This window comes from Rhineura floridana, chromosome 6, assembly GCF_030035675.1.
Source record: "Rhineura floridana isolate rRhiFlo1 chromosome 6, rRhiFlo1.hap2, whole genome shotgun sequence".
Classification (NCBI taxonomy): domain Eukaryota; kingdom Metazoa; phylum Chordata; class Lepidosauria; order Squamata; family Rhineuridae; genus Rhineura; species Rhineura floridana.
Genome location: NC_084485.1, coordinates 140,378,537 through 140,450,625, shown reverse-complemented (window position 1 = coordinate 140,450,625; position 72,089 = coordinate 140,378,537).

The following is a 72,089-nucleotide window of genomic DNA, read 5'->3' as shown; positions in this document are numbered from 1 at the left end:
GCTGTATACTATAGCCAGCATGGATTTTTCACATTCTGCCATGTTAAATTGAAAATACCCCCATGCCATTCTGCTGGTTCCCATAAACTCATTTCAAAACAAAATCTTACAAAACTTACAGTCCTGAACTCAGAAAAACTGGCTTAACAACACCCTAAGTTTTCATGGCGACACACAAAACACTCAGAGAGAATCGAGAGTTCAGTGTAAAATGAGGAAAAAAATCCAGACTTTTTTCTGTCAGTGGTCTCATAATTTGTTGAAATTAATTAAAACTCAGCCATGTTCATAGAGTACCTCTCAACCTATTATGGACTTTGCCCCATACTCTGACCTTCATCTTCTGCAGTTTAAAAGATTAAAAATGCATGGCTGATTTTAATTAATTTAAGAAATTTAACATTAGAGTCTATGATAGCTCAGGCTTGCTCAGTAAGAACAAACTGTCAGTGTTCTAAAAGCCAGACTAACAGCTGTTTGGCTTGGCTAATCAGGGGGCCACACCCACACCAGACCTTTATTTTACTTTAAACAGTCATGGCTTTCCCCCAAAGAATCCTGGGAAGTATAGTTTGTGAAGAGAGTTGTTAGGAGACTCCTATTCCCCTGACAGAGCTCCAGTGGACAGAGTAGTTTAACAATTAGCCCCTCTTCTGGAGATTGTCTCCTAACAAATCTCAGTACCCTTCAAAAACTACACTTCCCAGAATTCTTTGGGGAAAACCATGACTGTTTAAAGTGGCATAAATATATAGTGTGGGTGTGGCCAGGGACAGCTTTGGTTTAAATTTGGGTGGGAGACAACATGTGTCTGCTGTAGAATAAAAAAGGTGGAGAAAACCCTGACAAAAACAAGTATACTGTTCACAATATTTTATTTTTGGAAAGGAAAGGGTATTTCCCTCTGCCCAGAGCACACCCACCCAATCTCTTCCCCTCCTTCCCCCTCCCCCTTCCAATCCCCTCCCATTCCTTCCCCATCCCCTCCCATTCCCTCCCATTCCTTCCCCCTCCCCTCCTTGTCCCTCCCTCCCCCTTCTCCTTCTCCCCTGTGGTCAGTTTCACCTATCTTAAGCATAATTGCATGCAAGTAAATCCCACTGAATTCAATAAGCATATAAATGATCAGGCCTGCCTTTCCTCTCTCTCTCCACCTCTCTCCTCCCCCTTTCATCTTCCATATGTTCAGAGACACATGTTACCAAATTCTTCCAAGCTACACAGGAAGTTGATTGGACTGTGAAAGACCAACCCAAATTGTGTTTGCATTTTGACAAATTTGTAGGGCAGTACAATATCTCAAAAAGGAGGTCAGGTCTCCTGCTTCCCTGGTGCATAGAAATATCTGTGGGCTATAGGTACGTTCCGCAAAGGATTTTTGTCTATTAGTGAATATTAAGCTGTTTTTTTCCTAGTAATGTTTGTCATTTCACATCTCTCCTAGCAAAAAAAATGGTCAGTCTGTCACTACATCAGGTATTTACACATTTCTTCACTATGGGGACATTTGTTTTGAAAGAGATGGGAATCATAAAGCCAGTCTTGCTGGACTAAGTGGCTGTCCATCTAGAAAAGGTTCAAGGTGGTCTGGTTCAAACTATATGAACCAAAATGTCAGCCACTGCCACCCCTCCGCAACTTATTAGTACCAGCTGCTCTACTCCCTCCCTTTTCAGGTTTTTAGTCAATAAGTGAAGTCAGGTTGTGATTGAAAATATTTGTTGACCCCCAGACAATAGCTAAACCCCATTTCAAGTTCTGAAAACAGTTTCATTTTCCTGTTTGTCTCACATCAGGAATTCAGTAAATATATAGTTTTCAGCAGCATAAAGATTACTTTCTCTGTGCAGGATTGAGACTTGCTTCTGAGTAAACATGCATAGGATTGCACTACAACTAGGGTTGCCAGGTTCAAGGCCTGAGACTGATCCTGTATCTTTAGGAGAAGAGTTGTGCAGGGGGAAGGGAGAGTTCCACCTTGTGGTTTTCCCCATTACAGGGTTGCAAGAACACCTGCACTTGGCTGACTTTCTCTTCTCCTAAAGATACAGATCAGTCTCAGGCCTTGAACCTGGCAACCCTAACTACAACAGAAGATCACAACAGGATCTTGGTGGGCATACACCATAAACAATTTTAGTTATAATTATAATAAAAGTGTACATGTAGGTTTTTATTAATTACTTGCAAAAATGGCATGTTATATATTTTATCTTTCAAATAATTTTTGAACACAAATTTTAAAAAGTGTAGATGCTGCAGTGTTATACTTTTCTAACTAAGGAGTCAAGCAAGTTTAAATTTTACTGGACTGTTGAAGAGGGCACTTCATTTGTCTTATTAACGTATTTTGAAAACCTTCCCAATATGAAACATTTTAGGGAGAAAAGCTGTAATGCTAATTCCACATACCTGAGAGTTAAGCCCACTGAATTCAGTAGAACATATTTTTAAGTAGACATGGCTAGGATTGTGCTGTAAATTAATGGGACTTTTGAGTGAACAAAGGAAAGGGTTGTGTCATAAATCTTTCTCTCTCTCTCTGATCCTTTTTTTTTAAAAAAATCAGTTAGGCAGGGCGTACTTAGGTGTCACTGCTTTTATTTGGCAGAAAACTAATACTTTTTTAAAATGTAATGGCAAACTGTTTTTGACAATAAACTATTATATGGAATGTATGTATTTTTACATCTCCAGTGTGTGTATATGGAATATTTCCAACAACCCTGTGAGGTAGAGTTGGAAACCAAGGCAGCTCACAACAAGAAATAAAGCCATTTAAAATCCAATAACCATAAAACAAGTATAAAACAGTTGCAAAACACCTTAAAGTGGCATGATTCTGAATTTTGGATTGGGTGAGTGAAGTTCCTTATCACTGAATTGCAGTCCTGTGCGTGCTTCCCTGTCTGAGTAAGCACCATTGAATACATTGGGATTTGCTTCTGAGTAAACATGCATAGGACTGCACTATAAATACCTTTACAGGTTGTGTAAATAACAAACATATTTGACAGTCATGGTTATATAAATATTTCTTCATACTATGTATCTGATTTCACACTTATTATTTACAAATTATTACTTTCACTACATTTTCAGTGTGCCCTTTTTTCTTGGGGTGGTCATGGTCCCCCCCCTGTTGTTTTCACCCTGAGGGGCAGATTAGATTGTTTTCACCCTGAGGGGCAAATTAGATTGAGAGATGGTGTGTAGCCCATTGTCACCCAGTAAACTTTGTAACTTATTTCCATTTTAAAATTTAATTAAAATGATTTATATGCAGGCAAGTTTTATGAAGTAATGCAGATCCACAATGCATTTAAAGCACATCCAACTCGCATTTAAAGCACATTACTTCCCCCAAAGAATCCTGGGTAGTGTAGTTTCCCTCTCACAGTTATAGTTACCACCATCCTTAACAAACTACAGTTTCTAGGATTGTGTGGTGAGATTCCTGTGCTTCAAATGTATGTTGAATCTACTTTAAATGCATGGTGTGGATCTGCCCTAGTATGCTGCACATTCATTATTGTTTTTAAACAGGGCTGCAGCTGAGTGGTAGGGCACATGGTCCAAAATTCAATCTCTGAAAGGAGACTATTGCCTGGAATTCTGGGGAGCCAATGCTAGTCCATGTTATCAGCACTGAGTTAGATGGTACCAAATGGCCTGACCTGGTATAAAGCAGATTCATTTGTGTATAAAAGAGGAAAGAGACACAAAAGCCATAGTGACTCCAAAATGTATTTATGTATTTAGACCATTTATATACTACTTTATTGTAAAAAACCTCAAAACGGTTTATAGAAGGAATTGAAACAATAAAATTATTGGCAAAAACTGGTATTTAATAAAAAACATCAAAAATAATAAAACCAACAATGAGTTAAAAACAGATAAAAAGCATAATATCTTCTACATTCCTGGGTAGGCTACCCAAACAAAAATGTTTTTAGTAGGTGCCAAAATGAGTACAATGAAGTGCCTGCCTAATGTACATAGGCAGGGAGTTCCAAAGCATAGGTAGTGCTTGTACTTTTCCTACAAGAGCAGAACAAGTACTATGTGCAACCTGTAACATGGAAAGCACACATTGAGCTTGGCCTGGTAGCAAATCAGCAACCCATGCAGATTTTAAAGCAGAGGTATTATGTACTGATAGGGTCTCACTTATGTCAGCAATTGTGCCGCATCATTCTGCACTGACTGCAGCCCCAATTCAGGTTGGGCTGCATGAGGATTTCTGTGACCTTGTCTGATTGGATTTTTTTAGTTTTGGTTAGGAACCTTGGTTGTGGGATGGTGAGTTTTACTCACAGGAATCTTGTTGTGGTTGGTGTGGCATTGCATTTGGGATATCATCACTGCCTTTTCTTTTTCTGTTTGCATTTCATTTACCTCTTATCTTATTCCCTTACATCTATAGAAGCAAAAAAATGGTTCCATGTGGTCAGTTCAACTCCTTAAACCCACTGATGACACACCCTGTTATTTGTGTGATGGTTTGTTTCTTGCCCAATAGTGGTAAAAGAGAATTCACATACTGGGAAGTGTGGCTTCAATTGCTGTTGTTCTCAATCTACTGCCTGTGAAGGTAGACCAAACCATGTGTGTTTTCTCTCTGTCAGTTATTACTCACTGGAATTGGGTTGGCTGTCAAACTGAGTTTATAGCAGCCCACAGGGTAAGCAGGAAAGGGTAAAGAATCTTCTTAACTCTCACTCATTTCCCAGATCTCTCTCTGCATCGAAGGGTCAAGTCTGTAAAGAGGTTTGGAGCAGCCATGTTAAAAGGCAGGCAGGGCATTACAGGCAGGGGGTTGCCAACCCTGATTTGATATGGATATCTTTGCAGAAGATCCCTAGTCAAGCCTTAACAACGGCACAGTCCTAACCATATCTACTCAGAAGTAAGTCCTGTTGACTTCTATGGGGCTTAGCCACTTACTAAGTGTGTTTAGAATTGCAGCCTTCAGGGGCATCCATCTTTACTCCCAAGTGCTCCCATCTAACATCTCCACAAGACTAGGTTCCTTTCTTCCTACAGTGGCCTTCTGGTGACTGGCCTGGCCTGAGGGCACTTAAACCCTTCTTGCCAGAAGCAAGTAGGCTAGATTAAATGTTCCCTACCCAAGCTACCTAAATATGTGAGAAGTAATGAACTTGTCGCTTCAGCTGCACCTGGGAACACCCTCATTTAGCTAAGATTTCTATCTTAATTTCCAATCAGAGATTTTTGTTTGTTTGAGTGGTATGCTCCAAGCAACTGTGGATGACGCTTAACATATCATGCTTAATGACATCACTAGGGCCCTGCCCCTGTGACATCACTAGGGCACACCCCTGAAATCTCAGGGTTTGGGATGCTTCTGGCCTGGCAACCCTAATCCAATCAATGATGAGAGTGAAGAGATAGATCAGCCTCCTTTGCTTCCCTCCTGCTATCCCCCTGGGAGTTGTGCAGATTAAGCCAGGAAGGAGAACACAATTGCATGGGCACAAGTGCCTTGGAGAGGAGGAGACCCACTCAGAGCACCTTTCCAGAAGCGCACCCACCAAAAAAAAATCCTTTTAGGTGGTTCTGATACTGTATTTGAATATATAGTCAGCCAATATTTTAAAAATCAAAAAGTGAACATTTTTATCTTTCATTTCCCCAGGTTAAAAAGAAAAAAGTAGTGGCGGCGTGGGAAGGAATAGTTTTAAATAACTGGCAAATATAAATCCTGAGTAAAAGCGTGAGGTTCAAGTCAGTTCAATGGACCAAATGGAATGTTCTAAAAGTGCCTTTGCATTATAATACATGCACTTTAGAAAAAATTAGACGGCATACTGTGAACTTTTAAAGCGTTCAATAACTGCTGCATTTTCAATCTGTTCCTGCTAATGCAGTAGTCTAAAAGTTATTTAGGACCCCTGATTGTTGGCACTGTTGTAGCCTAATGATTTCAGATAACCTGCTTGTAAAGTAAATTGTTCTTTATTTCCTCTCTAGTGCATATATCTTTTTCATTTCCATTTCCATTACCAGCTGGTTCATTTAAAGTAGCATTTTTTTCATGTTTTAATTCCTATTGTTTCGATTTATATTAACTACAAACAAACTTTATCAAGCAAAGCTAAAATTAAGAGTTACTTTTTCTGTTTGGATTATGGCTTGGACTTCAAGACCCAGCATTCCCAAAGGGAAAAGATTATATAGTGTAATTTCCCACCTGAGGAGAGGCACATTGGCCCTTTCCTGTCATCGTTGGAGACTTCCTTTGCCTTCTAACTACTCTTCCTGTCTCAAGGTGAGGCTTTTTTTCTCCTTACAGGAGACAGTAGAGGCCAGAGGGAGATGACAAGATGGCTGTAAACAGAATCCAGGTGGGTAATCTCCTTGTGATGGGCTATGCAGGGATGCTGACATAATCAAGACCAATTCAAAATAATGCTAAATTAAGGAAAAGGGGGTGACAACTGCTCCCCAATTTTGTAAATCCATTATTGTTCTCAGATATGTATTTTTTAGATTGTTTTTGGGACAATTGAAAAGTATTGACTACTATATTTATAAAACGTCTAGAATTGGGCAAGCATGAAAATATTTTACAATCCTCAAGTGTTAAGAGTCAAATACTTAGAAACCCTTGAGGGGTTCTTCAAGCATTCACTTTTAACACTAAAAAGGCCAGCCCCATTTCCTCCTGTTCAATCTGTATAGTAGAACTTTTGCTACTTTTAGTATTGGGCTAAAATTTCCATCTGACCTTTCCAAGTCTTTTGAGGTGTATGTGTGAGGTGAATTGAAATTGCACCAAAGAGGAAGGTAACTTTGAAGATATTTTGGGTGATGGGAGTTGAGTGAATTCTGCTTACCTTTTAAAATGTACAGAGCGACAAAGGGGGGTACTGCTCTTAAAACATTTTAAAAGTCTAGTGCACACTCAGCTATATGAGGCTTGGTTCACATTTTAATGTAAACGTATCTAATTTACACTTCCTAAAGTAATAAAGAAGACTGAAACACATCTATCCTTCAAAATTAACATTTCTCTGAATTTTATGATGAAGTTCTCCAGCCACAAAATGTGCACAAAAAATGCATATATTACTCAAAATTACACCCAAAACTGCATTATATTTAGGGGAAACTGCTTGCACAAATGCATAGGCAAAAGTGCACATATATCAGGAGAAATGCACAGGAAAATGCATATGAGTTTCTGTGTGGACATGTAGAAGAATTTGCAGATTGATGCAGAAACAGAGTGAACTGAACTTAATGCTGGAAAAAATGAGAAATGGAAAGATTGGTCATTCCATAGGTAGGAATACTTAATGGCACTATGAGATGTTGCATCATCCCAGAGGTATTCCAGTAAGTGCTATAGAGCCAGAACCCTGCTTGTAGGGCGGCTCATGGTTACAACTTGAATTTGTTTTTCTTTTTCCCCTCTGGAATAAACTGTAAACAAACTTTGCTTAACGTTTGGGAGGAACGCTGGAAGCCAGATAAATATGGTTTGGGGGCCACCCACCAGTGATGCATTCCTGATGTAGTATCTTTTTCTGGTTCTTTATTTTCTCTTGTTAGTCCAATCCATTAAATAATTAAGATGCAAGGTTGTATCCAACCTAATGCTACATAAGTGTCCTGTCAGTGCAAGGATTTCTACCCACACAACAGGACTCCCCCCTCCTCCTGTGCACGCCCCGTGACCTCCCCAAATCTGTTCTGGATGGTTGTGGGAACCCCTAGAACATATTTAGAGGACACATGTGGGGAGGAGAGGGGGGAAGTCCTGTTGCACAAGTGGAAATCTTTGCAATGATGGGATGCTTAGTTAACGCTATGTTAGATACAACCAGTGTTTGCGACCCAGGGGTGAAATAAGACGCAGACACAATATGATGGGTTAAACAACGGGCCACTTTATTAAACCAAATTCATATTATGATAATGAACCTGCAAAGGGGAACATAAGTGCGGGATTCAACTGGTGAGTCAGGCAAAGCCTGCTTGCAGCTATTCGGGCGACCCAAACCCCTGTCGGGCAAAGGGGTGCAATCTGTCAACCCCTTGCCCTGACCACACTCCAATTGTGCGTAGGGAGGCCAACCTGTGTCACCGCCCCCCAGTGCCCTGAAACTCCGGGTGGATGAGACCTGTTGGCCCCAAAGGTGACCCGTATCCTGCCCTCAGGCCATAAAACCCGGAGCTGCAGGCCTCCGGAACTGCCTATCACCTCCAAAGGTGCCTAAAGGTGTCACCTAGCTGCCCTTCACCTTCAACCTTTCCCGCACTTCCTCAATAAAACGACCATTAAATATTAAATTCGAACAGCCAAATTAACCTAATAACCACAGGAAAAAACACCCGTACTAACCCTGAATGCCCCTCCTGCTAACCACAGTATGGAGTAGGCAAAAGAAACTCGCCAGCTAAAACGCAGGCAAGCCAAAAATTCCTACTCAGCCCCAGAGGCAACCAAATGAATCACACTGCAGCAGAGGGAGGGTAGGGCGGGTGCCACAATTATGAAGAGGGAGAGGGGGCGGATAGCGTGAGCTTAAATAAGCTCGTATGCCCCGCCCCCTCTAGAAGCACGCCGTGACTGCGTCACCCCAGTCCGGCGCGCTTGCCCTCTCCAGACATGGAGGCTCAGGATTCACCCGGGCCGCAAACACACCCCACAACCCGGTAAGTCCTGGGTGCGAAGCGGGGTTGGCAATTAATGGTGTAATCATATACATGTCTATTTAGAAGTAAGTCTCCTTGAGTTCAGTGGGACATACTCTCAGATAAGTGGGTACATGACTGCAGTCTTAGAAATCCATTGATTTTACTGGCTGCTAACAGAAACATACTACCAATATTGGCAATAAAATAATCTCTAAGAAAAATAACACGCACATCAAAATTTCCAGCCCGGCTAAAACCATTTTCTTTCTCTCAGCATAAATTGAATCACTTAATTCAAAGCATTTGGATTATCCTCAACTGTGTATGACTTGTACAGGTAATTCATTACATGGAAGTACTGACTGGCTATGAATTTCATTGACAATATAATCCGAAATACATTTCTGCAGAGAAGGAACACACACAAATGCATTTAAGCTTAAGTCTCTGTAGTAACCAGACACTTCAGCCACAGCTGAAGTCGGTTTCCATTTGTAACAGCGGTAAACTAAGTGCCATAACTTGGAAATTGCCTTGAATAGGCAGTTTGACACCTTTCTATAAAAATCTGCAATGCTATATATTTAACTGCCTATACTGATACAGTGGTGTTCAGTGTTGCTTTATTTGGTTCATACCATGCTATAGTAGTAGCAGAGCACTGCATATACTATAGAATTTTACTAATGACTAGGTCATCAGTAGGGATGTCATAAATATCAGTAATTTTTGGTTTCTGAGGAGAAACCACAGATTTACAACTCAAGCATGTTGTGGATAAGTTTTAAATGTGTTGCAAACACTTTTTGTCAGATTATCTTAGTGATGAGCTAAACTTGGAATTTAAAAGTAATGACCTTTTTTACATTCCAAGGCCAATTGCCTTTGGATTGCAAGTAAGCCTATCAATAAGCATGGGCTATTCTGAGCTTTCCCAAAACTTACCACAGTAATATGAACACCTTGGAAGGGTTAATATTAAGCCCTTAAGAAGTAGCCCCATGTAAGCACTATCTAACCAAGCTGAGCAACATGTGGAAATATCCTGAAGAAATGTTTAAGATTCTCAGATATTCAGTTGTTATGCAGACAAAAAGACATTAAAAAACATTAATGTTCCTAGTGGGGAGAGTTACTCAGTGGCTCAGGCCTAGCAGAACATTTCATAAGCTTAAGAGCATTACAAAGTTTGATTCCCACAGATTCCTTGATATTGTTTCTAAACTCATGCTGGTACTCTGGTATTTTGTTAAACTTTGGAGAAAGAAAAAGAAGTGATTTATTAAACGGAATATTGTGTTTTTAGTTATTCCAATATACACTTGCTTTCAGTGTAGCTGTAGGGTGTGATATTTTTGGAGTGAGTCAGATCTGTTCTTCTCCTTCAGGATTTTGTCATGCAGGTTTTATGATTTCAAATAAAAATTGTCCTCTGGAAAACAATTCTTTATGAAACAGGAAGGAAAGGGAATTGCATCAGCTATTTCTTTTCTCAGATCACTGTGGATGGGAAAAATTAGCAGACATTTGAACTCCCAACCAGATCTCACTTCTCAGAACTTTTAGAAATCTCTCCGCAAATCCAGTTTGCAATGTATCCTGGAAATGCTGCTGAGTTTTGCTCTCACTACATCTATGGTTGGTTCACACATCCATGTTCATTGCTAAATTTCTTCCCACTTAATTATTTACATCATACGGCACACAAATGAATATGTGAATCAAATTAATTGGAACGTATTGCATGTGATGATAAGTTCTGTCTGATCTATCTGATGCTTCATTCACACGTGCAAGTCACCACTTGATGCTGTATGAAATGATGGAAGTGCATATATCAGTCATAACTATGTGAGGTAGATCAATACTATTGCCATTTTGCATGTGGATATCTGAGATATGGAACTGGCCAAGACCACACAACAAGTCATATATGATTGGAGAGGCATGGAAACCACTTTCTTCATAGTATGGTCCCACACCACTCCTATAGCATATGTAGAGGACTCAAATGGATCAGCTGGGTGGTCCCCCACCCCAAACCAGTAGCAAGGACAGAGCAGTAAAAAAATGGACCACACGATAACAGTTCCTGCAGTGCTCTGGTAATTTTTGAAACAGGCCAAAAATTCCAGAAGTGGGATTGAGCCCAACTCAACTGAATAACAGTGGTTCTATCATGCTTAACGCTATTCATTATTCAGTACAGTATTCCACTACTGCCAAGGACAGAAAAAAACATTTCTAATTTCTCTTTTTAAAGTTGCTGTAAACAAAAACTCTAACATCTCCTATATGAGCCTGCCCATAGCTTATGACTGACTTTGGAGGCCCTGGTCTTTATCTCACCACCTAAAGAGGTTCAGCTGGTGAGAATGTTAAGAAGGGCTTTTTCTGTGGCTACACCTGCTTGTGGAATTTCCTCCTGAAAGGAGTTAGATTAACCATACTCCTATTGGCCTTTAAACAGACAGATGATCAATTATTGAATGTTGTTTTACTATGATCCCAAAGTTACAATTGCTCTGCTCAGTTTGTCCTTTTAATGTTTTAACTTGATGTTGCTGTTTTGGAGTGTATTGTAAACCACATATAACGACCTTAGAAGGATGGTCAGGCAATTTAGAAAGATATTTATAAATAAATAAAATAAAACTGACTGGCATAATGCAACGCGTACATATCTCCACTGGTGCCAGATGTGTCCTTAGGAGCTTTTTATACATGTGGAGGTCTTAGGGTTGCCAGGTTCAGGGCCTGATATTGATCCTGTATCTTTAGGAGAAGAGAAAGTCAGCCAAGTGCAGGTTGCCAGGCCTGGCAACCAAGAGGTCTTCTGTATCTTTAAAAGTTGTGCAGGGGGAAGTGAGAATTCCACCTTGTGGTATTTCCCATTACAGTGTTGCAAGAACACCTGCACTTGGCTGACTTTCTCTTCTCCTAAAGATACAGGATCAGTCTCAAGCCCTGAGCCTGGCAACCCTAGGAGGTCTACATGCTGAAATCCATGCACAGTGCACACATACACAAAGGGCTAGAAGTTCTTGTTCAGCTACATGAAGCATCTTAGGGACAGATACTGGGTGCTTTCTGGCTGGCTGACATTAAACAAAATCCAGGATGTGTAGAGTACTTAACTGCAGTCTAAAAACAATCCTTCATCAGTGTGCTCTCTCTCTCTCTTTTAGAATTCTGCTTATGCGTAGGAAAACAAAACAAAAAAAGAAAGCAATTTTCACTAACTGGATGCAGTTGCTAAGCTACAAGAAAAATGTACTTATCTGACTTTGGTAAATAATGTAGCTAAAAAACACATGCGTATAAAGTTGAAGTCCTCTGGCCACATGATAAAACAAACCACTTAATGTTAGCCCATAGAGACATGTCTTATCAACTTGATAAACTGAAATCTCACCAGCCCTCTTGCATAATGTTTCTTTCACTATATGACGCCCCGCTTGTCGCACAGCGGCTTTCGATACCATCAACCATGGTATCCTTCTGGGATGCCTAGCTGAGTTGGGAGTGGCAGTGACTGCATGGCAGTGGTTTTGCTCCTACTTGGCAGGTTGGCTCCAAAAGATGGTGCTTGGGGAACATTGCTCAGCACCCTGGACTCTCCAGTATGGGGTTCCGCAGGGGTCAGTTCTGTCCCCCATGCTGTTCAACATCTACATGAAACTGTTGGGTGCGGTCATCTGGAGCTTTGGAGTACGTTGCCATCAGTATGCTGATGACACGCAGCTCTATTTCCCCTTTTCATCTTCTTCAGGTGAGGCTGTCAATGTGCTGAATCAGTGCCTGGCTGCGACAATGGACTGGATTTCGGCTAATAAACTGAGGCTCAATCCAGACAAGACTGAGATGCTGTTAGTGGGTGGTTCTTCTGACTGGATGGTGAATGTCCAACCTGCCCTGGATGGGGTTGCACTCCCCCTGAAGGAGCAGGTTCATAGCTTGGGGGTTCTCCTAGAACCATCTCTGTCGCTTCAGGCTCAGGTAGCCTCGGTGGCACGGAGTGCCTTCTATCAACTTTGGTTGGTGGCCCAGCTATGCCCATATCTGGACAGGGATAACCTGGCTTCAGTTATCCATGCTCTGGTAACCTCCAAGTTAGATTACTGAATGCACTCTACGTGGGGCTGCCTTTGAAGATGGTTTGGAAAATGCAGCAGCCAGATTGGTAACAGGGACCAGATGGTTTGAACATATAAAACCTATTCTGGCCCGCTTTCATTGGCTGCCTGTATGTTTCCGAGCTTGATTCAAATTGCTGGTTTTAACCTATAAAGCCTTACATGGCTTGGGACCACAATACCTGATGGAACGCCTCTCCCAACATGAACCCACCCATACACTATGCTCAACATCAGAGGCCCTCCTCCGGGTGCCTACTCCAAGGGAAGCTCGGAGGATGGCAACAAGGGAGAGGGCTTTCCCAGTGGTGGCCCCCAAAATATGGAATGATCTTTCTGATGAGGTGCGCCTGGCACCAACAATGTTATCTTTTTGGCGCCAAGTCAAGACTTTCCTGTTCTCCTAGGCATTTTAGCATGTGTTTTTAAATAGATTTTTTAAAGTGTTTTTAAATTTGTATATTTGTATATTTGTTTTTAATGTTTTTAATTTTTGTAAACCACCCAGAGAGCTTCAGCTATGGGGCAGTATACAAATGTAATTAATAATAATAATAATAATAATAATAATAATAATAATAATAATAATAAACAATTTATTTAAATTGAACAACCACAAAATATTCTTATAATTACACCTGGAAATTGGACTTCCCGGAAGTGAGTGCCCAGCTGGTGATTGTCTCTGAGAGATCTCTGCCTCAGAGGAAGCTTATTTCAGTTTAAAAGCCAGCCAAGAGGAAACTTTGACTGGCTTAAATGTTCTCCAAGTTATAGGTGAACCGATCAGATTTTCCACAGGACTTCGTTGAGCTGTCGGCTGCTGGAATTGATCAGGAATTCCCTGAGATAAGAAGGCATACCGATCGGCTGAAGACGGAGTCAGGACTTCCAACATGCTGTACTGAAAACAAGCGAAGCGTTTTTTTTTCTTCCTAAAAATGTTCTTAACCAGTGAGCCTCCTTCTGTCTAAATCTTATCATTTGGCTTAAATTACTACAATAAAAGGGATTTGTTTACGAATCAGCAACTGAGAAACCTGGGTGAGTCATACTTTTTCTCATTTAAATATAATTAAGGAAGAAAGAAAATGTAAACAATTTATATATTTTTTTACGACAAAATGCTGGCCTGAATTTGGAGTTTTAAAGATTAAAAACGGATGAGAGGTAGTTATTATTTGATGGAAATATATTTTGGACTATTTTTCTCCTTGGATTATTTCTTTTTGGATGAATCTGCTGTTCGTATATGTTACTAATCGCTTGGTGTTGTGAACCAGAATTGTTTTGCATTCCTGGACGTAGATAAGAACTGTGCTGGCCGGACTATAATAACAGGCCTGGAATATTAACTCTTTTGTTGGTGGAGGAAAAAAAAAAGAAATAGACTGCCTCTAGGTTTTGGAACAGTGGATAATATCAGAAATTAAAGGCTTCTTTAGAATGACAACTAGAAAAGCAGCTAAGGCTCAGGAGCGAAGAGGTTCTGTTGATCCACAGGAAGGGGCTATACCCCCAGATATGTTTCAAAAAATAATGGAAGGGATTAGTGATATAAAACAGGAAATGAAAACTGAATTGATAGATATAAAAGACTATATTAAAACACAAGTGGATGAGATTAAAGGGACAATTGGGCAAATAAAGGAGGATGCAAAAAATACTAAAGAAAAGGTACAAATCTTGGAGAATAGAACAGATATATTAAATCTGGAATTAGAAAAAAATTTGGACTACATGGCTGTGATTGAATTAAGAAATAAAGAACATTGTTTGAGATTCCGTGCAATCCCTGAGGAAACAGGTGAAGACATCGGAGATAAAATTGTTAATGCTTTAGTAAAATTTCTGGATTTGAATGAAGATCGGATGAAATTTGAAATAGATAAAGTTTATAGAATTAATTCCAGATATGCAACAATGAAAAAAATTCCAAGAGATGTGCTTGTTCACTTTATAAAAAAGATGACCAGAGATATGGTATTACAACAACACTTCAACAATACCTTTAAAATTGATGGTAAGGAAATACTGGTGATGAAAGAAATTCCTATTAGACTTTTACGTAAGAGAAGAATATGCTTTCTTTACAGAAAAACTTAAGCAATGCAAAATTCAATTTAGATGGGATGTTCCAGAAGGAGTGATTTTTACATTCAGACAACAGAAATATTAATTGAATACTGTTCAAAAAGCAAGGGATTTCTTGAGAAAAGCTTCAAAAGATATGGAAGAAGATAAACTCAAAGATATGGATACAATTCCTGGGAAACAAAGTCAACAGGAACATGCAGAGGAGGGGAAGGAAGATGATGGATTAAAGGGAGCATCAGGTACATTTTAAAATACACGCTTAAAGATGGATTACAAATATCTAACTTGGAATATAAATGGAGCCAACACCGTGCAGAAGAGAAAGAAAGTGTTTCATTATTTGAAAAAATTAAAATTGGACATAATTTGTTTACAAGAAACTCATATTAAGAAGAAAGATTCCAAATATTTGATTTGTAAAACTTTGGGTGAAGAATTTATTTCGGCTGGATCAAAAAAAAAATGGAGTTGTTCTTTACATTAACCTACAATTGCTTCCTAAATTGATATTACTGGATGATAGTGGTAGATTTGTGGGGGTTGAAATTACTTTACAGGGCATAAAAATTTTGATAGTGGGTATTTATGCCCCCAATGAAGATAAAACAAGGTTTTACACAGGACTTATGGAAAAATTGTCAGAATTTTCATATGATCGTTGGTGTGTCATGGGTGATTGGAATGGGGTAATCTTACCAAAAATTGATAGACTTTCTGAAAAAAAATATTAGACACAGGGTAAATTACCAAAGATTTGCTTTGAACTGATGGAACATTTAGAATTGGTGGATACCTGGAGATATATAAATGATAACGCAAAGGAATTTACTTATTTTTCAGATAGACATAAAACATTCTCGAGGATTAATATGATTTGGATGTCTAAAAATCTAGTGAAAGATATTGTTAAAATGGATATATTACCAAAAACTTTTTCGGACCACAATCCTGTGATATTAACTTATAAAAAAAAAATCTTGGATTTAGATGGAGACTAAATGAATCTTTATTACAGAATGACAAAGTAGTACAAGAATGTAAGAAGAAATTAAAAGAGTTTTTTGAACATAATTTACATCAAGGAACAAATGAAAATGTTGTTTGGGATACAAGTAAGGCATTTATGAGGGGATATTTTATTAAATGTAACTCTGAATTAAAAAAAAGAAACAACAGAAAATGCAATTAATTTTGGAAGAAATAAAACAAAAAGAGGAAGAATTGAAAAAGAATCCAACTAAAGCTTCTATTGTAAATCAAATTAAAATGTTACAGAATCAAGTATCAATGCTGACAGTTAGAGAAATTGAAAGAAAACTAAATTTTGCTAAACAAAGGACTTTTGAATTTGCCAATAAACCGGGGAAATGGTTAGCATATAAATTAAGAAAAGAACATCAAAAAAATATCATTTTAAAGATACAAGAAGGAGATGAGATGCTGACAGATAATGTAAAAATCAAAAAGGTTTTTCATCAATATTATTCAACATTGTACAAGTGTCAGGAAATCCCATCTGAAAAAATAGAAGAGTATATATCTAAACAGAATTTGCCTAAAATTACAGACTTCCAGAGACAAGCTATTAATGGCCCTATCACGTCAAGAGAGATATCTGAAGCTATAAACAAAATTAAATCAGGAAAGGCGCCAGGACCAGATGGGTTATCTGCAATGTACTATAAATGTTTGGAGGAAGAACTCTTGCTACCTTTACAGTATACAATGAATTCTATTTTGCAAGAGGGAAAGATACCGGATAGTTGGAAAAATGCTAACATAACATTAATACCTAAAGAGGAGCAAGATTTAACTAAAACAAAAAATTATCGGCCGATATCTCTATTGAATAATGACTATAAAATTTTTACAATGATCTTGGCAGAAAGAATGAAAATAATATTGCAACAATTTATCCAGGAAGATCAATCGGGGGTTTTACCTAAAAGACAATTACGTGATAACGTCAGGAATGTCTTGAATGTGTTGGAATATTTAGAACAACGAAATGATAAACAAGCAGCTTTGATTTTCTTAGATGCTGAGAAAGCATTTGATAATTTGAATTGGAAATTTATGTTTCAGGTTTTGGAGCAAATGGATTTTGGAGACAATTTTATAAAATGGATTAGATCGATTTATACATCTCAGAAGGCTCAGATAATTGTTAATGGAGATTTAACGGATTCATGTGAAATACAAAAGGGTACAAGACAGGGATGTCCATTATCTCCCCTTCTATTTATTCTGGTTTTAGAAGTGCTGCTTAGAGATATAAGGCAAGATAAAAGGATTTCGGGATTAAAGATAAAAAAAGAAGAATATAAACTGAGAGCATTTGCTGATGATTTGATAATGGTATTAGAAAACCCTTTGGAAGGAATTAATGTATTGATGGACAAATTTTTTTTTATAATAATTTTTATTCAAATTTTTCCAAAAACAAACAAAACAAAGTCAAAAAAACATAACAATACATCAACAAAAAATGAAAATAAAATAATTGACTTCTGATTTGTCGCAGATCAGCTATAAGTATATAATATACATCAAACCTGTCCCTTAATGTATACATACAGAGTCCCTTTTCTCCGTAGGCTGTCTTAATTAATCGTCAAATCCCAGTATCATTATTTTATTTTGATCTTTCAACAAAAAGTCTAAAAGAGGCTTCCATTCCTTAAGAAATGTATCTGTTGATTTTTCTCTAAGTAAACATGTCAATTTGTCCATTTCTACTAAATCCATTAATTTCAATAGCCATTCTTCCATTGTTGGTGTTGATTCCATTTTCCACTTTTGTGCATATAATAATCTTGCTGCCGTAATCATATATAATATTATTCTTCCCTATTTCTTTTCTATTTGTTTATCCATAAAACCCAGTAAAAAAAATTCTGGTTTTGACTGAATATTTATCTTTAGAATTTTTTGCATCTTCCTACCTATCTGTGCCCAAAATGATTTTGCCTTTTTACATAACCACCACATATGATAAAATGATCCTTCTTGTTGTTTACATTTCCAACAAACATTAGAAACATTACTATACATTTTTGACAACTTTTCTGGAGTCATGTACCAACGGTACATCATTTTATAAAAAATTTCTTTAAGATTATAGCATAGTGTAAATTTCAAACCTTTTTTCCACATATTTTCCCATTGATCCATTTGTATGTTATGACCAAAATTTTTTGCCCACTTTACCATACACTCTTTTACTTGTTCTTCCTCCATATCCATTTTCAATAAGAGTTTATACATTTTCGCAATTATATTTTCATCATTTGTACACAATCCTATTTCAAAATCAGATTTACTTATTTCAAACCCATACATTTTCTTGTCCATTTTATATCTTTCTAACAATTGTATATAGGCAAACCATTGAAAACTATATCCTTCCTTTGTCAGTTGTTCTCTCTCTTTCATTATATATTCTCCATGTACATTTTCTAATAGTTCTTGATAAGTTAACCATTTCTCTTTTCCAGCCATTTCTCTTCTGTAAAACGCTTCTTGACTTGAGACACATAATGGTATTTTCGAATAGAACCTTGGTTTATATCTATTCCATATTTTCAACAGAGGACGTCTTATAAAATGATTGTTAAAGTCTACATTTACTTTTACTTTGTCATACCATAAATATCCATGCCATCCCCACTTCAAATTATGGCCCTCCAAATCCAATAGTCTTTTATTCCTCAATAAAATCCATTCCTTTATCCAGACTAAACAGCAGGCAGCAAAATAAAGTCTCAGATTTGGTAATCCCAGTCCTCCTCTTTCTTTGGCATCTTGTAGTAGTTTAAATTTAACTCTTGGTTTTTTTCCTTGCCATACAGATTTAGAGATATCTTTTTGCCATTGTTTAAAAGGTAAATCAGAGGATATTACAGGTATTGTTTGAAACAAAAACATCATTCTCGGTAATACATTCATTTTTATCACAGATATTCTACCCATTAATGACAGTTGTAGTTTATCCCATCTTAGCAAGTCTTTCTTAATCTCTGTCCATAATTTTTCATAATTATTATGAAACAACTTTGAATTTTTATTTGTCATAATGATACCTAAATATTTCAACTTTTTCTCTATTGTAAAATCTGTCTTGTCCATTAACTCTTTCTGTTCCTTTAAAGTTAAATTTTTCACCAACATCTTTGTTTTTTGATTGTTGATCTTAAATCCTGCTAACGGTCCAAATTCTTTTAATTTGTCCATCAATACGTTAATTCCTTCCAAAGGATTTTCTAGTACAATTATCAAATCATCAGCAAATGCTCTCAATTTATATTCTTCTTTTTTTATCTTTAATCCCGAAATTCTTTTATCTTGCCTTATATCTCTAAGCAGCACTTCTAAGACCAGAATAAATTAAAGGGGAGATAAAGGACATCCCTGTCTTGTACCCTTTTGTATTTCACATGAATCCGTTAAATCTCCATTAACAATTATCTGAGCCTTCTGAGATGTATAAATCGATCTAATCCATTTTATAAAATTGTCTCCAAAATCCATTTGCTCCAAAACCTGGAACATAAATTTCCAATTCAAATTATCAAATGCTTTTTCAGCATCTAAAAAAATCAAGGCTGCTTGTTTATCATTTCGTTGTTCTAAATATTCCAAGACATTCAAGACATTCCTGACGTTGTCACGTAATTGTCTTTTAGGTAAAAACCCTGATTGATCTTCCTGAATAAATTGTTGCAATATTATTTTCAATCTTTCTGCCAAGATCATTGTAAAAATTTTATAGTCATTATTCAATAGAGATATTGGTCGATAATTTTTTGTTTTAGTTAAATCTTGCTCCTCTTTAGGTATTAATGTTATATTAGCATTTTTCCAACTATCCGGTATCTTTCCCTCTTGCAGAATAAGATTCATTGTAGACTGTAAAGGTAGTAAGAGTTCTTCCTCCAAACATTTATAATACATTGCAGATAACCCATCTGGTCCTGGTGCCTTTCCTAATTTAATTTTATTTATAGCTTCAGATATCTCTCTTGACGTAATAGGACCATTAATAGCTTGTCTCTGAAAGTCTGTAATTTTAGGCAAATTCTGTTTAGATATATACTCTTCTATTTTTTCAGATGGAATTTCCTGACATTTGTACAATGTTGAATAATATTGATGAAAAATCTTTTTAATTTTTACATTATCTGTCAACGTCTCATCTCCTTCTTGTATCTTTAAAATGATATTTTTTGACGTTCTTTTCTTAATTTATATGCTAACCATTTCCCAGGTTTATTTGCAAATTCAAAAGTCCTTTGTTTAGCAAAATTTAGTTTTCTTTCAATTTCTCTAACTGTCAGCATTGATACTTGCTTCTGTAACACTTTGATTTGATTTACAATAGAAACTTTAGTTGGATTCTTTTTCAATTCTTCCTCTTTTTGTTTTATTTCTTCCAAGATTAATTGCATTTTCTGTTATTTCTTTTTTTTTAATTCAGGGTTACATTTAATAAGATATCCCCTCATAAATGCCTTACTTGTATCCCAAACGATATTTTCGCTTGTTCCTTTATGTAAATTATGTTCAAAAAACTCTTTTAATTTCTTCTTACATTCTTGTACTACTTTGTCATTCTGTAATAAAGATTCATTTAATCTCCATCTAAATCCAAGATTTTTCTTTTTTAAAGTTAATATCACAGGGTTATGATCCGAAAAAGTTTTTGTTTTTTTTTTTATATAGTTTTTATTCAAATTTTTCCAAAAAACAAACAAAACAAAGTAAGAAAAAACATAACAATACTACAACAAAAAATAAAAATGAAATGGTTGACTTCCGATTTGTCACAGATCAGCTATAAGTATATAATATACATCAAACCTGTCCCTTAATATGTACATACAGAATCCCTTTTCTCCATAAGCTGTCTTAATTAATCATCAAATCCCAGTATCATCATTTTATTTTGATCTTTCGACAAAAAGTCTAAGAGAGGCTTCCAATCCTTAAGGAATGTATCTGTCGATTTTTCTCTAAGTAAACACGTCAATTTATCCATTTCTACTAAGTCCATTAATTTCAGTAGCCATTCTTCCATTGTTGGTATTGATTCCATTTTCCACTTTTGTGCATATAATAATCTTGCTGCCGTAATCATATATAATAATATTCTTCCATATTTCTTTTCTATTTGTTTATCCATAAAACCCAGTAAAAAAAATTCTGGTTTTGACTGAATATTTATCTTTAGAATTTTTTGCATCTTCCTACCTATCTGTGCCCAAAATGATTTTGCCTTTTTACATAACCACCACATATGATAAAATGATCCTTCTTGTTGTTTACATTTCCAACAAACATTAGAAACATTACTATACATTTTTGACAACTTTTCTGGAGTCATGTACCAACGGTACATCATTTTATAAAAAATTTCTTTAAGATTATAGCATAGTGTAAATTTCAAACCTTTTTTCCACATATTTTCCCATTGATCCATTTGTATGTTATGACCAAAATTTTTTGCCCACTTTACCATACACTCTTTTACTTGTTCTTCCTCCATATCCATTTTCAATAAGAGTTTATACATTTTCGCAATTATATTTTCATCATTTGTACACAATCCTATTTCAAAATCAGATTTACTTATTTCAAACCCATACATTTTCTTGTCCATTTTATATCTTTCTAACAATTGTATATAGGCAAACCATTGAAAACTATATCCTTCCTTTGTCAGTTGTTCTCTCTCTTTCATTATATATTCTCCATGTACATTTTCTAATAGTTCTTGATAAGTTAACCATTTCTCTTTTCCAGCCATTTCTCTTCTGTAAAACGCTTCTTGACTTGAGACACATAATGGTATTTTCGAATAGAACCTTGGTTTATATCTATTCCATATTTTCAACAGAGGACGTCTTATAAAATGATTGTTAAAGTCTACATTTACTTTTACTTTGTCATACCATAAATATCCATGCCATCCCCACTTCAAATTATGGCCCTCCAAATCCAATAGTCTTTTATTCCTCAATAAAATCCATTCCTTTATCCAGACTAAACAGCAGGCAGCAAAATAAAGTCTCAGATTTGGTAATCCCAGTCCTCCTCTTTCTTTGGCATCTTGTAGTAGTTTAAATTTAACTCTTGGTTTTTTTCCTTGCCATACAGATTTAGAGATATCTTTTTGCCATTGTTTAAAAGGTAAATCAGAGGATATTACAGGTATTGTTTGAAACAAAAACATCATTCTCGGTAATACATTCATTTTTATCACAGATATTCTACCCATTAATGACAGTTGTAGTTTATCCCATCTTAGCAAGTCTTTCTTAATCTCTGTCCATAATTTTTCATAATTATTATGAAACAACTTTGAATTTTTATTTGTCATAATGATACCTAAATATTTCAACTTTTTCTCTATTGTAAAATCTGTCTTGTCCATTAACTCTTTCTGTTCCTTTAAAGTTAAATTTTTCACCAACATCTTTGTTTTTTGATTGTTGATCTTAAATCCTGCTAACGGTCCAAATTCTTTTAATTTGTCCATCAATACGTTAATTCCTTCCAAAGGATTTTCTAGTACAATTATCAAATCATCAGCAAATGCTCTCAATTTATATTCTTCTTTTTTTATCTTTAATCCCGAAATTCTTTTATCTTGCCTTATATCTCTAAGCAGCACTTCTAAGACCAGAATAAATTAAAGGGGAGATAAAGGACATCCCTGTCTTGTACCCTTTTGTATTTCACATGAATCCGTTAAATCTCCATTAACAATTATCTGAGCCTTCTGAGATGTATAAATCGATCTAATCCATTTTATAAAATTGTCTCCAAAATCCATTTGCTCCAAAACCTGGAACATAAATTTCCAATTCAAATTATCAAATGCTTTTTCAGCATCTAAAAAAATCAAGGCTGCTTGTTTATCATTTCGTTGTTCTAAATATTCCAAGACATTCAAGACATTCCTGACGTTGTCACGTAATTGTCTTTTAGGTAAAAACCCTGATTGATCTTCCTGAATAAATTGTTGCAATATTATTTTCAATCTTTCTGCCAAGATCATTGTAAAAATTTTATAGTCATTATTCAATAGAGATATTGGTCGATAATTTTTTGTTTTAGTTAAATCTTGCTCCTCTTTAGGTATTAATGTTATATTAGCATTTTTCCAACTATCCGGTATCTTTCCCTCTTGCAGAATAAGATTCATTGTAGACTGTAAAGGTAGTAAGAGTTCTTCCTCCAAACATTTATAATACATTGCAGATAACCCATCTGGTCCTGGTGCCTTTCCTAATTTAATTTTATTTATAGCTTCAGATATCTCTCTTGACGTAATAGGACCATTAATAGCTTGTCTCTGAAAGTCTGTAATTTTAGGCAAATTCTGTTTAGATATATACTCTTCTATTTTTTCAGATGGAATTTCCTGACATTTGTACAATGTTGAATAATATTGATGAAAAATCTTTTTAATTTTTACATTATCTGTCAACGTCTCATCTCCTTCTTGTATCTTTAAAATGATATTTTTTGACGTTCTTTTCTTAATTTATATGCTAACCATTTCCCAGGTTTATTTGCAAATTCAAAAGTCCTTTGTTTAGCAAAATTTAGTTTTCTTTCAATTTCTCTAACTGTCAGCATTGATACTTGCTTCTGTAACACTTTGATTTGATTTACAATAGAAACTTTAGTTGGATTCTTTTTCAATTCTTCCTCTTTTTGTTTTATTTCTTCCAAGATTAATTGCATTTTCTGTTATTTCTTTTTTTTTAATTCAGGGTTACATTTAATAAGATATCCCCTCATAAATGCCTTACTTGTATCCCAAACGATATTTTCGCTTGTTCCTTTATGTAAATTATGTTCAAAAAACTCTTTTAATTTCTTCTTACATTCTTGTACTACTTTGTCATTCTGTAATAAAGATTCATTTAATCTCCATCTAAATCCAAGATTTTTCTTTTTTAAAGTTAATATCACAGGGTTATGATCCGAAAAAGTTTTTGTTTTTTTTTTTATATAGTTTTTATTCAAATTTTTCCAAAAAACAAACAAAACAAAGTAAGAAAAAACATAACAATACTACAACAAAAAATAAAAATGAAATGGTTGACTTCCGATTTGTCACAGATCAGCTATAAGTATATAATATACATCAAACCTGTCCCTTAATATGTACATACAGAATCCCTTTTCTCCATAAGCTGTCTTAATTAATCATCAAATCCCAGTATCATCATTTTATTTTGATCTTTCGACAAAAAGTCTAAGAGAGGCTTCCAATCCTTAAGGAATGTATCTGTCGATTTTTCTCTAAGTAAACACGTCAATTTATCCATTTCTACTAAGTCCATTAATTTCAGTAGCCATTCTTCCATTGTTGGTATTGATTCCATTTTCCACTTTTGTGCATATAATAATCTTGCTGCCGTAATCATATATAATAATATTCTTCCATATTTCTTTTCTATTTGTTTATCCATAAAACCCAGTAAAAAAAATTCTGGTTTTGACTGAATATTTATCTTTAGAATTTTTTGCATCTTCCTACCTATCTGTGCCCAAAATGATTTTGCCTTTTTACATAACCACCACATATGATAAAATGATCCTTCTTGTTGTTTACATTTCCAACAAACATTAGAAACATTACTATACATTTTTGACAACTTTTCTGGAGTCATGTACCAACGGTACATCATTTTATAAAAAATTTCTTTAAGATTATAGCATAGTGTAAATTTCAAACCTTTTTTCCACATATTTTCCCATTGATCCATTTGTATGTTATGACCAAAATTTTTTGCCCACTTTACCATACACTCTTTTACTTGTTCTTCCTCCATATCCATTTTCAATAAGAGTTTATACATTTTCGCAATTATATTTTCATCATTTGTACACAATCCTATTTCAAAATCAGATTTACTTATTTCAAACCCATACATTTTCTTGTCCATTTTATATCTTTCTAACAATTGTATATAGGCAAACCATTGAAAACTATATCCTTCCTTTGTCAGTTGTTCTCTCTCTTTCATTATATATTCTCCATGTACATTTTCTAATAGTTCTTGATAAGTTAACCATTTCTCTTTTCCAGCCATTTCTCTTCTGTAAAACGCTTCTTGACTTGAGACACATAATGGTATTTTCGAATAGAACCTTGGTTTATATCTATTCCATATTTTCAACAGAGGACGTCTTATAAAATGATTGTTAAAGTCTACATTTACTTTTACTTTGTCATACCATAAATATCCATGCCATCCCCACTTCAAATTATGGCCCTCCAAATCCAATAGTCTTTTATTCCTCAATAAAATCCATTCCTTTATCCAGACTAAACAGCAGGCAGCAAAATAAAGTCTCAGATTTGGTAATCCCAGTCCTCCTCTTTCTTTGGCATCTTGTAGTAGTTTAAATTTAACTCTTGGTTTTTTTCCTTGCCATACAGATTTAGAGATATCTTTTTGCCATTGTTTAAAAGGTAAATCAGAGGATATTACAGGTATTGTTTGAAACAAAAACATCATTCTCGGTAATACATTCATTTTTATCACAGATATTCTACCCATTAATGACAGTTGTAGTTTATCCCATTTTAGCAAGTCTTTCTTAATCTCTGTCCATAATTTTTCATAATTATTATGAAACAACTTTGAATTTTTATTTGTCATAATGATACCTAAATATTTCAACTTTTTCTCTATTGTAAAATCTGTCTTGTCCATTAACTCTTTCTGTTCCTTTAAAGTTAAATTTTTCACCAACATCTTTGTTTTTTGATTGTTGATCTTAAATCCTGCTAACGGTCCAAATTCTTTTAATTTGTCCATCAATACGTTAATTCCTTCCAAAGGATTTTCTAGTACAATTATCAAATCATCAGCAAATGCTCTCAATTTATATTCTTCTTTTTTTATCTTTAATCCCGAAATTCTTTTATCTTGCCTTATATCTCTAAGCAGCACTTCTAAGACCAGAATAAATTAAAGGGGAGATAAAGGACATCCCTGTCTTGTACCCTTTTGTATTTCACATGAATCCGTTAAATCTCCATTAACAATTATCTGAGCCTTCTGAGATGTATAAATCGATCTAATCCATTTTATAAAATTGTCTCCAAAATCCATTTGCTCCAAAACCTGGAACATAAATTTCCAATTCAAATTATCAAATGCTTTTTCAGCATCTAAAAAAATCAAGGCTGCTTGTTTATCATTTCGTTGTTCTAAATATTCCAAGACATTCAAGACATTCCTGACGTTGTCACGTAATTGTCTTTTAGGTAAAAACCCTGATTGATCTTCCTGAATAAATTGTTGCAATATTATTTTCAATCTTTCTGCCAAGATCATTGTAAAAATTTTATAGTCATTATTCAATAGAGATATTGGTCGATAATTTTTTGTTTTAGTTAAATCTTGCTCCTCTTTAGGTATTAATGTTATATTAGCATTTTTCCAACTATCCGGTATCTTTCCCTCTTGCAGAATAAGATTCATTGTAGACTGTAAAGGTAGTAAGAGTTCTTCCTCCAAACATTTATAATACATTGCAGATAACCCATCTGGTCCTGGTGCCTTTCCTAATTTAATTTTATTTATAGCTTCAGATATCTCTCTTGACGTAATAGGACCATTAATAGCTTGTCTCTGAAAGTCTGTAATTTTAGGCAAATTCTGTTTAGATATATACTCTTCTATTTTTTCAGATGGAATTTCCTGACATTTGTACAATGTTGAATAATATTGATGAAAAATCTTTTTAATTTTTACATTATCTGTCAACGTCTCATCTCCTTCTTGTATCTTTAAAATGATATTTTTTGACGTTCTTTTCTTAATTTATATGCTAACCATTTCCCAGGTTTATTTGCAAATTCAAAAGTCCTTTGTTTAGCAAAATTTAGTTTTCTTTCAATTTCTCTAACTGTCAGCATTGATACTTGCTTCTGTAACACTTTGATTTGATTTACAATAGAAACTTTAGTTGGATTCTTTTTCAATTCTTCCTCTTTTTGTTTTATTTCTTCCAAGATTAATTGCATTTTCTGTTATTTCTTTTTTTTTAATTCAGGGTTACATTTAATAAGATATCCCCTCATAAATGCCTTACTTGTATCCCAAACGATATTTTCGCTTGTTCCTTTATGTAAATTATGTTCAAAAAACTCTTTTAATTTCTTCTTACATTCTTGTACTACTTTGTCATTCTGTAATAAAGATTCATTTAATCTCCATCTAAATCCAAGATTTTTCTTTTTTAAAGTTAATATCACAGGGTTATGATCCGAAAAAGTTTTTGTTTTTTTTTTTATATAGTTTTTATTCAAATTTTTCCAAAAAACAAACAAAACAAAGTAAGAAAAAACATAACAATACTACAACAAAAAATAAAAATGAAATGGTTGACTTCCGATTTGTCACAGATCAGCTATAAGTATATAATATACATCAAACCTGTCCCTTAATATGTACATACAGAATCCCTTTTCTCCATAAGCTGTCTTAATTAATCATCAAATCCCAGTATCATCATTTTATTTTGATCTTTCGACAAAAAGTCTAAGAGAGGCTTCCAATCCTTAAGGAATGTATCTGTCGATTTTTCTCTAAGTAAACACGTCAATTTATCCATTTCTACTAAGTCCATTAATTTCAGTAGCCATTCTTCCATTGTTGGTATTGATTCCATTTTCCACTTTTGTGCATATAATAATCTTGCTGCCGTAATCATATATAATAATATTCTTCCATATTTCTTTTCTATTTGTTTATCCATAAAACCCAGTAAAAAAAATTCTGGTTTTGACTGAATATTTATCTTTAAAATTTTTTGCATCTTCCTACCTATCTGTGCCCAGAATAATTTCGCCTTTTTACATGACCACCACATATGATAAAAAGATCCTTCTTGTTGTTTACATTTCCAACAAACATTAGAGACATTACTATACATTTTTGACAGCTTTTCTGGAGTCATGTACCAACGGTACATCATTTTATAAAAATTTTCTTTAAGATTATAACATAATGTAAATTTCAAGCCTTTTTTCCACATATTTTCCCATTGATCCATTTGTATGTTATGACCAAAATTTTTTGCCCACTTTACCATGCACTCTTTTACTTGTTCTTCCTCCATATCCATTTTCAATAAAAGTTTATACATTTTTGCAATTATGTTTTCATCATTTGTATACAAACCTATTTCAAAATCAGATTTACTTATTTCAAACCCATACATTTTCTTGTCCATTTTATATCTTTCTAACAATTGTAAATAGGCAAACCAATGAAAACTATATCCTTCCTTTATCAATTGTTCTCTCTCTTTCATTGTGTATTCTCCATGTACATTTTCTAATAGTTCTTGATAAGTTAACCATTTCTCTTTTCCAGACATTTCTCTTCTATAAAACGCTTCTTGACTTGAGACACATAATGGTATTTTCGAATAAAACCTTGGTTTGTATCTATTCCATATTTTCAACAGAGAACGTCTTATAAAATGATTGTTAAAGTCTACGTTTACTTTTACTTTGTCATACCATAGATATCCATGCCATCCCCACTTCAGATTGTGGCCCTCCAAATCCAATAGTCTTTTATTCCTCAATAAGATCCATTCCTTTATCCAGACTAAACAGCAGGCAGCAAAATAAAGTCTCAAATTTGGTAATCCCAGTCCTCCTCTTTCTTTAGCGTCTTGAAGTAATTTAAATTTAACTCTTGGTTTTTTTCCTTGCCATACAAATTTAGAAATATCTTTTTGCCATTGTTTAAAAGGTAAATCAGAGGATATTACAGGTATTGTTTGAAACAAAAACATCATTCTCGGTAATACATTCATTTTTATCACAGATATTCTACCCATTAATGACAGTTGTAGTTTATCCCATCTTAGCAAGTCTTTCTTAATCTCTGTCCATAATTTTTCGTAATTATTATGAAACAGCTTTGAGTTTTTATTTGTCATGATGATGCCTAGATATTTCAACTTTTTTTCTATTGTAAAATCTGTCTTGTCCATTAACTCTTTCTGTTCCCTTAAAGTTAAATTTTTCACCAACATCTTTGTTTTTTGATTGTTGATCTTAAATCCTGCTAACGGTCCAAATTCTTTTAATTTGTCCATCAATATATGAATTCCTTCCAAAGGGTTTTCTAGTACAATTATCAAATCATCAGCAAATGCTCTCAATTTATATTCTTCTTTTTTTATTTTTAATCCCGAAATCCTTTTATCTTGCCTTATATCTCTAAGCAGCACTTCTAAAACCAGAATAAATAAAAGGGGAGATAATGGACATCCCTGTCTTGTACCCTTTTGTATTTCACATGAATCCGTTAAGTCTCCATTAACAATTATCTGGGCCTTCTGTGATGTATAAATCGATCTGATCCATTTTATAAAGTTGTCTCCAAAATCCATTTGCTCCAAAACCTGGAACATAAATTTCCAATTCAAATTATCAAATGCTTTTTCAGCATCTAAAAAAATCAAAGCTGCTTGTTTATCATTTCGTTGTTCTAAATATTCCAACACATTCAAAACATTCCTGACGTTGTCACGTAATTGTCTTTTAGGTAAAAACCCTGATTGATCTTCCTGAATAAATTGTTGCAATATTATTTTCAATCTTTCAGCCAAAATCATTGTAAAAATTTTATAGTCATTATTCAGTAGAGATATTGGCCGATAATTTTTTGTTTTAGTTAAATCTTGGTCCTCTTTAGGTATTAATGTTATATTAGCATTTTTCCAACTATCCGGTATCTTTCCCTCTTGCAAAATAGAATTCATTGTAGACTGTAAGGGTAGCAAGAGTTCTTCCTCCAAACATTTATAATACATTGCAGATAGCCCATCTGGTCCTGGCGCCTTTCCTAATTTAATTTTATTTATAGCTTCAGATATCTCTCTTGACGTAATAGGGCCATTAATAACTTGTCTCTGAAAATCTGTAATTTTCGGCAAATTCTGTTTAGATAAATACTCTTCTATTTTTTCAGATGGAATTTCTTGACACTTATACAATGTTGAGTAATATTGATGAAAAATCTTTTTGATTTTTACATTATCTGTCAGCGTCTCATCTCCTTCTTGTATCTTTAAAATAATATTTTTTTGACGTTCTTTTCTTAATTTATATGCTAACCATTTCCCAGGTTTATTTGCAAATTCAAAAGTCCTTTGTTTAGCAAAATTTAATTTCCTTTCAATTTCTCTAACTGTCAACATTGATACTTGCTTCTGTAACATTTTAATTTGATTTACAATAGAAACTTTAGCTGGATTCTTTTTCAATTCTTCCTCTTTTTGTTTTATTTCTTCCAAAATTAATTGCATTTTCTGTTGTTTCTTTTTTTTTAATTCAGAATTACATTTAATAAAGTATCCCCTCATAAATGCCTTACTAGTATCCCAAACAATATTTTCACTTGTTCCTTTGTATAAATTATATTCAAAGAACTCCTTTAATTTCTTCTTACATTCTTGTACTACTTTATCATTCTGTAATAAAGATTCATTTAGTCTCCATCTAAATCCAAGATTTTTTTTTTTTAAAGTTAATATCACAGGATTGTGGTCCGAAAAAGTTTTTGGTAATATATCCATTTTAAAAATATCCTTCGCTAAAATTTTTGACATCCAAATCATATCAATCCTCGAAAATGTTTTATGTCTTTCTGAAAAATAAGTAAATTCCTTTGCATTATCATTTATATATCTCCAGGTATCCACCAATTCTAAATGTTCCATGAGTTCAAAACAAATCTTCGGTAATTTACCTTGTGTCTCTTTGATATTTTTTTCAGAAAGCCTATCAATTTTTGGTGAGATTACCCCATTCCAGTCACCCATGACACACCAATGCTCATATGAAAACTCTGACAATTTTTCCATAAGTCCTGTATAAAACCTTGTTTTATCTTCATTGGGGGCATAAATACCCACTATCAAAATGTTTGTACCTTGTAAAGTAATTTCAACCCCCACAAATCTACCACTATCGTCCAATAATACCAATTTAGGAAGCAATTGTGGGTTAATATAGAGAACAACTCCATTTTTTTTTTTTGGTCCAGCTGAAATAAATTCTTCACCCAAATTTTTACAAATCAAATATTTGGAATCTTTCTTCTGAATATGAGTTTCTTGTAGACAAATTATATCCAATTTTAATTTTTTCAAATAATGAAACACTTTCTTTCTCTTCTGCGCCGTGTTGGCTCCATTTATATTCCAAGTTAGGTATTTGTAATCCATCATTAAGCGTGTATTTTAAAATTTGCCTGATGCTCCTTTTGATCCATCATCTTCCTTCCCCTCCTCTGCATATCCTTGTTGACTTTGTTTCCCAGGAACTATATCCATATCTTTGAGTTTATCTTCTTCCATATCTTTTGAAGCTTTTCTCAAGAAGTCCCTTGCTTTTTGAACAGTATTCAGTCTGTATTTCTGTTGTCTGAATGTAAAAATCACTCCTTCTGGAACGTCCCACCTAAATTGAATTTTGCATTGCTTAAGTTTTTCTGTAAGGAAAGCATATTCTTTTCTCTTACGTAAAAGTCTAATAGGAATTTCCTTCATCACCAGTATTTCCTTACCATCAATTTTAAAGGTATATTTAAAGTGTTGCTGTAAAACCATATCTCTGGTCGTCTTCTTTACGAAATGAACAAGCACATCTCTTGGAATTTTTTTCATTGTTGCATATCTGGAGTTAATTCTATAAACTTTGTCTATTTCAAATTCCATCCTATCTTCATTCAAGTCCAGAAATTTTACTAAAGCATTAACAATTTTATCTCTAATGTCTTCACCTGTTTCCTCAGGGATTGCACGGAATCTCAAACAATGCTCTTTATTTCTCATTTCAGTCACAGCTAAATAGTCCAAATTTTTTTCTAGTTCCAGATTTAGTATATCTGTTCTATTCTCCAAGGTTTGTACCTTTTCTTTAGTATTTTTTGCATCTTCCTTTATTTGCCCAATTGTCCCTTTAATCTCATCCACTTGTGTTTTAATATAGTCTTTTATATCTGTCAATTCAGTTTTCATTTCCTGTTTCATTTCCTGTTTTATAGCATTAATCCCTTCCATTATTTTTTGAAACATTTCTGGGGGTATATCCTCTTCCTGTGTATCAATAGAACCTCTTCGCCCCTGGGCCTTGGTTGTTTTTTTAGTTGTCATTTTCAAAAAGAGGCCTTTAATTTCTAATATTAATCACTGTTTCAGAACCTAAGGGCAGTCTATTTCTTTTCTTTTTTTCCCTCCACCAAAAAGAAGAGTTAATATTCCAGGCCTATTATTGAAATCCAGCCAGCACAACACAGTCCTTATCTGCTTCCAAGAATGCAAAACAATTCTGGTTGCCAAGACTAAACAATTAGTAGCATATACGAGCAGCGGATTCATCCAACAAGAAATAGTCCAAAGAGAAAAATAGTCCAAAATATAATAATTACCTCTCATCCGTTTTTAAACTTTAAAAGTCCAAATTCAAGCCAGCTTTTTGTCGTAAAAAAAGTATATAAGTTGTTTATATTTTCTTTCTTCCTTAATTATATTTAAAAGAGAAAAAGTATGACTCACCCAGGTTTCTCAATTGCTGATTCATAAACAAATCCCTTTTATTGCAGTAATTTAAGCCGAATGATAAGGTTTAGGCAGAAGTGGGCTCGCTGGTTAAGAACGTTTTTTTTTGAGAGAAGAAAAAACGCTTCGCTTTATTCCAGTTCAGCTTGCGTGGAATTCCTGACTCCGTCTTCAGCCGATCGGCTTGCCTTCTTATCTCAGGAATTTCCTGATCAATTCCAGCCGCCGACAGCTCAACGAAGTCTTGTGGAAGATCTGATCGGTTCTCCTATACCTTGGAGAACATTTAAGCCAGTCCAAGATTCCTCTTGGCTGGCTTTTAACCTGAAAAAAGCTTCCTCTGAGGCAGAGCTCCCTCAGAGACAACCACCAGCCAGCACCACTTCCCGGAAGTCCCGAAAAAGTTTTTGGTAATATATCCATTTTAAAAGTGTCCTTCACTAAAATTTTAGACATCCAAATCATATCAATCCTCGAGAATGTTTTGTGTCTTTCTGAAAAATAAGTAAATTCCTTTGCATTATCATTTATATATCTCCAGGTATCCACCAATTCTAAATGTTCCATCAGTTCAAAGCAAATCTTCGGTAATTTACCCTGTGTCTCTTTGATATTTTTTTTCAGAAAGCCTATCAATTTTTGGTGAAAATACCCCATTCCAATCACCCATAACGCACCAATGGTCATATGAAAACTCTGACAATTTTTCCATAAGTCCTGTGTAAAACCTTGTTTTATCTTCATTGGGGGCATAAATACCCACTATCAAAATGTTTGTACCCTGTAGAGTAATTTCGACCCCCACAAATCTACCACTATCATCCAATAATACCAATTTAGGAAGCAATTGTGGGTTAATGTAGAGAACAACTCTATTTTTTTTTTTTGGTCCAGCCGAAATAAATTCTTCACCCAAAGTTTTACAAATCAAATATTTGGAATCTTTCTTCTTAATATGAGTTTCTTGTAAACAAATTATATCCAATTTTAATCTTTTCAAATAATGAAACACTTTCTTTCTCTTCTGCGCCGTATTGGCTCCATTTATATTCCAAGATAGATATTTGTAATCCATCTTTAAGCGTGTATTTTAAAGTGTGCCTGATGTTCCTTTTAATCCCTCATCTTCCTTCCCTTCCTCCGCATATCTTGTTGACTTTGTTCCCCAGGAATTATATCCATATCTTTGAGTTCATCTTCATCCATATCTTTTGAAGCTTTTCTCAAGAGGTCCCTTGCTTTTTGAACAGTATTCAATCTATATTTCTGTTGTCTGAATGTAAAGATCACTCCTTCTGGAACATCCCATCTAAACTGAATTTTGCGTTGCTTAAGTTTCTCTGTAAGGAAAGCATATTCTTTTCTCTTACGTAAAAGTCTAATAGGAATTTCTTTCATCACCAGTATTTCCTTACCATCAATTTTAAAGGTATTTTTAAAGTGTTGCTGTAATACCATATCTCTGGTCGTCTTCTTTATAAAATGAACAAGCACATCTCTTGGAATTTTATTCATTGTTGCATATCTGGAATTAATTCTATACACTTTGTCTATTTCAAATTCCATCCGATCTTCATTCAAATCCAGAAATTTTGCTAAAGCATTAACAATTTTATCTCTGATGTCTTCACCTGTTTCCTCAGGAATTGCACGGAATCTCAAACAATGTTCTTTATTTCTCATTTCCGTCACAGCCATATAATCCAAATTTTTTTCTAATTCCAGATTTAATATATCTGTTCTATTCTCCAAGATTTGTACCTTTTCTTTAGTGTTTTTTGCATCGTCCTTTATTTGCCCAATTGTCCCTTTAATCTCATCCACTTGTGTTTTAATATATTTTTTTATATCTGTCAATTCAGTTTTCATATTCTGTTTTATATAATTAATCCCTTCCATTATTATTTGAAACATATCTGGGGGTATAGCCCCTTCCTGTGGATCAGTAGAACCTCTTCGCTTCCGGGCCTTAGTTGCTTTTTTAGTTGTCATTTTCAAGAGAAGCCTTTAATTTCTGATATTAATCACTGTTCCAAAACCTAGAGGCAGTCTATTTCTTTTTTTTTTCCTCCACCAACAAAAAAGTTAATATTCCAGGCCTGTTATTGAAATCCAGCCAGCACAGCACAGTTCTTATCTACATCCAAGAATGCAAAACAATTCTGGTTCCCAACACCAAGCAATTAGTAACATATACGAGCAGCAGATTTGTATTGATGGACAAATTAAAAGAATTTGGACCGTTAGCAGGATTTAAGATCAACAATAAAAAAACAAAGATGTTGGTGAAAAAATTAACTTTAAGGGAACAGAAAGAGTTAATGGACAAGACAGACTTTACAATAGAGAAAAAGTTGGAATATTTAGGTATCATTATGACAAATAAAAATTCAAAGTTGTTTCATAATAATTATGAAAAATTATGGACAGAGATTAAGAAAGATATGCTAAAATGGGATAAACTACAATTGTCATTAATGGGTAGAATATCTGTGATAAAAATGAATGTATTACCGAGAATGATGTTTTTGTTTCAAACAATACCTGTAATATCCTCTGATTTACCTTTTAAACAATGGCAAAAAGATATATCTAAATTTGTATGGCAAGGAAAAAAACCAAGAGTTAAATTTAAATTACTACAAGACGCCAAAGAAAGAGGAGGACTGGGATTACCAAATCTGAGACATTATTTTGCTGCCTGCTGTTTAGTCTGGATAAAGGAATGGATTTTATTGAGGAATAAAAGACTATTGGATTTGGAGGGCCATAACCTGAAGTGGGGATGGCATGGATATCTATGGTATGACAAAGTAAAAGTAAATGTAGACTTTAATAATCATTTTATAAGACGTCCTCTGTTGAAAATATGGAATAGATATAAACCAAGGTTCTATTCGAAAATACCATTATGTGTCTCAAGACAAGAAGCGTTTTACAGAAGAGAAATGGCTGGAAAAGAGAAATGGTTAACTTATCAAGAACTATTAGAAAATGTACATGGAGAATATATAATGAAAGAGAGAGAACAACTGATAAAGGAAGGATATAGTTTTCAATGGTTTGCCTATTTACAATTGTTAGAAAGATATAAAATGGACAAGAAAATGTATGGGTTTGAAATAAGTAAATCTGATTTTGAAATAGGTTTGTGTACAAAAGATTAAAATACAATTGCGAAAATGTATAAACTCTTACTGAAAATGGATATGGAAGAAGAACAAGTAAAAGAGTGTATGGTAAAGTGGGCAAAAATGTTTGGTTATAACATACAAATGGATCAATGGGAAAATATGTGGAAAAAAGGCTTGAGATTTACATTATGCTATAATCTCAAAGAAAATTTCTATAAAATGATGTACTGTTGGTACATGACTCCAGAAAAGTTGTCAAAAATGTATAGTAATGTTTCTAATGTTTGTTGGAAATGTAAACAACAAGAAGGATCATTTTATCATATGTGGTGGCTGTGTAAAAAGGCAAAATCATTTTGGGCACAGATAGGTAGGATGATGCAAAAAATTCTAAAGATAAATATTCAGTCAAAACCAGAATTTTTTTTATTGGGTTTTATGGATAAACAAATAGAAAAGAAATATGGAAGAATAATATTATATATGATTACGGCAGCAAGATTATTATATGCACAAAAGTGGAAAATGGAATCAACACCAACAACGGAAGAATGGCTATTGAAATTAATGGACTTAGTAGAGACGGATAAATTGACATGTCTACTTAGAGAAAAATTGACAGACACATTTCTTAAGGAATGGAAGCCTCTCTTAGACTTTTTGTTGAAAGATCAAAATAAAATGATGATATTGGGATTTGACGATTAACTAAGATAGCCTATGGAGAAAAGTGATCCTGTATGTATATATTAAGGGACAGGTTTGATGTATATTATATACTCATAGCTGATCTGCGACAAATCGGAAGTCAACTATTTTATTTTTATTTTTTGTTGTATTGTTATGTTTTTTGACTTTGTTTTGTTTGTCTTTTGAAAAATTTGAATAAAAATTATTTTTTAAAAAAATAATTACACCTGGAAATTGTATATTTCTGGCTCTAACCCAGGCTCCTGAAAAAATAACATGAATGGTTGTTTTGGTCATTTTTCTATCCCAAGGTAAATTCTAAAGTATCTTGGGGTAATAAAATGTCTCAAAGCATCCATATGTGTGTGAGAAGAACTGTACCTGAGTCTGCTTCCCTGGATCAGTTTTTGTTTGAGAAAAAGCCATGGGACATTTTGTTGTTCCACTATCACTTCCATATCAATATGAACATCTACCTAAACAGAAGCATCACATTTTCAAATGTTCTTGATTGATGCAACATATAAAGAACATTAGATGGGAAAAAAGCACTACAGTAGCAAAAAAAATTGAGCGATTTCTTTGGATTTTTTTTTATCCCAAACTCTTTGTGATTTTCAAAAAGAACACTCTGGCCTGGAACTTACACCTTTATCACCAATACATTTTCCTTAGATTTTGTTTAATCTCAACATGGGGCAAAATACCGACAAAAACACCACATTTAATATTCAGCTGGTTTTCCTGGGATACAGCCCCATACACCCTAGATGCTTTCTGTGTACAGAAATAAAACCATAATGTTGGATCCCGCACTGATCCCATGGCAGTCTGCATAGCTGATTCTGAAGAAATGCAAGTGTCAAGCCTTCAGTAGGATGGATAAGACAAAAAATAAAGGAGCTGTTTTGTAGGGAAGCTAGGACAGGAAACTGGTTACATAATCTATCAGAAGCAGGGATTAGGCTGATAACACATTTGTTCATAAATGTATCGATGTGTGAAATGTAATGGAGGATGCTTGACCAGGCTTTGTCTTTGGTCAATCTCAGTGAATGAGGGAAAACTGTCTTGCTTGCATTGCATTTTGTGAGTCAGTCCATTTATGACCTCTACCTTGCTTGTGACTTGAACTGTAAATGACAAATTTCTTGACTCCAGAGATTACGGTGGTGGTATCTATGTGCAGCAAGGAACTCCCAATTTAATAGTAAAAGATCCCGTTAAGATAATCCACTCTCCAAACAAATAATGAGACCAGTCCATGTTGTTCAGTAAAGCATGCTATGAGACTCACAGACAGGGTTTTTAGTGAGAGAAGGAAACCTGAAGCAAAAGGGTTAAGCAGAGAAGAACAGAGCGCCAGGTTTGCCAAGGTCAGCAGCTGGTGGGCAAGTAGATAAGCAGGAACTTGCAGAAGCTCTGGTGTGGGGGAAAAGTCGTTTGTAGAAAGAGAACTGTGTTTTGTGTCTTGTCAGTAAAGACTCTTACAAGAAACTTGCCTGGCCTGGCTTATTCACTGATCTATGCAACACTTGAATTGCTTGCTTGTATGATCTCTATTCGCACGCACCGACAGTCCAAACTCCCAACTATAATCCCTCTAGAATCTCTAGGGCATAGTTTGTTTGTTTTTCTTAAGTACAGGAATTTACACCTTACAATTCACCAGAACTAGTATAATCTTTAACATTACTGATATGAACAGATCCCAAAAATTATACTTCAAAGGAACTCTTTCATGTCCCCTCTATCATGTCTGTATTTGACTCCCAGTTTACATGCAGGTCTATGGAACCCAAAATCACATTTAAGGCTGAAGTTTTGCCTGGGTAACATCAGCACTAGTGGCTCCAACAAACTTCCTGATACCCCACTTCGCTCTCAAGCACCATTGAACACACCTCACTGGACCAATGAAAGGGTGAGATCTCTATTGCCTGACAGCTGGTGATTTTTGAAGGGAAAGCTTAACTTTTACCAGGTAGGGTTGTGCAGGAATTCTGCTCAATTTGGATTGGGTACCAAATTTTCCATTAATTCACTTACTCATTATTGTTGTGGACTGGATTTTTATGTAGCGATTTTCCATGGCTATTGTCAAAAATCTCTAAAATATTTATATTAAGAACAATTATTTTATCAATGTTTCCTTTCAAAATATTGATATTTTGTTTCAAGGCATTGATATTTCTTTTCAAATTACCAATATTAATATCAATATTTTTTGCAAGGAAAAAGAAACCAGATCAGTAGAATCAGCAGCTAGTAGACAAAGAATGAACTCAAATCAATATCAGCCTATTACATCAATAGAATGCTTTCAAACTGGCACCAGCCAACGAATCCCATCCCTATCACCAGGCATGGAAATCTTTATCCAGACTTTGAGTCCTGATTGTCTTCAGGATCAGGTTTATTCTTTCCCCTCTTTTTTTTTTTTTTAGTGTGAGTCTGTAACAAATGTTATGCTCACTCTCTAGGTTCTGGGTAGACCAGGGTTATTTTTACTCTATCTTAGATCAAGTGTGTGAATCTATTGTCACTGCTGTCCATATACAATCTGCAGGTTTTACACTGTATCTGCTTCTTTTCATTGTTATGAATGAAACTTTAGTTTAGATTTTTGAGTGTGAGTCCTTTATTGAGTATAAGGGCTAAGATATGCACACATTTAGAACAATGTTCAGTTTTGACTCCATGCAAAAAGTGTCACTATTCACTTAAGGGTATGTTACGGTTATCATGCAGGATGAACACATATGAGAGTTCAGACACATACATGTAACAGAATTTTGCTGCAGAATTTCACAGGTCTGGGTTTGCCCTTGCAGACCCTTAATGTGGACTTTGGCCCAGGAGCAGACCTTAAGGTATTAGAATGCATTAGAATGTACACATGCAAATTGCATGGATCTTTCCCATGACATCAGCATTGCACTGGAAGGTGCTAACTTTATGGAAATCAATCCTGCTCAATTGGTGAAATGGTTTTGAATCCCAAAACGGAATACCCCAGTGCAGCTGATCCCAGTGGGTAACAATGATTAGGACTATCAGCAAAGGAACAATCAGGAGCTTCTGACTGGAGTTCCCAACTGGACCCATGACCTTATCTGCCCCACACACATGATGTCACATTGGTCTCAGGTATGTGATAAGTGTCCATGGTTTGGGGGAAATAGCCTCCCAAAATACACAATAGGGGCATGTGTCAGGCATAATTAGACCCATGAACTGGAGGTTCCCCATCTGATTTAGATATGGGAATACAGTGGGTGGGTGGTTCCTGACTCTGGACAATTGGTCAGTGGTCTGCCTTGGGTAGGAATGAACTCTCTAGGAGTGACTTTTACTAGCTTTGGACCTTCTGCAGATTACATATCATCATAAGGTCCATTCTGTACAATGCAGGAACTGGGCATTTATCATTGCAGCATCTACCATTTGAATGCCATCCCATTACATATCAGACAGCTGCCATCTCTTTCCTGCCATCCATTATCTTTTCAATACCTATTGAAGATCTTCCTTTATCAACAGGCCTTTTAAGTCTGTTTTTATCCCAGTCTGTATCTGTATTGTACTCACAACTGTTTTATATATGACATTGTTTTAATTGATTTTATATATGTATGAAGTTTCTGTAATTGCTTTTATTGCTGTTTTTTATTGTTAAATTGCTTCAGTATGTTTTATAGGAAGCAATCCATAAAGCAAAAGCAAAATCTGCCATGTGGGAGCCACTCATGAATAGATATTTTCCTTTCCAATATACATTGTTCAAGCAAAGGGTACCTGTATTTACCTGTTTGGATCCATGTTAGGGCTGGTTCACACATGCATGCACATACTATTATTTCTCTTCATTTGATTACTATACACTTGATGACTGGGAACTGACTGTCTCAACAATTTTGATTAAAAAATATTGCATTTGAAGTTATTTATTTTCTTACGTTTATATCCCAACTTTCCTCCATCATGAAACCCAAGGTGGTGTACATGTGGTTCCCAGGCAGACTCCCATCCAGCTACTGACCAGACATAGACCTGCTTAGCTTTAGAAAGGTAGTGGCCTCATGAGTCTTTGGACCATACCCTGGAACTGTGATATGGAGTGATATGAAAATTTTGTCTATGGTGTTATATTAGCAATGGCTCGTTCACACATGTAAGCCATTACTTGACGTTGCATTGTAAATGCCCTTGACATGATGGTGGGTGAAAACTATATTAATTATTAAATGTGTTAAGGGATGAACAAAATGTGTTCCTTGCCCTGAACATATTATATTATTTTGGGTTTGTATCAGTATGTTGGAGACTTGAGTATAATTTGCAATTCCTATATAACAGATGGCATGGGCTATTGAGCTGCTCAAGGTTGGACTATTGCTACACTTTGTGATAAAGGATTGGTGCTCAGGGAAAGAAATAACCCTAATGGTTACATTTGCATATAAAATTTATATCTGTATAAAACAGAACTGCTTTTAACTTAGCCTCTTAAATGATGTTAATGGACAAAATACATTATTTATGAGCATATATTGGGTGGGTGGGAAGAAACATAATTACAATTAAAATGTTAACTAAGACAAATATATAGCTGGAGGTGGAGAGGCCAAAAACCCCTCAACAGATAATTATGTTTTAAATGACTCCAGCCTATTTCTCCAAGTCTTGGTCTCAATAACTGCTGTCATAAAAACTATTTTCTGGGAAAGAATGTACTGAAACAATTAGCATAATATATGTACTAGATTCCCTTTCAAGGAGAGTTAATGATACCTAAAATCAGCACATGTGGCACCTGACTCCGAGCTGTCCTGCTTGGGTTCCACTGTTACTTCATTGATATGGAAAGCCCCCAAAGGGCTGTGGGAGCAGTTGTAAGCCACAGCCACACCTCATACACTGAAGAGCAAATTAGTTCTGTTCATTAGTCCATTGCCCCCACACAAGGAAGACTTGTGACACCAGACTGGTATAATGTTATATTTATTAAAATATAACATCATAAATCAAATGCAATACAGCCAATTATTCAAATATCCAACTCTTCGGGCAGGTGAGGCTAAACCTAACAACGAGGGATTACACCCTCACCTTCTAAAGGCATCTATTCACGTCATTACGTAACCCAAGAGTCAAGGACGTGTGTGAATTCCTTCCTCCTTGCTCTTGGAGCCAGCTGTGTGGTTCCCACCTCCACACCATGGCCCCGCCGTACAGGCGTTCACCCTGATGCACAAGCAGGTCCCACAAGGACACAACCCAGATCGCCACCAGACACCAAGCCCTGATGGTTCCCTGTGGAGTGCCCCTTTTTCAGGATGCCTTAACCGCCTAATTTTAACCCCCATATACCTCACCTGCCCGAATTCTATGCCACAAGAGGGGATCAGCTTAAGCTTGGTCCCCTCCACCCAATGAAGATAACAAACCCCTTAATCCCCCCATAAGATCCTCCAAAAAAAATGTCACACCCTTGCTCAGAAAGATGAACACCGTCATCACGAAACAGATGTGGGGCATGGAACCTAATCCTTTCATGAGGAATAATTGCCCCACCCAAGGACAAAACTAGCTCCCTTACCTTCCTATTAACCCATTTCCTAGATCTATCTATCTTATTGGGGTGCACTTCACCCCTCCAGATCCTTCTAACAAGCATTTTGGACCATACAATTATAAGATTGGGATATACGCGGATAAGCCACGTGAGATCACGCATAACTTTCAGCAGCAAATCCAATGCAGGACGCTGCACCAAATCATTTTCTCCCAAATTAATCAACACGATGTGTGGCCTATTAGCAGAGGACATGATTTGGCACATGGCAGGCAACAACACATCCCATAACATGCCCCTCCGTGCATCCCACTGAACTGTAGCTGAGGCCGACAGCTGCAGCTGTGTGCCTGGAACAGAGGAGGATGCCCTCCGGTGAGCCCAAAACAAAATTGAGTGGCCACACAAGACGATCCTCACAGGAATTGGGATGTTTGTCAAACCTATGGGAAACAAAAACAAATTCCTCTGTTAAAACCTGACATAAGACTTGAATGCATCAGAACGCCACCTGCCAATCGCCTGTATATCGCATATACTCGTGCTCACGAGGGCCGCGGCCATAGCCGCACCAATCCGGAATGAATGCAGCCCATAGACTCCAACAGCCAACAAGGCCCACCGAACAACGGCCCAAAATTGAAACTGAGTCAGGGCAGTTCCATCTGCATGTAGAAACAAATAACGCTGGCCCGCTGGCCGAATGGATAAGAATTGCCGCATTGCAGACACAGGGCACAATACTGGGACCTGGCATCGTTGTAAACCACGATACTGCCACGGCCCTTTTGATCGGTCTTAGAGACACGCAGGGAGAACCTCACTATATCCGCACCTAATGTGCAATCACCAAAGCATAAGGCTCGATTAGTCACATCACGCTTAGAAAGGGCCAGTATTTCACTAGGGCGAAAAGCACCATAAAACATCGTCAGAGTTACTGCGGCGAACAGGTGCGACTCATACTGAGATGAGCATAAAGAATTAAATAGTGCCAGGATCTGGAGGAGGACATCGGGCATGATTGGCCTCCTCCGGCCAGCGGACCTGGGAGCAGAACGCGACCAACCCTCAAGGACCTTTCTGACCCTAAAATCTACAGAATGATCCGGCAGCCCCCTTGCCTTGGAGTTAAAGGCTAGCACCGAGAGGTGGCCGGCGATAGTAGAAACAGAATTATTGTGCCCTTTTAGATGTATCATAAACTGCAATAGATGCTCCACAGGAATAGGCCACTCCAACGGCAGCTCCGTGCCCATGCGACAAGTCGAAAGGAATGCAGCCCATAGACTCCAACATCGCAACCATTGGCCAACAAGGCCCGCCGAACAATGGCCCAAAATTGAAACTGAGTCAGGGCAGAACCATCTGCATGTATAAAGAGATAACGCTGGCCAGCTGGCCTGAAACACAAACATTGCTGCATAGCGGAAAATGGGCATAAGTCAGGTACCTGGCAACTATAAAGAAGCAAAAGTGCCATGGCCCTTTTGATCAGTCTTATAGACTTTTAAGGAGAACCTCACTAAATCTGCACCTAATGTGCAATCGCCAAAGCATAAGGCACGATAGGACACATCACGCTTTGAGGAAACCAATAATTCACTAGGGCGAAAAGCACCATAGAACATCATCAGAGTTACTGCGGCGAACAGGTGCGACTCATACAAGATGAGCACATTGACCTAAATAAAGGCAGGATCTGAAGGAGGACATTGGGCATGATTAGCCTCCTCCGGTCAGAGGCCCTAGGAGCGGAACGCGACCAACCCACAAGGACCTTACTGACCCTAAATCCACATAATGATCCTGCATTCCTCTTGCCTTGGATTAAAGGCCAGCGCTGAGAAGTGCCAAGCGATAGTTATGACAGAAATAAGTTTTTGCCCTTTGAATACAGCATAAATAGCAGAATACTTCCAGAACACGTGCCCATGATGGCAACTGTTGCAGCTGCTCCTGTATGAAAGAAATGTAATCCTTAAACATAATGGCCTTGCGAACAACATAGCAATAATCAAAACTGAATCAATACGTAGCCATTGATACATGAAAAGATAGTACTGGCCCACTGGCCTGAAAGAAAGAAAGGTCCCTCAGCGAACCAGGGACAGAGAGGGCAATGGGCAGCCCCTCAGCTTCACCACTCAATCACAAGCCCACTGGTCTGACTTAAGCATATGCGCTGACAACAGCACAGCAATATAAGCTCAGGGCTCAAATATTACAATGACTTGCCCAGAAAACTAATTTTACCAGGGCAAAAGGCGCCCTAAAATTATTGGTAAGGCCACTGCCCAGGATAACTGGCCTGGAAGGGGGGGGGCACTAAGAATCATCGAAGGCAGGAACATCAACAGTATAACAGGGGCCACATAGGACCAGGCGGTCTCAGGGTGGAATGCGACTAGCCTCCTTTGGTTTTCATAAAATGGGTTCTTGAATGCATTTGGCCTGAAAATTAAAGAAAGAGGCAAAAAGGAGGCAGGATATATTCCCAACGGTAATGTCCTGCCCTCCCTAGCAGAGCATGGGCTGCAACAAGGTGTACATCATTCATACATAGGGGGGGGATGGCCTCATAGGATCAGGCAGCATTCGGGTGGAATGCAACTGTACTTTGTGGAATAAACGCATGCACAAGGCGCATAGCTCAAATCACGTTGAGGTTCTGGGGATTTACCACATAACCATAGCCAAGTGCTGCACTGAACGTATCATGCGGATCAGAAGGGCAGAAGGCCACATATATACCGCAAGCACTGTCGGAAAATAGTCCAGAAAATAAATTCTGTTGTGAACCCCAGGCACCTTAAAAGCAGCCAGCCATTATTCGGCACACCCAAGATCCTGAATTGACACCAAAATACCAACCACCAACTGCATCAGAGCTTACCTACAGTTCAAGCTACAGGAGCAAGTCCTTTGTTCTTGAAGAAAGAATGGCCGTTGAAGTCACATCTGGCCAGCAGCACTTGCACAACCCAGTGGAAGTGATCAGGATCTAGACGACCGCCTGGCCATAACGCAAAAGCCCACACAACCTATGCAGGTTTCCCACAGAAGGTTCTTCTTCATATGATGTAAACAAGAGCTGCCATCCCGACGTATGAATGAATGTGAATCTAACAGGTAGCAGCGCCTAGTATGCATGAGACTGCCATGAAATAGATGTGATTGAAGAGGGTACCTGTATCTTGTGAAACAAGCAGTATACTATTCATATTTTTGGAATAAAGTTAAATTGAATTAAAAATGCCTTGGAAAAGCTTCATGATATAAATATACCAAATGCTATAGGAGCAGTTTAAGCAAGAACCAATAAGCTATCATTCCTAAAATCAGCATATTTTATATTTCATTTAGCTATTTCAGGGATAAAACAAAGCATTTAAAACTACAGGCAATATAATGCCTTAAGCAACCAACATATTAAAACATTCCTGCTATACTCCTGCTATAGAAAAACTATTGTTACAAGGTTATTAACTACTAGAGATCCATAAAGAAAATTACAGTTAAGACTTAATCACTCAAAAAGCAAACAAATACTGATTTAGCAAACTTATATATATATATAATTATTTACTTACTTATTTATTTATTTTTCCATTAACCTTAACGTATTGGCTCTCAGAAAGCCACAACAGTGAGTTCACCTGGCTGTAGAGCATTTCCTCTATGCTTGCATAGCATAAATTACCTTTCTCTGAATCACACTTATACATATTTTGAAGCCACATAAGAAGTCAGAGATGTGGGATTCCAATGAACTCACCTTAAAATAAATTATCTATTGCCCTTTAGATGATATTACATAAGCATCTATACTTTTTCTCCATGCACAATACATGCAACAAAATTATGAAGCTAAATGATCAAGAACAGCATTTTAAAAACCAAAACATGAATGTAGGAGTACAAACAGAACTAAATATAAAATAAATTGATATGGGGAAAAGCAATAAACAAAAGGAACGTGTGTGTGTGTTAAATGTACATATATATCTATAAATATATTAAAATGAATTCATGTATTTATCTATTTATTTATTTAATAATAAAAATATATATCTATAATTATCCTAAAATTAAATTATGCTATTATCAATTGATTTAATAATCATAAAATTGTATGATATATAATAAATTAATAAGACAAAACAGACACCCCACCACCCTTTGAAGCAACTCACACCTCCCCCATGAAAGCGGCAAAAGGAACAAGAGGGGGTGCAAGGGGAGGTGGTAAATGACCCAACTTCCCACAACACCCAATAAGGGGTGGGAGAATTACAGCGCAAGCTGAATGGAAGGGGGGGGCTTGACAGAGGATACCAACAAGTGGGGGGTGCACGTGCAAAACGCCTCGACAAATCCCAGTCCAGCAAGGCCCCAGTAGGGTGCAAGGAAAGGCCCTTAAAACAAATGGGGGGGGAGGAATGGTGCTGGAACGCACTATCAAAAGGCCCTCTCCAACAGACCAGCACAAAACATGCCGCTCAAAAGGCCCCTTAAAAAAAAAAATTGGGGTGGGGGAATCACTATAATTCACAAACTGTCGGAGAGCAAGCAGCAAGATTTTAAAAACAAAACAAAAAAGAAACGCTTGCCCACAGTTTTTTTGAAACTGCCCGCTATCTACCCGCTGACCAGCTGACGGGCGGGGATAAAAGGGGAAGGAAACGACACCCCAGGCTCTAAATAACGCCGGAGCAGGCAGGGAGCAAAACAGACAAAGAAAAGCAGACAACAACGACAGCAACAAAAGCCAAGCAAGCAACACCTGCCTGCTATTACACAGGGAATTTATCCACCCGCAGCACAGCTGAAGCGGGAATGAGGAGAAAGAAACCACACACACACACTCCCTAACACACTGGGGTGGCATCTATGAGGGAGCAAGTGAAGGGGAACACGCAGCTAGGAAGGCGGGAAAACCGCCACAAACCAGCACCGACTCTGTAACAGCCCAGCTGCGTCGCTGCAACGGGAGGAAGGAAACACAGGAACGAAGAAATCCAACGAGGGAAGCTGAAGCCGTCCAACAAACGAGTTAAGTGCAAGCGTGCCGCAAGGCGAAAAAGGCAAGCGCGGGAAGGACGGAGCAGCCTTATATCTGCTGCTCCGCGCCTTCATCTATTGGTTGATTGATCTCACGTGGCTCCTAACTCTTTATTCTAGAATGTTCACAAGCCTTCCCTGTAATTATGGTGAGGGCAAATACGCCCCTTAAAAGGAACGCCATTCTCCCGTTTCTCAAACTCAGACTTCCATTTTTCTGTTTCATTCTCAGGACACAAATTTTAGCTTTTTCTTTTTTAGAATTTCAGTGTGTGTAGGGTTTTGAGCTTACTTTATCATAAATATTTCTCCAGCACTTTGTAGCCTCGCCCAGCAGCCCACACTTCCTGATTTGAAAAAGTCCCATATAATTCCCAGAATTTCCAAGGAAGAGAAGAGGGGTTGATTGTTAAACCACTCTGACATTAGTAGCTCTGGGAGCTGGGGCTATGACATTTGGAGGCAGGTAAGGATAGAATCCCATAATGTGCCACCACCCTGATATAGGTTAGCAACGATACTGCTGCTTTTACAAAAAGAAAAATGCATGGCACCCCAACGTAATGTATAGTTTTGTCCTTAGATTTCCTGCTTCCTGTAGCCTCTTTACACTGCTTAGTCATTTGTAATCTCAGCCAACCTGACAACCTTCCTTTGCATCCCAGAAGTTGGCCTGAAATTTGCTTTTTTTCTTGGGGAACAGAACATTTTAAGCAAGCATCAGAGGCTTCACTGTCACAAGCAAGCATAATATAATATAGATCAGGGGCGGGCAGAAGGTAAATTGGGAGCTACTAATAGATTCCTGGGTTATTTGCAGTACATTGGCAAGTATTTTTTACTCCCAAGTGTTTAACAATAGCAACAACAACCCCCCCCCATTTTACTGTAATGAAGAAAGCTTGTGGTAACTAGGAATAGATGTATGTGCCAAACTATTGTGAGCTCAGCTTGGTTATGGTACTCAAAAGAAACCCCTGAGCTTAAGAGCTGCTCAGAAGCACTCTGTTCTTTGATGCAAAGTGCCTGTCTTTTCCACCAGGCTCTGGTCGCTGGATCATAGGGTTCTAGTATAACATGAAGCAGATCCCACAACCCTGAAGCCTGCTTTTCCCTGATATTGACAACCTTTGACTTTTTTTTCAAAGCAGCTGCAGTTTTTCATCACTACATGGTACAACAGCTAGAATGTTTGTGAACAATCTGTGACATCATACATTTCAGCCAATGGCTGAGGAGCTGGTGGAGGTGGGGGCACTGAATGGTGACAGTTTTCAGATCTATATATTTGTACTTGCTGTGAAAGGATTGGCATTCTAAACCAGGGAAGAAACGAAGCTCACCAGGATAGGAAAGCAACTGTTTAATCCTTCCACATAAAGCTTGTTCCCATTCACTGGTTACCTTGGAGGAAGTCAGCAAATGGATGGAAGCAATCATTTTAAGGGTATAGCCAATTTTTATTGTCATAAATGACATATTTCAGTAGAAACTTATTGCCCTGCAGATTATAAAAGTGATAGATACCTCCTGAGATTTCAGTCTGAAGGTACCCATTTGTTAAAACTATTGATAAGCTGGAAAGAGACCAAAACAATCAATAGAAAATGATGAATGCAAATTACTTCCCCCATAGAGTTCTGGTACAGATATTTGTATCTGACCATGAATACTCATAGCATGCTACCAGCATAATACAAAATAAAAGCATTTTCTTTCTTCATCCAGAAAATAATTTATACACAAAAATAAAAGAGTTTACGCTCTTAATATGACATTAGAATTATATGCTAGTGGCCAATTCAGTTTATCAGCTTCTGTCGGGGAACAGCAAAATACCACAGACCTCGAGAAACTCCCCATCGTAATTGCATTTTGAAAACTGCTATAATCTGTCTTGCCATCCTGTCATTAGTCATGTGTGACCTTTCCACGCAAGAACAGATTTGCTCGCACATTTTAGAAACAACAAAAAAGCCCCGAAAAAAAGAAACAAAAACCAAAGCTAAGGACACAGACTTGGCTAGACTGAAAATCTTCCATCTCTTCCAATGTATCTTCGAAAACCAAGCTGCTACCTGGATAGTGCCCAGCAACATGCATATTAAAAACCATTCTGGTCCTCTCTGGCATCAAAAACAAGCCATTTCCCTAACAACGTGAGTGACACCAGTTCTCTAAACAGTCCCCCAGGACAGTATTACTGTAATTCTCCAGGCCAAACTTACCATGGAGTAGAGGTATCCATGGGCTCCTAGATTTACCTTGTATATGCCTATTTCTTAAATTTCTTGTCTGTGTTCCAGTGCTCTCTCAGCTTCAATCTGTGCTTTGGGTTCCAAGCTGCTCTGTATAAAACTAAGCTCTGTTTCTCATTCACTATAAGGGGAATCTGAAAATGGCTAAATCTTTCCCCCCTTTTTGGGCCAAAGTGAATTAAATTGACAGGCACTAGAGCCCCTCCAGAGTGGATTAAACTTGGCACATTGTAAGCAGATACATCAAGGGGGGGGTTGTGCAGGGCACCTTGAAAGTCTGGTTTTTTAAACAAAGGAAATGTCTATATAAATATATTTTCTGCCAAAATTGGATGCAGTTTGTAAGCATGGTCACCCCTTCTTAGGGGATCAAGCCCGCCCAATTTCATAATGATAGCTGCAGATGTTCTTTACAAGGTAAGGCTTTACAGGATTGGGGTGGGTCCAATAGGGGACAGAGTGGTAGTGGGAAAAAAGAGCATGAATTCCCAAGAAAGTCTGGGGTGGGGAAAATGTTGGAAGCTTTTCCTTAGTCTTTGTCTGTGTGGCAAAGTGTAGTCCTAGCTGCTAGGCTGAGATGCTGTTCTGTTTACCATAAATTAATGCAACCACAGAAGTTCTCCTGACTCCTGCTGCTTCCTGGTATTAGGAAAGACCCGATGCAAGGTTTCATCACACAGTGAGTACCCTTTCCCAAACCCACAGCAGAGTATACTTTCCTTGAATCACCCTGATTTACTTCATAATTCAGGGTACACACGGAGCTGATGCACACCCTACCATGGAGCAAGGTGAACAGGGATGGGCAAATCTGCAAATTTTGGTTTCTTTTCATTTATCATTTTTCCAATCTTAAATTCAGTTTGCCACATTTCTGCATCAGATTATGATTTCTTTAACTCCTCACAAAAAAATTGGTTAGCATTTTAGTGTGCATTTTCTGCAGTACATATTTTTCCCTTATGTAATGCATTTACACTGATACATGGACCTTTATGCACATTTCCCACTAAATACAGGCATACCCCGCTTTAACGTACGCAATGGGACCAGACAGTGTACTTTAAGTGAAAATGTACTTAAAGTGAAGCAATTATCTTCACTTGTACTGCACGCAATCACCACTAGATGGCAGCGGTGTCATGCCAATAAAGTGCCCATTGTTGCGAAGCGCACATACTTTAAGCGGGGTATGGTGGAGTATGGAGCATGTACTTTATAGTGAGGCTATTTTAAGTGAAGCTACTTTAAGCGGGGTATGCCTGTATGCACATTTTATACACATTTGTTTGATTGGAAAACTGCATATAAAACTCAGAGAAGTGTGAATTTTGAAAGATAAATGTGTTTTGACCTGTGCATTGTCTCTGGAAGTGCAAGTTAGGCAGGTTCTCATTAGAATGTGAACCAAATAGAATCTCTTCTCCACCCCTAAAGGTAAGGCAGGTTGCTTTGGGTGGTAGTAGAATTTAAGAGGTTAGAGGAAGGCAAGAACTGATGACTACATGGTACAATGAGACTTTTTATCACATTGGTCCTAGCATGATGTTCTTCTTCAGGCTGTAAAATGTCTTCAATTTGCACTGTTAATTCTGGACTAACATAAGCCTCCCTATCTACTGTTAGAAGCAGAGTTCATCCTACATAAGCAACAGTGACTAGATTCTAGGTTTTGAGAGTTCACTTTGGAAGGAAACATTACTAATTTGACTATAGAGAACCTTAGTTTTGCTCAACACAAGCTTATCATCCTTACAAAATTAAAGTGAATAAAACTCTAGATTTGTTTTCCCTTACTTTTGCATATTATATATATATATATATATATATATATATATATATATATATATATATATATATATATATATATATATATCACGGCTTCTAAAAGAGTATTATTTCTCTAAATCAAGGGTCACCAAACTTATTTATTTATTATTTAATTTGTATCCCGCCCTTCCTCCCAGCAGGAGCCCAGGGCGGCAAACAAAGCTCTAAAACACTTTAAAACATCACAATAACAGATCTTAAAATACATTAAAACAAAACAGCGTTAAAAACATTTTAAAAAAAAACAACTTTAAAAAAGGGTTAAAAACATTATTAAAAAGTATATTAAGCAATTCTAACTTATCCCAATTCTAACTTATCCCAATAAGCATGCTTTAAAAAAAAAATCTGAAGTATCTTGAAGCGATCGCAAGTCTTTCATCAGGCAGAATAATGGAACCAACCAAGGGTCCCACCTCCACTTTTCCTGGGGGCAGCACTTCAAATTAGCACCCCCGGCAAAGCAATAGAGAAATGTCTCCACTGCTTTGCTGTGGGGGCAGCTTGCTTTAAAGGAAAGAAAGCCTGATAATTCAGGGGGGCTCCTAATGTTTGACTCTTATTTGAGGTGAGCGTTACTGAGCAAATAATGCTCCTTCCTGGGCCTAGCTAGGTCCAGCTTCATTTCCTGGCACCTCTATGCACCTGCCTACAGTGACAATATGATCCAGGGGAGGAAGAAAAGCATGATACACTGTAGATTTCCATGCTGCCCAATGCTTCTTATTCACTTGGATGTAAGGCTGCAGTCCTAGATACACTTACATTGGAGTAAGGCTGACTGAACATTGTGGGACTAGCTTGAAAGCAACAGTGAAGGGCACTTCCACAGACCTGGCCTTCTGCCATGTAGGAGGTTGGTGCAGGGATGGGGGCAGGCTGGTTGTGATGTTGGAGCAGTTTGGACACTCTGGCTGGAAAACTGGAGTAACTCCACCAGCGCCAGCCTGACTTTGCCTCCACCCTGCTCCACTCCTGCATTGTCAGTGACGCTGCTGCTGGGAGAGCAAATCTGTGGCACTGTTCTCTCCTGCCAGCCACTCATTGTGGATAGGATTACTCCAGCAATCATTTTTTTCCTCCGTGTGAAAAAGATCTTTCTTGTTTTTAATTGGGTTTTTAAGGACATGGCAGATAACAGGATAAACAGATAAACATTACAATAGATCACATCAAAACATTGTGCAGGGTTGCTCAGCAAACAGCAATACCAAGATGCTGGTCCTCTTTAAGCACTGTAGTACAACCAGGTAATTGCTTGGTGTAACTAACACAAGAATAGGACCATTTCCCCCCCATTTCAGTTCAAAGAAAAATAGCCCCACCACAAGGTACCATGTGTAGACATTGGTTGGAGCTCCCCGTCTTTTTTATTTACATAGCTTATGAAAGGACACCATGTTTTGTCGAATCGGTCATGCTTTGAAAGATCCCTCACCACTCGCCTGTATTGCATTAAATGTTCTGATAAGACAAATTCCCAAACCTTTTCCAACCAGCCAATTCTAGAGGGACCCATGGCATCTTTCCAGTGCCTGACAACCTCCACGTGAGCCGCAGCCATCAATATCACCACTAGTTCTTTGTGTACTATATTAGGATTTGTGTCACTTTCTATCAATAACAGGGCAACAGCTGGGTCTGAAGACAAATGCTGGACAGAGATTTGGGGGACTTCTTCAAAAATTCTAGCCCCAAATCCCTGAGTGCTTTTACATTCCCACCACAAATGCATGTGAGTTCCCTGACCGCCACAGTCTCTCCAGCAAATTGGCAACACTGAGACCAGCATGTGGGATAAGTGGGGTCCAATGCCAGCACAACAGAGTTTTAAGTGTTGCTTCCTGGATGTGGGCTGAAGTTATCACTTTGTTCCAGCAAGCCTTATCAATTCCAATGCAGAGGTCATCTTCCCAGTCCCTACAAAATATGTTTGTTGACCCCCATCTTATGGTCTATCAAGAGCTTGTAAATAAAAGAGGCTGTTCCTTTTTCATTAGGGCCAGAGGAAATGCAGTAGTGCCCAAAGAACATGAGAGAATGCACTCCTGTTCCTCTTCCATAGATCCTAGGGATGCAAGTCAGTTTTCATCCCTGACTCATGATGCCCATTTGGCTAGTAGGCATCATCTTGCTAGGACTAGTTGGTCTGTTGCCTGTTGTGTTCAATGTTTGTTTTCAGTTTGCAACAGTAAACAACAGTGTAGTGGAACTTGGACTTTTATTCTTCAGCAACTTACAAAGGCACTTTTGGAATGGCAGAGTTATGAAAAAAGATTTTACTGTCTGGGACAAAAGTTTCTTCAAGACATATATGGTTTGCAGAATGTGTTTTATGTACCAAGAAAATACACCCAAAATGACCAGTGCAACCCTCAAATGAAAATGCACATTACATAAGAACATAAGAAGAGCCTGCTGGATCAGGCCAGTGCCCCATCTAGTCCAGCATCCTGTTCTCACAGTGGCCAACCAGGTGCCTGGGGGAAGCCCGCAAGCAGGACATTGTACTTATATATTTAAATAGTATGTTGAAATTTTGTTTTCAACTGCACATTAATACAGAAGAACAATATGGAATTATGGGTAAAATATTCACACATCCCTAAAGCATTCTTCAGGCATTATGATCCCCCACATAAGTAGAATCATGTGGGGATGAATGTATTAAGCTGAGCCCCGAGTTGGAGGGTGACCCTCTGAAGCAAGGAGCCTCTTGCACTTGTGGAAGATCAAAGTTCTAAATCATGTGGCTTCCCAGAGGCTTCCTACTTCAGAAGTTTACCCTCCAACTAATGTGGATGGAGATGGAAAGCAGAGCTTAGTACATTCATCCCCACTCACCCCCATACTATACTACTCATGTGGGGGATGGAAATGCCTAAAGAGGGCATGTGCTAAGCGCACACACTCACCTCTCTAACAGAAGTGTTTCTCAGCCTGAGCCAAGCCTTGTTGTGGCATGCCATTTGGAAGTACAACTACCTTGGAACTGATTTTCTTTTGAAAGAAAACCCTCTCTTTCTCTTCTCCTTCCAAAATTTCTGTCGTTCAAAGAAAGGTTCTCAACTTACAAGCATTGATGCATGGAGAGCAGGGACAGGAGAATGAAGCTACACTCTGCCTGGTGGAGACATACTTGCGGCTGTACTGGTTTCAGTGTGTCTCCACCTTTGTTTTCTGAAATTGGAGGCACATGACATTAGTCAAACTCCACCCCTTTTTACTCCCAAACCTGGGAAATTGGAGATTGGGTATGTTTTACCTTGAAGTCAACTTCACACAGACTCCAAAACTGATTGGCCATCAACCCCATTGCTACTTCAGGTGTGTCCAATGGAAATGCTTTGCTGTAGGCTCAAGCAGAGATAGTGATTGTACCAACACTTTGGTGTGGACAGTCCTAAAAGGTCTGACAACAGCAGTGAGGAAGGGAGATGTGTCCAGGCATGGGCAGATACATTTCAAATAGCAGCCAGACAAAATGGTCTTGCTACTTTTGAAGCAACTAGTGTGCACATAGCCTCTGTCTCTTCGCCACAAGGTACCAAAAGAAAACAGCCAGCATCTACATCTTCACATCCATGCATGCAATTTGCATTGAGGGAAGACTTGGGGAGCCATTGTGGGGCTTCCTTAGCAACAGCATTCTTTTTATGGAGCTCCATAATATAATTTCAAGACTCAAGGCTCCAAAACACTATTTTCTATCATTTTACAAAAGTGAAGTCTACTTCCAGTTCAGAGAAGATTTGAAACACCAAGGTGGAGGCTGTGGTGTTGTTTGATCTTTCCCCTCTGATGAGAAAGCAACTGCAGTTTTCAAATACTGAAACATTAATGATAACAACATCCATGACATGAGGTCAAAAATCTTATGGCAGCCTCAAAAAGAAAACATAACTTAGTCCAACAGCATAGCAAATGTCTGAGCAGCAGTCTATTGAAAAAAATGGTATGCCAATTCAGTGATATTTATTTTTTGCAATAAAATGAAAATCATGTTAAATTGTGCAGACACTTTTTACTGCATGCATTTCTGGACTCAAATAATTTAACATTATGATGCAATGCATATGTGTCCATGGAGTTAGGGGAGAAAAAACTCTTGGGGATGAGTGTGTCTGCTGCAGCTAGATAAACATAGGGATGGAAGGATCCATCTGTTTCTGGTCTGTGACAGAGCATTCATGACTTCTAAAATCTTTCATTCATGCATGCATGCATTAAATTTATATCCTGCCATTCCTCCCAGAAGGAGCCCAGGGCAGCAAACAAAAACACTAAAAGCACTTTAAAATATCTTAAAAACAAAAAACTTCAAAACATATTAAAACAAAACATCTTTTAAAAACAGCTTAAAACAAAACAACTTTAAAAACATCTTAAAAAGCAGTTCCATCACAGATTTAGACTTGGATAAGGTCTCTACTTAAAAGGCCTGTTGAAAGGGGAAGGTCTTCAGTAGGCACTGAAAAGATAAGAGAAATGGTGCCTGTTGAATATTTAAGGGGAGAGAATTCCAAAGTGTTGGTGCTAAAGGTCTCCTTCCTAAGTCGTGTGAAGTGGACCTCCTGAGAAGATTATATCTGCAGGAGGCCCTCACCTGCAGAGCACAGTGATCGACTGTGTATATAAGGGGTAAGATGATATTTCAGGTATCCTGGTCCTAAGCTGTGTAGGGCTTTGTACACCAAAACTAGAACCCTGAACTTGGCTAAGTAACTAATGAGCAGCCAGTGCAATACTGTCATCAGTGGGGTAACATGTTGGTGATACCTGCCCTAGTGAGCAGTTGTGCCACCACATTTTGCACCAGCTGTAGATTCTGGACCAACCTCAAGGGTATTCCCACATAAAGCACATTACAGTAATCCAACCAGGAGGTTACTAGCACATCAACAACAGTGGTCATGCTATCCCAGTCCAGAAATGGTTGCAGCTGTCTTAGCAGCCAAAGCTGGTAAAAGGCTTTTCTAACCACTGAGGTCACCTGGGCCTCTAGTGACAAAGATGGATTCAGGAGCACCCCCAGATATGAACCTTCTCTTTCAGAGGGAGTATGACTCCATTCAAAGCAGGCAATTAACCAATTATCTTGGGAACCACCAACTCACAGCACCTCTGTCTTGCTAGAATTCAGACTCAGTTTATTGGCCCTTATCCAGCCCACTACTGAGTCCAGGCACTGGTCCAGGGTTTGCACAACCTCTCCCAATTCAGATGTTGCAGAGAAATAAGTATCATCAACATACTGCTGAAATCTCACCCCAAATCTGATTACCATGCCCAAGGGCTTCATATAGATGTTAAACAGCACTGGGGACAAGATGGTACCCTGCAGCACCCCACAGCACAACTGTCAGGGGGCTGAAAGACAATCACCCAATGCTATTCTCTGAAAATGACCCCGAATATAGGATCGGAACCACTGCAAAACATTGCCACCAATACCCATCTTACCAAATCAGCTCAGAAGGATACCATGGTCAACGGTATCAAGAGCCACTGCGAGATCAAGAATAGCTGGGTTGCACTCTCCCTATCCTTCTCCTAATAAAGGTAATCATTCGGGGCGACCAAGGCCGATTCAGTCCCATAACCAGCCCTGATCCCAGACTGAAATGAGTCAAGACAACATGTTTCATCCAGGGGTACTTGCAATTGCTGTGCCACAACCCTCTCAATCACCTTCCCTTAAAAGGAAGTATTTGTGACCTGGCAGTAGTCATCAAAGATCCTCCGTGGTGCAGAGTGGTAAGCGGCGGTAATGCAGCCGAAGCTTTGCTCATGGCCGGAGTTAGATTCCAACAAAAGGAGGAAGTCGAATCTCTAGTAAAAGAGGTCGAGGTCCACTCAGCCTTCCATCCATCCATGGTCGGGAAAATGAGTACCCGGCATATGCTGGGGGGTAAAGAAAGGCCGGGGATGGAACTGGCAATCCCACCCCATATATACGGTCTGCATAGTAAATGTCGCAAGTCGTCACCCTAAGAGTCGGAAATGACTCACACTGAAAATGCAGGGACACCTTTACCTTTAGTAGTCGTCACAAACTAATGGAGCCAAAGTGGGCTTTTTCAGGAGTGGTCAGATCACTCCCTCTTTCAGGGTGGCTGGAACCTCTCTGTCTTGCAAAGACTCATTGACCACACCCTGGATCCACTCAGATCCAGTGTGTGAAGTCTTTCGCTCTTGAAATTTTAATACTCAGCTCATGAATACAAGGGGTGGGGAGGCACACAATGTTGGGGAGTTGGAACAACAGTGTGGTTCTGCTTCCTGTCATCTAACACATGAAGGGGGTCTTAAATTGTGATGAATACTGCCAACTGCTAGCTTAGATGAGGATTGCCATTTTGGTAATCCTTGCAAGTGGGTACTAACCTGGTTCTCTCTCTCTTTCTCTCTCTCTCTCTCTCTCTCTCTCTCTCGTGTGTGTGTGTGATTTAGTGGATGGCTTACTTTAGCAGTGATGACTGATGACACAGGTGGTCCCTTTCTTTTTAAATAATAATGGAAACAAGAAGAGGCTTCTGCTTCAATACCATTTCCTGGCCTTCAGGCTACTCTGAGGCCAGGATGCAACCTAATTCCAGAGAAAAAGGTGCCGTGGCCACTTGGGACTTGTAGTCTTCTCTTACTACCCTTGCAGCAGCTCTGAGTCTATGAAGACTACAGGCCACGAGATCTGCTCTGGATGCCCCTTCTGCCACAAGCAGGAAAAAGTGGTTAAAAGAAAAGAGCTGATTTCCCCGTCATCATGTTAAGTGCTCCTAAACATCTTCTTTTCTGACAGGAGGCAAACCATGTCACTTCTCCCAAAAATAATTGCAGTCCCCCTCCCATACATAATTTAATTCATCGCCTGAGAATGGGATGGGAAATTCAAAAGGAATGCATTTGGGATATGGGATAATTTAACTATTCTTTCTTGTATGAGACCAGAGCTTATGGTCAGAATCACACAGGCCAGGCCTTAGTGGATGGTGACTGGAGATAAGATGGGGATGAAGTTACATGTTTCAATTCTCCCTCCTACAGAAACACTCCACTTCTAGGAACATAGGAAGCTGCCTTATACTGAGTCAGATCATTGGTCCATCTAGCTCAGAATTGTCTACCCCAGCTGGAAGGAAGAGGGAATCAGTTTGCATGTGTCTGTGTCAGAATTGCTTAATATATATTTTAATAATGTTGTTTACCCTTTTTAAAAAAGTTTTTTAAATGTTTTAAATGTTTTTAACGCTGTTTTGTCTTAATGTATTTTAAGATTTGTTTTTATTATGTTTTAAAGTGTTTTTAGTGCTTTGTTTGCTGCCCTGGGCTCCTGCTGGGAGGAAGGGCAGGATACAAATTAAATAAATAATAATAATAATAACAAATAACATTTTCTGGAGCCCTAGCACAGAGGTAAAGAAGGGCCATATTCCCTTGTGGCCAGCCAAAAACTGTAGACATCTGGGAAATAAGAGGACAAGATTTCACATTTCTGAAATCAAAGCACACAACCAACCACCCGCTACAAAATCTCTTTTAGGCGGCAAACTAATAAAGATCAGAGAAATCTCAGAAACAGCTTTTGACGTGTTCTGTTCTACTTGTGCCTCATCCAAGTTGAATGCACAGTCCTAATATCTGGTAACATGGAAAAACCTTGCACAGTCACCATAATTCACCATAATTCATGTATCGAAAGTAAGGGCCATTTCTCAGATTTTATTTAAAAGACACTACAGGTGTCTGACATTTGTCTTCAGATGTATGATAACATAACATGGAAAGGATAAAACACACATCCAGGGCTTTTTTTGTGACAGTACTCACCAGTACGGAGCACCAACACCTCTATTTTTTTGCTGCCTGTGCCAGGCATTTTGTTCTGGCACCCACTACACTTTTATCAAGGTTTGAGTACTGCACCTCATTTTTTTTTTAAAACAAAAAAGCACTGCACAATCTAATGCCAAAAATAATATTCCGGAGGTGGGCTCAGAGTGGCATATTTTCTCTTGCGGTTATGGTCACATGCCCCACTTTCTAATGTAATTTTCACACTCCTTAAGACAGGAGTGGGGAAATTCCAACTCTCCAAATGTAGTTTGGTATCACTGGGGGGGGGGGGATGGGAGTTGGAGTCCAACAACATCCCACCTTAATACTTGGCTCTATGTGCCTGTCCTTTGATAAAATCACAAGAGAAGGAGAGATGATGATAGACAACTTTGTGACAGGTAGCCTGAAGAGGGGATGGGGGTGGGTGGGACATAGAAGAACCTTGGCTCTGCTGACCAGACTGATTAACTACATGGTGGTGGTGGTAAGTATAGTTTTAATTAAAAGGCTGAAGTCAAGAGTCTCCTGTTTCAGAAGAGAAGAAATGAATCTCACAGCCAGGATTTATCTTTTTGCCTGCCTCAAGGCAACAGCAGTTACACACTGCTGAACATTTCCAATTAGTGTCTGCTTTTCCTATTTATGTGATGTGATGTCCTGTTTACTTTTCTAGATGCTGAAAGGAATTAGGTTTAGGTGTATGCTTAACAATGGCTCTTTTTCCTCAGGGAACCTATCTCCACTCATGGTAAAATTATTTTGGCCTTTTCTTAAATGCTTCCATTATAATTAGATTTCACTGATTAGGTGACATGCTATTGGCAAACCAAATGCTTCTGGTACTAAAGACATGATCCAGGCAAAACTAAGGGAGCAATCCAAACCCAAGATCCACCAGGATGAGTTTGGGATAGGCAGATCTCTGTCTGAGCTATGCCAGCTAAAGTCCCTCGTCCTAGCTCAGATGGAAATATACCACATAAGCTCAGCGGGGACCAAAACATACACGATATGGGACATCTGTGATCCCAGAAACTAAATCTCCTCGTAAGAACATATGTAGTGCCTGCTGGATTAGGCCAGTGGCCCATCTAGTCCCATCTAGTACAGATGCTCGTGGGAAGCTTACAAACAGGACCTGAGTGCAAGATCACTCAACCCTCCTGTGATCTTCAGCAACTGATATTCGGAAGCATACTGTCTCCAACTTTGGAGGGACAGCATAGCCATCATGGATAGTAGCCACTGATAGCCTTATCCACCATGAATTTGTCTAATCCTCTTTTAAATCCATCCACGTTGGTGGCAATCACTGACTCTTGTGAGAGCAAATATCATAGTTTAACTATGCACCACTGAGTGAAAAAGGACTTTCTTTTATCTATCTTGAATCTTCCAGCATTCAGCTTCACTGGATGTCCACAAGTTCTAGTGTTATGAGAGAGGGAGAAAAAAATTTCTTGGTCTACATTCTCCACGCCACACATAATTTTATACACACTTCTATCATGTCTCCTTTTACTCACCGTTTCTCTGAACTAAAAAGCCCCAAATGCTGTAACTGCAAAAAAAACAAAGAAAGGAAATAAGAGGAAAACACTTTAAAGTAGCCTTTCCCTTCCCTCTCTCTATAGAACTCCCTGTTGTTCTCCTGGTGAGCCAGTGCGAGTACAGCTGTCCTCCCCACCCCACCCTCGGCTGCAGCCAACCAATTAAAAACAGAGAGACGGTGAACAGGAGCCAGTGGCTGTGTGTGCCACAGCCTCATCCTTACCCCGTCACCCTGGCTGACCCCTTCCTAGGTGGGGGTGCATGGCTTATGAATGGTGCAGCAAGGAGAAATATAGCCACAAGCATATGAGCTTTGCTGCTTCAGGCTGCCAAACTATCTGCTTTTTTAATTCCTCCTGCTGGCTGGCTCCTCATATGTGGCTGGCTAGCTCCTTCCAGGAGGTGAAAATCCCCCCCCAGCAATGCCCCTCTTTCTCCTTGTCCCACCCCTGCTTGCTGCTCTTGTTCTTTCTGCTCCTGTCCTTCAGCTTTCTTTTAGAGCTACTCATGAATCACAAAGACAGGCAGCAGAAAACGGGCCCCGTACATCTATACCACCTCTATCCAACTGTCAATGGCCCCGTTCTTATGGTCAGGGCAAAGCCTGCCTTCCATCTTGACAGTGGATAGTCTGGTTGTCCCTGTCAGGCATTGCAGGAGGAAGAGGCCTTGGTGCACATGGAGATGGGTGTGTGGTGAGTCTCTATGTCAGGTGTGGAGAACCTGTGGTCCTCCAGATGTTGTTGAACTACAACTCTTATCAGCTCTAGCAAGCATGGCCAATGGCCAGGGATGATGGGAGTTGGAGGGCCAAAGGTTCCCCACTCCTGACACAGAGAGTCACCAGTACCACACTTTCTTCTCTTTGTAATATACAATCTCGCTCTCTCTTTCTCTCTCTCCTCTAACACACAGGGCCCATTCGCACTGTGACTTACTGTGAGATTGATGCTACTTGCATTCCCGTTTAATTCACATGGTTCACATGACATTGCAGGAAAAGAGAAGCTAGGACACAGTTTTTCCCTTTAAATCTGCAGTAATCCAATCCAGGGATAATGCAAAAGGTGAAGGAAAAACCATCTCCACTTCGCAGCGTTACTCCATGTAGGTGCTTTGCTCTGATGTTTTTTGCTGGTGGGTGGATTTTCACTTTCAGATACTCCCCTTTCTCTGCCCGCTAAACTCTCCATGATTTCCATTTTCTTTCCGGCAGCTCAAACAGCCACTTCCAACTCGCTCTGTCCTCCCAAATTGGGAAGAAGTGATTTGTTACTGATGCTTACTTCTACTATCATTGACACTGTTCTTTCTTTCTTTTAAAACTTCGGCACAGTTCGAACTCTTTCCACCCAAACTCCCTCAGGCTTTGCAAAAGCAAAGCTGAACTACCCTGGGACTTTCCCACACAGTGCCACTGATCTGCAGGAAGGAAGTGCATGTTAGGCTGTGAAACATGTAGTGAGAGCAATGCCCTGGCACAATAGAAATGGGGCAGCCCAGAGTGCATAACTAACAACTTCAGCAGCTGCACACAAGCATGGACATATGCATAACTCATGCTGTCCTCTGTCTCTCTCGCCCCCACATCACCCGTTCTTGTCCCAGAGATCAGCAATAACCAAAAGAGAAAAGGGAAACTTCAGGGTGGGACCCACAATTAAGATTTTGCTTTCTGGGCAAGGCCGAGGGGAAAGGAGGAGAGAGAGAGCAGGTAGAACAGTAGGAGGAGAGGAATAATCATTGGCCTTACATGGCAAAAGAGAAAGGCAACTTCTGGCTCCACATGGAGCGACTGTCCCGAGATAATTAGAAAATAATCCTGTGAGAATGATGTGACAGAAGGCACGAGTGCACACGCATGCACACACTTCCACTAAAAACTGCATTTCATACATACTTAATAAAAAAGGGGTTTTGCTATAAATATGTAGGGAGGAAATGAAACTGACAGAAAAAAATTTTTTTGTGTCAATTGCACACACACACACACCCCGCTCTACCAGCTTCAGCATGCAATTGACAAAAAACAATAAAACAAAAAACCCCTCCCCTTCTCTGTTAGCAATATTTCGGGGGGAGTAAACACGTAAATTTGGGAGTGGGACAACAAGGAAGCAGCAATACTAAACCTTTCTATAGGAACGCCAACTATGTGAATGGAAAACAGCAGATTGGAAGGTAGTGTGAACCTTGCGAATCTATTGCAATGGGAAAAGGTGCATCTTTAATCCAAAGTTCATCTCCCATGTGAATCAGCTCACATTCTCTTTCACACACACTAAATCATAATGACAAGCATCTTGCTAGTTAGTGATACAATAATTATCAAGCATTTTTTTAAAAACTACAAAGAGTTAAAATGCTAGGTAATGATTTCACAGTTCAGTTACTGAGTTAGTTCCATTCTCTTGCTTTAATTCCATTTCCTCTCACGTCTGTTTAGTTCCTCAATTAAAGGAAGAGATGTCGGAAGAGGAAATATAATACTTCCAAAAATAATCCCATTTATTTCTTCAATCACACACAACCTGTGCTGGCAAATCCTTACAGTCACAGCTTCCTGAAGGCTATATATACCGCTCACTTATTTGTTCAATTTTTCAGGAGCTTCTTTGACAACCTCCCAGATTTTGCCTGGGGGCATTTCCTACCCCTCTGTTTTGTTCAACCTGCAAATCCATGGAGGGATCCTTCTCAGATTTGTGACAGTTACCTAGGAGAATGACATGGCCCGTCTATGGCCTCCAGGTTTAGCTGGATCTCTGGATGTCATTGATAGCTCTGTAAGCCCTACCTGTGAATGTGTCTGAAAAAATTTTTTCCTCCTCTGCCAATGCTTTTAACTCACCAGGCCAAATTAAATCCCCAGTGAAAGTCCAACAAGGATATATCTAGCCCAGCAGCTTTAAAAGCTGCACAAGACTTTCATATTTTTAACAGCTTGTGCACAAACGGGAGCTTTTCTTTATTCTTTCTGAAATTTCTCTAGCTGTTATCTGGGGAAATATCTTCGTTTCTCTAAGCTCTTCGAGGCTGCACAAGCTTTTAGTAACCAACAAACTTGAGTGTAAGAAGGTCTCCAAACTTCTTTAAAGTTATGAAAAAGCCCATTGAAACTTTATAAGCATATTTAAAGGAAAGTAAGAGCACAATCCTAAACTCCCAGTGTTGATAACTGAAGGGGGGGAGGATTAGGAATGGGGGAGAAATTTGATTCAAGTCACATTTAAAGCCGAATTTAGCAAACTTGCACTATCCAAAACAATATGAGAACCAAAACACAACCATCCGTCCATTTTTACTTTTCTGAATTTTGCAATGCAGTTCATCAACCGACTTGGTGACATGGGTATTGGTGGCACTGTTTTACAGTGGTTCCAAGTCTACCTCCAGGGTCATTTTTAGAGAATAGCATTGGGTGATTGTCTTTTGGCTCCCTGGCATTAGTGCTGTGGGGTGCCGCAGTGTACCATCTTGTCCCCAATGCTGTTTAATATCTATAGGAAAGCCCTTGGGAGCCGTCATCAAGAGATTTGGGGCAAGGTGTCAGCACTATGCTGATGACACTAGCTCTATTTCTCTGTAACATCTGAATTGAGAGAGGCTGGGCAAGCCCTGCACTAGTGCCTGGACTCAGTAGTGGGCTGGATGAGGGCCAATAAACTGAGTCTGAATCCTAGCAAGATGGAGGCACTGTGGGTTGGTGGTTCCCAAGTTCGGCTTATTGGTCAATTGCCTCCTTTGGATAGGCTTGTATTTGAAAGAGCAGGTTCGTAGTCTGGCAGTGCTCATGGATCCATCTTTGTTACTAGAGGCCCAGGTGACCTCAGTGGTTAGGAGTGCCTTTTACCAGCTTTAGCCTGTAAGACAGCTGCAACTGCTTTTGGAGCAGGATAGCCTGATCACTGTTGTCCATGTGCTGGTTGGATTACTGTAATGTGCTCTATGTGGGGCTGCCCTTGAGGTTGGTCTGGAAGCTGCAGCTTGTGCAAAATGTGATGGTGTGACTGCTCACTGGGGCAAGATATCACCAACATGTTGCCCCACTCCTGAAAGAATTGCACTGGCTGCTCATCAGCTACCAAGATAAGTTCAAGGTGCTGGTTTTGGTGTACAAAGCCCAATATAGCTTGGGACCAGTTTACCTGAAAGACGGTCTTACGCCTTATATACCTAGTTGATCATTGTGCTTTGCAGGTGAGAACCTCCTGCAGATACCATCTTCTCTGGAAGTCTGTTCCGCATAACATAGGAGACAAACCTTTAGTGTAGTAGCACACACGCTTTGGAATTCCCTCCTCTTAAATATTAGACAGGCACCATCTCTGCTATCTTTTCGATGCCTACTAAAGACCTTCCTCTTTCAACAAGCCTTTTAAGTAGAAACCTTATCCCAGTCTGTGTTGGAATTACTTTTTAATATGTTTTTAAAGCTTTTTTTTAATTTAAAAAACATTTTAAAGATGTTTTGTTTTGATATGTTTTAAAGTCTTTTGTTTTTAAGATGTTTTCAGTGTTTTGTTTGCCACCACGGGCTCCTTCTAGGAGGAAGGGTGGGATATAAATTAAATAAATAAATGATAAATAAAACAGTGTTTACAAAAATGCATATATTGGTAGAAAGTGTGCACATAAATCAATATATTGGTAAAAATCCTACAAAAATGCACTGTATTAGGAAAAATGCTTACAAAAATATGTACATTAGTCAAAACTGCATACACAAATGTATTCACTAGGAGAAATTTGCACTATAATGCTGGAGAATTTTCAGAGATTCGCAGATTGCTGCAGAAATGTGTAGAGCTGAATTTAAGATTGGAAAAATGAGAAACTCTGAGAACTGAAATGCATAAATTCTTCCATCCCTAGTGAGGATGTACCATTGTTGCCCCTCTGATAGCCTCCAATGGCAAAGAAGAACATTGCTAGGGGGGGGGCACCACAGTCCACTGAAAGTGGGTGGGCAAAAAGCAACCCCCAGCAGTTCTCCTGATGTTGTTTGTAGGTGGAAAGTCCTGAACCACAGTATTTTAGGGCATAGTGGGGGCTAGTCACCAGAGACTTCAGATCTTCTGCATCCAATAGATTAAGATCTGCTTGATCCTCAATCCAACCCCCCTAGCATGGCATCTTAGAACTAGCATAGCAAAACAGAACAAACCTGACCCCAACACCTTCTCTCCTGACAGTGCTGCAAGCCAGTAGGGCTTGGGATGCACCTGCAGAACTGCTGGTCCACTCCTGCCTGACCCCACTTTGAATTGTTCTGTAAAAATCTGTTGTCAACCATTGGGCATCCATGGGTAGGAGAACATCAAAAGGCCCAGTGTCCATTGCTAGGGTCTCCCTCTTACTGTGGGAAAAGAATAACAACTCCCAAAGCAACCTTGCTACTTATGCTTTATCAGGGAAGGCAGTTACATCACTCCCACTTCCCCCATGAGAGTCCTTAGCTGAGGCCTCACTCCTCATCCTGTAGCCTTGCGGCCCCACAAGGTCTCTGCCAGCCCCTTCTCCCTCTCAGGATGAAGACCCTCCCCAACTTCCTTCCTGCTTTCTTTTCTATAGGCTTCTAAAAGCTCCCTACCAACAGCTGAGTTTCCCCCCAGCTGTTCCTCCTTTGGCTTGTCTCCCAGCCCTTCTTCCTCAGCCAGTTCAGTTGACTGGGGACCGGATTCTGAATCCACATAGGGCTGAAGCCAAGGGGGCGGTGAGGCAGTCACTGCTGGTCCTTCACAAACCGTATCATTACTCATGGCTACACCTTGACTGGAGATCTTTGAAAAGACACAATTCACTGAAAAACAAATAACACAGTTTGAAAAGTCATTAAACTTTATGGTTTATCAAGTGAAATCAAAACTAAAACAAAGAAATAAATCTTTGGTAACAGTGCACCAAAGCTGTACTTCCATCCCCTTGTTAATGAAGTCTATGAGTTTCTTATCACTGAATGTATTGATTTCTCTTTCATTTACTCCACAGTACATATATAACTCCTTGTGACCCATGTATAACTAACTATAGGTGTACATTAAATATTTTCACTTTCTCATCAAGACAGTTTCAATACAGGCTGTTTCACACATAGTCTTGAATGAGTGCCCTAAATCAGCCTTTCCCAACCTTTGGGTCACCAGATGTTGTTGGACTACAACTCCCATCAGCCCCAGTCAGTATGGCCAATGGTCAGGAATGATGATAATTGTAGTCCAGGATCATCTAGGTTGGGAAAGTCTGCCCTGCATGTGTCAGCAGAGTATAGCAATGAGACATGGGCTCACATGCACCAACACAAATAGAATGGGTGGGATCCGATTGGTACCCTGGCACTCATGGATCCCAGTGGATACATCTGCTAATAGAAGATAAAGATAGGGAATTTTTCCACATTTCCACTCTTCTGTGGAACCTCCAGCATCACCAAAAAAATCAACTTGACAGAATTGTGGGATTGTATAGAACAGAGTGGAAGGAGGACTGCAGAGGAAAGGAAGATTTAACAACAAATCCCATTCTCTCCTCTTCCATTAGTGAACTTCTCCACTATGAGTGCAAGGGCACCAACTGGATTCCATGCACAGGTTGGTGAATACTTGGGTTTTTTTGCATGTACACTGGTACATGAGTAGGCTCCAGCCACACAATCTGTGCGTCCCTTGGTTCCATGGATATGTGCATGAAACTATCATTCCTGGATCTAGCTCCAGCTCAGAACCTCCAGTCTCCATAGATACCAACTGCCATTGCTGAGGCCACCAGAGGGAAGGAGGCAGCATCTGAGTACCCCTGCATCATATCTGGACTAATATCCAACCCCTCCCCAAGCAGCATTGTCCTAGGCCTGTATTGTCCTAGGCTATGGTCTGAAAGCACACGAGGTTGCCACTTTGCTGAGCAGGTCTAGGTTTGGTCAGTGGCTGGATGGGAGACCATTTGGGAACCCCAGGTATGCTGCCTTGATTCCATGACCAAAGCAATATGGGTGATAAATGTAAGAAAATAAATAAAATTTTGTTTGAATTGCTGTGAACAACTTAAGGAACCATTTTGGTGCTGAAAAGTGATGCAGAGATCAACAAATAACCCTGGGGTTTGGGCTATATTTTTAAAGTTACTTTGCTTTCTCCTGCAAACCTGGCTAGAGGCAACTTGTTTGGTTCCTTGTCAAAGCAAGAAATTCCCAATGATGTACATGTGGTTGACTTCCTCCATAAGTGTCCTTAGAACAGAAATGCACAGAAGTTTCCAAACTATGTTGTTTGGCAAAAAATATATTTAATAATTAAAAGTCAAGATGAGGTTTATTAACATAAATTCAAGGAGAGAAAATGAGCATGCAACATCTAACTAGCTCAAATGCACATCCTTATCCTCCCATCCCCATAAACTTCCAAGTAAATGAATCAGGATTGTGAATTCTTTTCACCATCCACATATGAGTAACATCAGTGGCAAAACTCATGGAAGCTTCTTCCTTATAGTTCCCTCCCTACGTTCAATGCCTGTGTGGAGATGAGCTGGAGTGTGTTGGCTGTTTCTACCCACCAGCCTCTGTACTGTGGTTGGACCATGAAAACAGACCCTAAATATGTACAGCTGCATGCACATAGAGCCTGCACATGCAGTCGGGAACCCTGACAGAACTGTGATTCCCAATCATGTGTACATAGACTCTACATGCATTGTGTTTGCAGGTGTGTAGGAAAATACAACACCCATTCTTACATTCTGACCAACACAGAGAGGCTTGAATTCAACTAAGTTACTGTGTGAATGGAACGACTTCCGCTTGGGCAATGGAACTTCCCCTCCCTCTCCTTCCTACCCCCATGCATCCTCTGCACAGCATCACATAATGACTTAGTTCAGTGGTTCCCAATCTGGGGGCCGGGACCCCCAGGGGTGCCATGAAGTAATCCAGAGGGGGCCGTGAACAGTAAAGAAATGAATTATTTATTAATTTTTTAAAAAAAGTCTTCACTCCCTCTATACTGTCGGCTTTCCACTGCCGCTGCAGATGACACCTCCCCCTTGCTCCAAACGAGAGGGGAGGCCTTTAGCTGAAGTACCAGAGCGTCTTTCAGGAGCACTAAGGGCAAGCATCTACCTATAAAATACATGGCAGATGCCAAAGGAGGCTGAGGGTGGAGCTACCAGGAAGAAGAGGGGATTACTATCACTGATTCCCATCTCCTTGCATTTCCGCTACTGGCAACGCCCTTGCTTAGAATGAGAGGAGAGGGCTTTTTGTGAAGCAAAAAGAAGCAAGGCTGCAAAGAAAGGCCGCTTTCCCCCTTCCTTCCTGGCAGCCAGCCTGCCTCCCTGGGGGGAGGGGGTCACAATTTTTTTTCAGCTTATAAAGGGGGTCCCGTGCTCATAAAGGTTGGGAACCACTGACTTAGTTGAATACAACCCAGAGATTGGGAGAATAGGGCCCACAACTATGCAGAGACTAGAAGGTAGGGTAGGTTGTAATATATTTAAATTGCCACATGCATTTCTGGGGTGGCAACCTTCATCTGGGAGGTCCCATTTGAGAATCAAAGCTAATGGGTATATATTACCCAGGAGGTGTTTACTTGCTTATTACTCCCCATAATCCAAACTTCTCCCTTTTAACAAGCCCTGTATTTATTGAAGCGGCTTCTTTGACTTTGAAAACAAGCTTTTGTTGCTATTTGCACTCCAGATTAATCCAATAAATTGCCACACATTTACTTTCTTTGGATAATTTCTTTTAACTGCAATGCTACTTCCCTCAGGACCACTTTTGTACAGAAATTTGCCAGCACCACTCTCTTAACTGCCTGTGTTTCCTTGGCGCAAGCAAAGTGTTCTCAGATCTAATTGAAAAGATTGCAGAGCAATGGTGTGTAAGCAGAGGAGAGTTTCTACAATGTAAACTTTCCAGTATTAACACATAAAAAAATATTTTTCAGGTCTTCTAGAAAAGATCATTTCATATGTACTGCACAAAAACAATTTGAAAATAAACTTCATGTCCCTAATCCAGAAAAAAGTTACTTAACCTATGCAGCTTAAGGCTCTGCATGCTCACTTGAAGGTAAGGCCCATTTTGTTCAGTGGCGCTTATTTCCATGTAAGAGTGCCTAGAACTATGTGCCTAAAGTTGGCTGAAAACAATAGGCCAAGTAAATGCTGATTAATTTGTCCCACTGATTTCAAAAAGGGTTGGATAGGATGAAGAAGATCTCAGGTTCAATCCTTGGCATCTCCAGGTAGGACTGGGAATGTCTTCTGTCTGAACTCTGAAACCCTGGAAAGCCTTGGCCAGGTCAGGCGTCGTTCCCAACCATACCTGGAGATGTTGGGGAGTGAACCTGGCAGATGCTCTGTCGCTGAGCTATGGCCCTTTCCTGATGGATCAGTGCTCGACTCAGTATGAGGCAACTTCCTATGTTTGACTGCTGTCATTTCCCCCTCGATCTGGAGCTACAAACCAATACTTTTACTTTTAAAACCAGATCATTGTTTTAAAGCCATACATTCTCAAGGGGTGAGATTAGGACTGCCAACCTATACGTTAAAAGAAAAACATGGGCAGAGCAATCCAACTCATCGGAAGCCACCAGATGGGGTGCCGGCAGAGGAGGAGCCAGCGGGAAGTTCTGCACCATCCCTTAGCTGTTTGGGAGCCACCGGGCCGGCTAAACATTGACTTAGCAGGGAGCTGTGTGCAGGAATGGAAAAGAAAAAGCTGGTCTTAGACCAACCTTTTTCTCGGCTTAACTTTGGCCTGGATCGGGACCCGCAGGAGCGCTCCGAGTGGAAGTTGGATGTTGCGTAAATCCCCCCTCAGCTCCTCCTCTGACCCTCCCGGAACACTTGCTTTTGGGGCCTTCCACTGGCTTCAGCTAGCACCCCATCCGCTAGGCTGGGCTTCCCCAGAGGACCTCCGGCTCAGCTGGAAGGGTCCCAGTTCTGCCACAGCAGAGGGGCTTCTGCTGGCAGAGCTTAGCAGAGCTGGGAGCCTGCCAGCTCAGCCCGGGGTCCACCATATCCAATTCCCCTCAGCCCAGCATAAATACAAGTTGGATTGCGCCCTAAATCCTTTTGCAGAGCCAGGGCAGAATCTGGTAGGACAGGACTGGAGCCTAAGAGAATGTGGAGTTTACTGGTTGTTCTGTTTTCAGTATTGGTTACTGAAAGATTGTTGTTTCACTACACACTGTACCAGGAAACTACTAATAGGTGAGGCAACATAAGATGGATTGGGAGACTTCCACGTCAGCATCCACAAGGGGATACTATAGTTGTATTAATGCTGGTCCTGTAGTTGCCGCTTACTCATGACCCTTGCTAGTACTGCAGCAATGAGAGGTTCTCACATGTGTTTTAATCATTTAATGAATACAACATCAAATTATCACAATGAAAGGATGTATCAGTATAAATTTGGTCTGTGTCAGTTTTGCACATGGCCAATAGGTAGTTCATTCTGTTCGATTTGCACATGTAGATTTTTTTTAATTGCATTAACTTATTGGTGGCGGGGATTATGCTTACATTTTACAAGATGGTCCAAGCCTCCCCTTTTTCTTTTACACGTTACAACCACTTGGAGCAACTAGAAAGTGTAGCAATTGCTGTGCACATTGAACATATGGATGAAGATGTTCCTAGGAGTGACAGTACATGATGACATGGTGTCTCAGGGAAAATTGGGGGGGAAATGGCTGCAGCCATGTCCAGTCTACATAGTAATTGGGAAGCTGCAGATTGTATGAATTTGCTTTTGAATACAAGGCACACAAGCATCCCTAGTTATGCTATATCCCTAGTTATAACTAATCCCTAGTTATATATGAATAGGACATCATAGACATTAAGCCACAGACATCACTTTTCACGTTTGACCTCACATCGCCTCTAATGCAGAACTTTACAATGGGATCCTGTCTTACATTCTGGTGGCATTCATCAAGTCTACAGTAATCTAGTACAGAGAGCCAAATGGTGTATGTATGGACCTGCCCACAGTCTTATTTATAGCATCTACAAATCCCATGTGAACATATTAAAAAAATATAGCTGTTGTGTAAACCTGTAGCATGCATTCAGGCATTCTGCATAGAGCTGAGCTCATTTTTTCCCGTTAGAAACTTTCTGAGATGTCATTTTCTTTTCCTCCCCGACCCCCCCCCAGGCCATTTTGCAGAAACTTTTCCAGCTGGTCTGTAGCATTTTTTTTTCTTGTGGTGGTGACCAATATTTCACCCCCACCCCCACGCCCTGGAATGACACTGGGTGCAGGACACTGTTCAGGTTGCAAACTGGTGGACAGGCTAAGTTCAGAGCTTGGCAAAGTTACTTTTTTTGAACTACAACTCCCATCAGCCCCAGCCAGCATGGCCACTGGATTGGGCTGATGGGAGTTGTAGTTCAAAAAAGTAACTTTTCCAAGCTCTGGCTAAGTTGCTGCTGCTGCTGTCATTTGCAGGGGCAGTGGAAGAAAAACCTCTGGAAAATGAAAAGAAAGCAGCTGCTCATGTTGAGTCCCACACTGGAGAGTTTCTCCTCCCCCTGGAGAAATTCAGTGAAATGGTCCTCTCAATTCCTCTGCCCTATAGAAAGGGTAGAGAATTTTTAGAAGCCGTTT